The 72,089-nt window shown below is 41.6% G+C and overlaps 1 non-coding gene and 1 pseudogene across 1 annotated transcript; both read left to right on the forward strand.

The window, feature by feature from the left end:
- The first annotated feature begins 22,990 nt into the window (after positions 1 to 22,990).
- LOC119004129 (small nucleolar RNA SNORA36 family) lies at positions 22,991 to 23,125 on the forward strand. Its single transcript, XR_005070122.1, has one exon. It is a non-coding gene; the product is annotated as a small nucleolar RNA SNORA36 family (small nucleolar RNA).
- Positions 23,126 to 51,536: 28,411 nt separating this feature from the next.
- Positions 51,537 to 52,590, forward strand: LOC119004037 (ATP synthase subunit gamma, mitochondrial-like; annotated as a pseudogene).
- Positions 52,591 to 72,089: the final 19,499 nt, after the last annotated feature.

Consider the following 72,089-nt stretch of genomic DNA (forward strand, 5'->3'; position numbering starts at 1 on the left):
TAAAGAAAGAATGTAACAGTCAGGGAAAGAAAAATCATCCCTTAACCAGGACTGGGCCTGGTGAAGATTAAGTGTAGAAGGACATAGGCCCCCACCCCACCCTACATTTTTGGAATGTTCACTATGGGTGCACCATGAGCTGGCCTTTTCATTGCTCTAAGATGACCCCATAACCTATATTTGCCCACGGTCCCAGGAAAAATTCCAGGAGGGTTTCCCTGGGGTTTTCTTACAACCACCACCTTGCAAAGTCCACTATGTGCCCTATAAAGTGTGGAGTTTAGTATCTCCACCAGGTCCAGGATTCCAGGGAGAATCGAAGAAGCCGGCCCGAAGGAGGTAGCTCACACCCCTACTTCCCATGCTGTAGTCCTGGGAACAGCAGCACTGGCACAGCCGGGGCGTTTGGTGGAATTTCAGAGTGCCAGGCTGCACGGCAGGCCCACTGAAGCAGGATCTCACGAGTATACACATTGAAGTTCAATGTGGTCTTATTATCCTTTCTGCCATTTTGTTCAGTTACAACCACATGATCACTAGATTCTTGGCTTTTTCCCTTTCAGGCAGGCCACCCTAGCACCTGTCAACTGCCTTCTGCCAAAGGCTGATTGAACGTATCCTGTGCTCTTGTTGCCTAAGTCCCTCTTGCCTTGTGGCCTTTGCATGTGCTCCTTTTCTGCCTAGAGAACTCTCCAACTTGCCGACACCCAACTGTTCCATCAAGTATCAGTTGGAGCATCACCTCCTCAGAGATGCTTTTCCTGTCATTCACTCTAATGGAAATCCCCTACCATTCTCTCTTGTGGCCAGGAGTTCTTTTCCTTCCATCAGTCATTATAAGTTGTCACTATAAATTAGTTGTCTTCCGTATCAGATGGCTCAAGGAAGCACCACTATGTTTGCTCACTTCTGCACACCCAGCGCCTACCTGCACAATCCCAAAGCAGATAGGTGCTCAATAAATACTGTTTGAATGAATAAATAATTGGAACCAGTTTCTTTACTGCATGATTCTTAGATGTTAATGAGCATCATCAAATCTCTATGAGAATAATAAAGCACGCAGTATTTCCCAAACTAGTTTGCCTCTCTGCAGACAAACTATTAATGTCCAAGGGAACAGGGATCCACAGAACCTAGTTTGGAAAATCCTGGGGTAAGTAAAGTGGGAGAAGAGAGTTCCTTGAAGTCAGAGCTTTACAGAAAACTAGGGAAGATTTTTTAAAAATGAATACTCACTTTTACAGGTCCTAGAAAAGCAGCACTATGAAAGCGTACACTGGTTCTCATTATAGTTGTGTAAATCTGCCCAAACATGTTGTGAAGATTCACCCACCAATGAACATGACCAGAGGAACATGAACCATCATCAACAAAAGAATAAAAGAGGACATGAATTCTCAGCTGCCACCACTATAAAAAAGCAGCATTTCTGGAAAGTCTACATTGCCATCACTCACAAATTAATTTGCTGAGTCCTATTTCCCAGAGTGGCCAGCACTGGTGATGCGATCACTGCACAGTGAGGTATTATAGAATCACCCATCACAGAGTCACTAAAAGGGCCGAAGCCTATTGCCTCCGAAGAGGTCACAAAGTTCCGATTCCGGTTACTATTGCTGGGTAGCAAATCATCCAAAAATGCAGTGACTTAAAACAGCAACTATCATTTGTCTTGCCTGTGCATCTGTAATTTATATAGCATTCAGTGAGGAAGGCCCATCTCTGTTTCATGTGGCCTCAGCCTGAGCAGTCTGACCATGGCCTGAACAGTTCCTTTTAAGGCAGCTCACTTCTGTGATTGGCAGGTTGGAATGGTGCTGGGAGCTCTACCAGGACTGTGAGTCCCAGCCCCACCCATGGGATGCTTGGACTCTCTTGCAGCAAGGTGGCTGGCTTCCCAAAGAACCATGAAGCTGCATGTCCTTTTCTAGTCTAGCCTTGGGAATCACAAAGCACCACTCCTGCCCTCTACGGATAAGAGCAATTACAAGCCCACTCATATTTAAAGGGCAGGGAATTAGCCTCCACTTTGCAGCAAGGGAGTGGCAAGATTCTTAGAGAGCATGCAGGATGGGAGAGGTGGTTGCAGCCATTTTTCAAAACAAAAAACTGCTACAGCAGAAAAGATGTAGAAAAGGAAAAAATTTTAAAGAAAAAGCTTGTTAAAAAAACAAAACTCTTTTTTGAATCTGTCTTATGAAGGGAGGAAAGGTAGATATCAATAGGTATCAAAATAGAACAGGGGATTGGTCCCTAAAAATGTAAAGACCTGACTCCAGTAAACCCACAGAGGCGTAATGGGAGCACTGAGAACACACGTGACCTAGAGAGCTATGAACTATGAACTTGATGAAGGTTCAATAGTCCTTGTGTCAGAAACATGAAACAGGTTAAGGTGCTGGCCAGACCAAACAAAAAGTAAACAAAAGGAGTCCTACCTACGGAAAATCCACAAGGCTTGCCAGCACTGGTGATCTGAAAGCACAGAGATTCACATACGTCTCTGATTTTCTGGGACAGCCCCAGTCTTCAAAATTTTGTCACCATGACAATTCTGATCTAAGCCTTGACAGATAAGTAGGATTTAAATAGTCTGCCCGGCAAGACAACCAAACAAGGAAAAACAGGAGTAGGAAAAGAAGCAACGAAAAAAAGTGATCTTTTTTCCCTTTTCCTCCCTTTGTCCAAAGTGTCAGAAAACACATGCTTGGTGAAAGCTTCCAGCACGAAGTAGGCCCCCGAATAAACATTTGTAAACACTAAAGATTTCACTCTTCTCAGCCCACCACAGGCCTTGAAGTTTCTACCTTATACAGTCATTCCTTTGGCTAAATCAATGTGGCAGACAGAGGGATACACCTTTCAGACCTCTAAGAGCCAGCTGTTTATTTCTTTAGAGTCTGCTTCCACTTTCAGGCCTATGCTGTGCTCTTCTCAGGGCAGCCTCCAGGCAACGACTAGCAGACAGTGGTACAGGATCCAGCCTTTGCCACCCAACCCAGGATTGCCCCCTCCTGGGCACCCCCCACACACACACACACATGAGAAGGGGCTGTCTTTGCTCCGGAGTTCCCCATTGGGCTGGCAGAGCCTGCAACAGGTCTGTCCCATGGTCTGACGACTTCCCATGCAGATCATACTTCACATTCTTTCCTTTCATAGGTATAACTCTCCAACCAGCTTTTTGCCCTCCTCATTTTATCTCAGCAACCGCTTCCTCCAGAACACAACCGCAACTGTGGTATCCTCAGGGGTTCTCCATGAAAAAGCCAATACCCCAGAACTGTGAACCCTCCCTGAGCCCAGCCCTAAGCACCTCAGGGGGCACCAAGGGAGTGGAATGCAGCCAGGTGCATTCTGAAAGAGGGAGAGAACTGATAGGAGAAACTTGAAATATTTTTATGGTGTAATGTTGCACTAGTAGCCAAGAAAGAATACTGTCATTATTTTCATCTTCAAGGCAATCTCTGGGGGTTCTGAGTGACTCCCACCCATGCCCAACAAATACCACTCTGAAAAGAGATTTTCTTTGGTCCACACACTTTCCAGTGACAAATCTACCAGTGATCCAACCAGCTACTCAATACAGGGTGGGGCAAAAGTAGGTTTACAGTTGTCCAAATAGAAACTAATACAATAATTAATATATAATAATATAGGAATAAACTCTGTGTTTTACACAGAGTGTAAACAACTGTAAACCTACCTTTGCTCACCCTGGCTTTGCACACACACCCTGTGTGTGCATATATATATTTTTCTATTTCATATCTTCTTCTACTTCACAGCTTCTTGCTATTTTCTGCTCACTGTGGCAATTCCTGCTTCATGTTCTTCTGTCTTTTCAAACCCTGCTCCAGTTTCTCTGCTTTGTCTTTACAGATGCTGTTTGCAAAGGTAAGAAGGCAGGCGCCTTCTGCGGACCTCCACGCCCACCACAGCCGGGGCAGACAGTTTCCAGCAGGCTGACTTCTCCACCCAAGGTTCCGTGGCAACTTGCTGAGGTGTGGCAGGTACAACCCAGAGGAGTGAAGGAATGTCCTGGAAGTAATAACCCTCAACGGATGTGGTTATTACTCATTGTGATAGGGGCTGTCAGTTATTGTGATAGGCACTCGGTGACTAAGTATCCGGCTTGCATGTCCTCCAGGGGGACAATTTCTAAATGAGTCTCACATGGTTTTTCAAAAGGTTCCCAGCAGGGTTGAGCCCCGGTGGGCTACAGTGCTAACCACTCACTCACTGTTTTGCAGTTTTTCTCTTCTGCACGTCCCACCTTCCCGAGTCTCTGCTTGTGATCCCTGAAACTACCTTCTGTATTAGTCAGGATTCTCCAGAGAAAGAGAACCAATAGAATAGATGGTGGGCAGGTGGATGAATGGATATAATTCAGTCAGATTCGAAGGGCCTGAGAACCAGGGAATTGGGTAATGCAATACCCAGTCCAAAGTCAAAGACTTGAGAATGAGAACCTCTGATGTCCATGGGCAGGAGAAGGTGGGCATCCCAACTCAGAGAGAATGTGCTCCTCTTTTTCCTTTTTGTTCCACTTGGGCCCCCCGTGGATTGGATGGTGCCAGTTTGCATTGGTGAGCATGGCTCTATTTACTCAGTGCACTGAATCAAATCTTAATCTCATCCGGAAACACCCTCACCGACGCACTCAGAAACAAAGTTTCATCAGCTATCTGGGCATCCCTTAGGCCACTCAAGTTGACACATAAAATTAATTATTACACCTCCCAAATAAACTTCCTACACTCCAGTTAATGTCTCAAAGTCTTCTCCTGGGGAAATGTAAACAAAAACAAGTCCCAGTTCAAATGCCAAGAGAATTGATTAATTACCCCCTTAATCACCACAACCTGCATTTAGACAGAGCTTTTACACATCACCACCCAGGCTATTGGCCATCTATTATTGGCTGCTCTTGGGTCCAGACCTCTGGTCTAAACACCTTTAGGCAGAGGTAGAGTCACATGGTATAAAACACGGCTTCTAAGAGCTGCTGTAGTAGCAGGAGGCTGTGAGTGGTACTATCTTCGTCAGAAGGGCTGTGAGCAGGATAGGCGTTCTAACCAAATGATTCAGTACAGAATCTAACTATCTGAGTCTATATCTAGACATATCCTGATAGGACCTATGACATATCCCCCCATAACATTGTTCCAGGTACCCATTTATTTACCACTATTCATGATTCAAAACAACTCCAGAGATTCATCAATCTCTCAACTCTGTTTGTTCTTCCTAAGTTTCTTTTTCTGTAGCATTCTGTAACGGACTCTACTAAGAAAGGGTTAAAAGTGCAAGGACTTGATTTAGCCAAATGTTTGTGTGAAAGGAAATAGGGAGCAAGCTAGAGAATGCTTGGAGAGTCATCAGACCATGATGCAATAGGGAGCAAGCTAGAGAATGCTTGGAGAGTCATCAGACCATGATGCAAGTATAACCCCAGGCAAAGGAACAAGGGAGAGGAGGTTGGATGGACAGAACCAGGTCACTATGCCATCAAAGGAGTCCTTGAACCAAGCTTGCTAGCAAAGGAATACTCTGCCTCCCAGGAATGAATCTGCCTTAGTATTCCCAGCGCACACAGTCCCTGAAGGAAGCAGCCCACAGGAAGCGTGGGCAGGAAGCGTACTTCCTGTGGGCTGCTTCCTTCAGGGACTGTGTGTACAACCTTGGGAAACATGAGCCAGATTTCAAAGTGTAGCAGCTAGAACCTCAGTGAATTCCACTCCCCATTCTGAGTTCCGGGAAGCCATTCTTACGGTTACTTATGAACTATATAATTGTCACCCTTATTTGAGATGCTCTATGCTAGAGGACCATACATTTCATTATTTCTAGCATGGATACCTACCTGATTTGCTTTGGTCAATGAAAAGTGAGCAGAAGTGAACAGTGCTGCTTCCAGAAAGAAGCTTTAAGCAAGAGAATAAATGGGGTTTCACGATGTGCTGTATTTCCCCCTCCTCAACAACAAGCAGTGTCCCAGAGAGAAGTTCCTCATCAGCCTGAGTCCTGAAGCAAGGATGGCATGACACAAAGCCACAAGCCAACCCATGGACGTGTAGAACAAATAATAAAAATCTGTGGTTGTTGCAAGCTGCTGCAGTATTGGACTCTTTGTTGCCACAGCGTAACTTAGCTCATACTGACCAATTCACAAATTCTGTCATCACTCTTAGTCCTCTTCTCCACTCACATAAAAAATTTAGATGATCCTGACATAGGCTCTGAGAAAATAATTGTTTTTCCCATCTGCCTTTTGCTATACTCCCACTGCCCCAGGCAATACATTGGGTGGGCTTTTTTATTGTGTGTTAGCTTTCTCATCAGCTAGCACTGTTAAGAAAAATGCTTGTGGTTTTATATCCTGAATGGAATATTTTTTAAAGGAGAAAAAATAGGCATCTTGATTTTACAGTCTAGAACTTCTGTGATAGAGTGTACCCTCCACAGTGCTGCCATGATGAATCCCTCTTTGAAACCGTTTCTTAAAATATATATCCTGCATGGCTCTCTACGTTCATCAATCGTTTCCTGTTCTGTACCATAATTCTTGTTTTCCTTTTTTTGCAAATCCTTTACACTGTATTCCAAGGAACAAAACTACATTTAAGAACTTAATGTTCTGGATGAATTTATACAACTTCGGATGAACAGAAAGATAATCCTGACAAGTGACGAAAGATTCATGAATACAAATCCATTTTGGCATCTCTTTTCTCTGTTATAAAACAAGGAGGGAAAAGGAAGCACCCAGCAGAGGCTGGGTTATAGCGGCTCCATTGGCTACCCACCTTCCCAGTGCACCGCAGTGCCAGCAGCCTGGAGAACAGAAACCTTCCGGATTTGATGTATGGCCCACGTGCTTGCCCGAAATGCAAGGGACTCGGGAACAGTTGGAGATTCCGTTTGATTTAATCGTGGGTTCAAATGGACTTCGCAAACTTCTGGCAAAAAGGGCACTCAGAAATTTGTGGAAAAGATATTTGTGAGGATGCTGGGCTTTGGCTTTTTAAAAATAGAAGGCAGAATGCTGGCTAATTAACATACCTAATTATAGCAATTTCTTACAGACAAATGCTCAAGTCAGTTTTTTTCTCATCATAATGGTCATTGTTAGTTTCCAGTCAGAAGAAATAAGAAAATTATGCCGGGGAAGCCTGCAAATTACTCTCAAAAGGGAAAAGCTGTGGTTGCACCTGGAGTTTTCTTGGGCGGGAGCAACACGCCTTCCAATTTCAGGTTGGTGTCCACCCCCGCTGTTCCCCCACTCTTCGCAAATCTGGAGACACACCCCTTGGTCCCTCTGTGTACCAAATACATTGGTTTCTGATAGAATCAGTGGAGTGAGCTCCATTTCAGACTCCAGCTGTAGTAAGATATTCTAACTGGTGGAAATCAATCCAACTGAAGTACCCTTGGGCACAAATCAAATAAGACCAGACTGCAATTGAGGAAAATTATAGTCATAAGTTTGCTTTCGAAGCTAAGCCGGCTTTCTCTCTGCATGGGCTCTGAAAATGGTATGGATGCTGTTGGCTATCAGCAATGATGCAGGAGCCAGAACACATTTGTTACTAAAGAGAATTATTAAAACGTCTTTTATCTATCTATCTGTGTGTCATCCTTATTAAAAACAAAAGCAGGAGGAACATAATAAAGTCAGATCATATTCAACGGGGTTCTAGGCCTACCGTGTGCTAGCAATACTATTAATGCCAGCACTTAGTGAGGTCCCGAAGTGTTCTGTCGATCAATACAAACACACCCCAATGCAGAACAGATAAAATGTTTCATTTCATAAGTGAGCTCCCCTGCTGGGTTTCTGCAGTCCATATCTGTATTTTCTGCCTTGTAATTGTGCATATCAAACAAAGTTTCTGACACATCCATACTCCCAGCATGTTGTGCAAGAGGGTTAGGTTTAGGGATAAACACATATCCACTCACCCACCTCCCGCTTGGACATACTCGGTTTGCCATTTCACAGATGAGAAAAACCAGGGCCCAGGAAGGTCAAATGAGTTGCCCAAGCTCACACAGCGAGTTAGAGAAAACCAGAATTAAAATTGAGACCCAGAACTCTTTCTTCTCTAGAATACGCCCTCACTGTTCATCAGCAGCTTCAAGGCATTTTTTTTCCAAAGTGGGTAGACGATGAATTATAAATAAATCGATAGTACTCCACACCAAATCCCCCAAAGGTAACTCAGTAGCGGACGCCTCTGCTTTTAAGATGCAATTAAAATGCAGTACATTCCCGGAAACAGATGTTGTGGAGCTGATCATCCTTAGGCAGACCAGGCAAGTCTCTGCCAAACGTGGGCAGCATGGGCAGAAACTGTCACAGAAACCAGGCTGTATGTAGAACGAAGGGACTGAGAAGGTGAGAAGTAAAGCCTAGGGGTCCATTAAGATATATAAAATAAAGAAAGACGAAAAACACAGCAGGTTCACAGGTAGGCACTGCCTCTGCATATCAATGGAGGCCATTAATCTTTGAGATAGGCAGATCAGAAATCCTTAGTCCTCCAAGTTCGGTTTCAATTCATTTGAATTCAGCTTAACAAACAGTTACTGGAACAGCCACTACAGTCCAGGCATGAGATTAGGCATGGAAACGCTTATAGTGGTGGACCAGAGAGCCATGGCCCCTGCCCTCCAGGAGGTTATAGTTTTATGGGAAAGACAGATCAGAAAGAGGCTATATCAGACAATGTCCAAGTGCTGTGTTCTGGACACTCTTTGCACTGCTTCCATGAACAAACAGCCCAGCAGTCTGAGTAGGAATGACCTTAGTACCAGCTCCAAGAGTGAGCCCCATAGGCCTAAGCCAATCAGTGTTTGCGATTTCTGGGGTCCCAATGATTGGTTCCAGGTGAGCACATGACCTAAGTTTGTCCAATCAGAGTGGAGCCCACATTTTTTTCAGTGGTTAGGGGCAGAGAGGGTCCTTATTCTGTTCAATGTAGAGTGTGCATGTGAAACGGCAATACACATTTCACGACAGTAACCAGAGGCCTGAGTGGGAAGCTTCCTGTCTGCACCAGAATTGAGATCCGGCGTCAAAGCTGGTGAGAAAGAGAATGAGGACTCCGTCCTCTGGCAAAATTATAAAGGGAAGAGGAAACTCCTTGGGGCTCATTAAAATGCCACCAAACTAGTTCTCCTTGTACCTCAAGTCAAGTGAGGAGGGCTCCTGAGGACCCCTCACAGAGACTGGGAGTTTCTTAAGTTGGGGAGGCAGGTCCACACGTCGTCACTCCATAGCTGGATGCCCGTTGTACTGCAGAAACCCACACACACCCGGTCTAACGTCCCTGCTGGCCAGGTTGTGTGGAGGGAGGGAGTTCCTGGGTAGCATCAGCAATCTCCCCAGGAGATGCACCTGGTGACCCAGCCTTGTCTGGAGAGCTCTCAGACTGGGTGGCCGGTCTGGAAAGTAGAGAATTGGTGCGGTATGCCTAGACACAAAATAGTACCAGGCCCATCCCATTCCAGTTTCTCAAGGCCATTGGATGTCATGAAAGAAGCCACAGAAGTTTCTACGACCACCCATGAATGTCACAGAGGCTAGAAAAGGAAACAGAAAGCATGAGGCTGCGTGGACAGCTGTTAGCAGCCAAGGCTACACCCACCCGGAGGAGACTGGCGAGTAGACTGCTGAGTGCACAGAAGACACAACTGCCCTCTCTAGGGATTCCACTTCCCCACAGGGGTGGGACACAGGGGAGCAGGATCCCAAGAAAACTTGCTCACACTCCACACAGCTCGCCTGGACCCAGAGGAAGACCAGAAACAACTCTGACGGATGGCAGCAGCTAGTGACGACCACTGTGCCACTTTTCCCAGCCCCTCCTCCCAGTTCTAAACACAGAAGCATTCAAAAACCTGAAAAGGGAGGGAAGAGAGGGGAATGAGCAGCCCGTGCCCTTATTCTGTCACTAAGTAGTGATCTAAACTGGGGATAATGATATTTAACTTGCAGGATTGTTATAATGACTATGCATGCTCTCTTGGTCTGTTCAGGCGGTTATAACAAAATACCACAGACTGGGTGGCTTATAAGTAACAAAAATGCATTTCTCACAGGTCTGTAGCTGAAAGTCTGAGGTCACGATGCGAGCTTTGGGTTAGGGCCCTCTTCCAGGTCAAAGTCTTCTAATTATCTCTCTGGCATCTCTTTATGGGGTCACTAATCCCATTCATGAGGGCTCCACCCTCATGACCTAATCACCTCCCGAGGGCCCTACCTCTTAATATCATCACACTGGGCATTTTGCTTACAACCTGTGAGTTTGGGGCGGGGCCGGGGGGGCGGGGGGACATACAAACATTCAGACCACAGTCTGTGCCTTCGCAAAACACTCAACATGATTCAAGGAACACTGTAGTGAGCTGGGTGAAACACTATTGAGGATGCGTGAGACAGATTATATTCTTCCACAATGATGACAGTAATATTTTTGGTTCCACATGCTTTTCTAGAAAATTGCCACACTCCATGAAGAAGTGGGGTCCACCTCCCTCTTGAAGCCACACACACGTTTGTGAGTACCTGATAGAATATAGTGGAAGTGAATGTATCTTATTGCCAAAGCTAGATTAGAAAAACAATACGACTTCTACCTGGATCTCTCTTTCTCAGGGCATCAGCTCTCGGATCACGACCGCCATGTTGGGAGAAAGGCCACGTGCAGAGACCATTACAGGTGTTTGGGCCAACAACACCAACTCCAGTCTCAGCTGTCAGTCATCACCACCCACCAGAAATGAAACTGAACAAAACTTTATGTGGTTCTAGCCCCTGGCCTTCAAGTCAACCTAGCTAATGCCAAGAGGAGCAGAAGTGAGCTATGTCCACTGAGCTCCGTTCAAACTGTGTATTTGTGAGCTAAATAACTGCCATTGCTTTAAGCCACTACACTTGGGAGGATTTGTTACACAGCCTTACTAACTGAAATAGTGAGGTTGGCGAGCAGGTGTGAGGTTGATGGTACAGCGGGGGCATCCAGTCTTTTGACATCTCTGGGCCACAGTGGAAGAAGAAGAGTTGTCTTGGGCCACACGTTTAATACACAAACATAAATGAAAAGTGATGAGCAAAGAAAATGTTTTAAGTAAATGTATGATTTTGGGTTGGGTCGCATTCACAGCCATCCTGGGCTGCATGCAGCCCATGGGCCATGGGTTGGACACCCTGATAGAGCCTTAAAACCATAGAAAGTGTTTGGATTTAATATTAAATATATTGAGAGGCCTTGGGTATAATCTAATCCAGTTAAGTTTTGAGAAGATGATGCCTTCCACCATGAGGAGAGTATAGGTGGGCAGACTGGTTAGAAAGCTATTATAATATAGTTCAGACAAGATACGCCTGCGGCTTAGAATTGGGTGGTAGCCATGGAGATGACGTGACATTGACAGAGTCACCATATTCTCCACTTAGCGGCCAGAGTTAACATTCCCAAACTCGAGTGTGATATATTCAGTGTTAAAAAGGCTTTCCAGGCTGTTAACAATAAGACAAGAAACAACAAGTGTTGGCCAGAATGCAGAGAAAAGGGAACCCTTGTGTGTGGTTGGTGGGAATGTAAATTGATACAACCACAGTAAAAAACTGTATAGAGACTGCTCCAGAAATTAAAAATGGAACTACCATATGACTCAGGAATTTCACTTCTGAGTATTTATCTGAAGAAATAAAAACACTAACTCAAAAAGACATCTTTACCCTCCACCCTACTCTTTGCATTATTCACAATAGCTCAAATATAGAAACAACTTAAGTGTCCACGAGCAAGTGAATGGGTAAACAAAATGTGAGACACACGCACGCAAGAGAATGCAGAGGCGGGGCACTAAAAAAACAAAAAAACAAAATTACATTCTGGAGGGCTGGCCCCTTGTAGTGCAATGATTTCCCCACTAGGTGAGTGTTCTAGGAACCCATCTGTATTTGTGTACCAGATGGTGTTGTTGTGAGAGGCTGCATTTCACTTCAGTGCATTTTTTAAAGACTTTTTCAGTGAGTTTGCCCATTTCATGATGGGTGATTTACAGATGCACCCGCCCACATGGCACTGAGTGTTCAGCAGTTTTTGATAAAAATAGCGTGACCCTTATGCCCCGCCCTTTCTATTCACCTAATCTCTCCCTGAGCAACTTTTGTTTCCCTGGATGAAAAAAAGTTCTCAAAGGGAAACATTTTGCCGATGCTCAAGAGGTAAAACAAAAAATGGCAGAAACACTAAAAGGCATCAAAATTGATGAGTTCAAAAACTGTTTTAAGCAGTGGGGAAAAAAACGTCTCTGTGGGTGTATTGCATCAAATGGAGAGTACTTTGAAGGTGACTGAAGTTAAAACATGTCAGAATAAATATACAAATATTTTAAAATAAATTCCAGGTTTTTGTGTATCCCCCTTCTTTAGTACTCAGCCATTTAAAAAAAATGAAATGTTGCCATTTGCAACAACATGGATGGACCTTGAGGGCATTATGCCAAGTGAAATAAGTCAGAGAGAGAAATACAAATACTGCATGGTCCCTTTCATGTGTGGGATCTAAACACAACACTTGAAAAATAAACAAAAACACAAGCTCAGACATAGAACAGATTGCTGGTTGCCAGAGGCTACGAGTGGGGGGTGGGCGAAATGGGTGAAGGAGCTCAAAAGTTACAAACTTCCTTTATAAAATAAATACCACAGAGATGTAACAGACAGCATGACGACTATAGTTAGTAACACTGTATGGCATAATTGAAAGTTACTAAGCGAGTAAACCTTAAAAGGTTTCATCACGAGACTCCATATGGTGCCAGATGTTAACTAGACTTATTATGGTGACCATCTCACCATGTATACAACTTTCAAATCATTATGTTGTACACCTGAAACTAATATAATTTTGTACGTCAATTATACCTCAATTTAAAAAAATCCCTTCTCACAGACTTTAGATAGTGGCTGGAAGGTGCTTGGCACATAGAAGTTTAATAAATGCAAGCCCTAGAAAGGAGCAGATAGGAGGAAGGCTCGAGGGAGAGGGTACAGAGTGAACGAAAGTCCAGCAGCCTGCAGTGCAGGAGGAATGGAAATAAGGTCAGAGTGAGCAGGCCTCTGTGATGAGGTCTGCCCCCATCTCCGTGAATGTTCAGTGATGCCTCGGACTGATTGGCTCCTGTAATGAGCCTCGCTCCTAAAAGTCCGGTGATGTCGCTGGAAGCACCTCAGGGGTGCTGGCAGGAAGGCGCTGTGTCAGCCTTCACTTTTATAGGATGCATGTGTAACACGATTCCTGTAGTAGATAGAAATGGTGTTTTCCTCTCTGTGGCTTGATTTTATCTTTGCCTTATGCACACACACACACACACATTCGCACCCACACACACACAAAGCAGTGAGATCCTTCAGGAGAGACAGAAATGCGGCCAAAGGAAGGAGGAGGAATCAGAAGGGAAAGAGAAATTCGGTGAAAACCTGGCCTACTCTACAGGTGTATGACCTCAGACAAGTCAATTTAAAAACTGCTTGAGCCTCGATTTCCTTACCTTCAAAACAGACAAAATAATTCCCGCTCCGAAGTGTTGTTGGGAGACCCAAGCACAAGACATACAGGCCCCGGCTGGGTCCTCAGTCGGCTAGAGCATCGCCCCGATACCCCAGGGGTACAAGTCTGATCCCGGTAACGCAAAAATAAGTGGAGCAGCAGCTCAATGTTTCCTTCTCTCTTTCTTTCTCTCTCTCCCCTTGTCTCTCCCACTCTCCAAATCAATTGAAAAGTTAAAAAACAACATGTAGTACAGTAGGGAGCACAGTAGGTGGGACAATGAGAAACTAAAGTCCCGCTCAGTTTCCACTCACCTGAGTCATGTCCCCTGAGCATGACTGTATTTCCCTATCTGAGATGGTAAATAGTGGGCACATTTCCTCATTTGTTTTAGGGAAGCAAAATGTTTTTAGCAGTGGCTATATCATAATAAAATAGATGAAAATTATTGCATAAAATAGATGAAAATTACATAAATAATGATTACATTAAAATTATTCAAAATAATGCATGAAGATCACGTAGCTCCACATTGCAAGAGTTGGTTAGATGGAGCTATTACCTTTAAGGAGAAGTAGAAGGAAAATTGTCCTCCAGAGTAATAAGCAATAGCACATACAGATGATTGACGAGAAAAGGAATTAAAATTTCTGATAACCATTTAAAAATAGCCAACCTCATAAGTAATCAAAGAAAATTACATTAAAACTAGAAAACTGTCTTGCGCTAGAAGTATCTGACTTCCCTAAAATCTAGTAATGATGATAGGATTGTGCAATGAGCTGTCTTCATATCACATGGAGAACCTGCGTGTTGTTAGCCCCTTTCTGGAGACATCTGACAAGATGTATCAGCAGTTGGAAAACTACCCATAGCCTTCGTGACTTGGTGATTTCCCTTGTTTGAACTTAACCAACACAGTTGAGATGCAGCTGAAGATGGATGTTGGAGAGCCCTTGTCGCAGCCTTGTTTGTCGTGGCCAAGGACGGAAACCAACCGAAATGTCCCAAGGTGAGGGGCTGGTTGCTCACACATGGCAGAGGAAACGAATTGAAACAAGAGATGGAAATGAGTGTCCTCCATCATTTCCTTCATCCGCTTTTGATTAGTTTAGTCCACCGCTTTAACTTCCCGGTTACACCTTTCTTCCTCCGGTGGAAAGCACGAGTGGTGTCTTGGGTCAGGTTTCCTAAAGACAGAGGCTGAGCCAGAGTGTCTCGTGGTTACAGAGACAGTGCTGCCAGGAGAAGGGAGTGAAGGCAGCAGGGTGGGGCCAGGGGGAAAGCTGAGCAATAACGTGGTCTCTGCTGGAGATCTGGGGCGTGCGGTGCAACGAGGTGGGTCCTGGCTTAAGGCGAGGGTCTGCTTGTCTCTCCTTCCATGTCAGTCAGTCATGGAGTGCAGGGGGTGGGCAGAGGCATAAAGCCCCAGTGGGAGTCGCTCCTGTTCCACCTGGGACAGTTTTCTGGAGCAGGAGCCACTGTGAGCAATCAGCAGCCAACCCTGACAATTAACCTGGTCAAGGGGACCAGGGCAAGGCAGCAACAGCGCCCACCCAGGTGGGGTCAGGTTGGATGTCCAGCCTCAGGTCTCTGCCTATGAGAGGTGGCAAGAACTTGTGCAGCATGGTAATTATCAAATCATCTCGGTCACCTGTGGAACTCTGCCTGACACGTATCTGTGTTGTCATTGAATAATTAGGTATCTTGCTCATTAAACTGTATGTCACAGGGAAAGAGTTCTGGCAATTGGCTTCAGTGAAATGTGAGTTTATGGACATTATCCACAGCCTGGAACCTGGTATCTTAAAAATATATTCTATATATAAGTAGGCTGCAAAACTTCTGTGTAATAGAAAGCCTATTGAAGAGCAAGCAATTGAAAATGCAAGTGATGCCACTTCAGGGTTAGGGAAGGTGACAACTTTTAAACAAATGGGTCAGTTCACAAAGACCAAAACAATAGGATACGGAGCAAGGCTGGGCATTTTGCGTGAATCTCTAGGATTATGAAGAAAAAGATTCCTCTCCCCAGGAAGCCCTGAAGCCGCCCAGGAAGGCCCTCTGAGAATGAACACCAGTCGTAGTAACCCTCCAGCCCCCTACCACTGCCCAGAGGGAAGGCAGAGTGGGAGGTGCTGAGAACAACTGAGGGTCCCAGGAGGTCCCTGGGTTGGTGATGCAGCAGAGGGGCTGCCAGAGCCACAGGGCAGCTTGCTGGCAGCTGGCAAGCCACCCGAGGCCGACCCACTTCATTGCATTAGTATCAGCCAGGACTGCACGCTCTGGTTCACAGTGACAGTCATGGCCAAGGATAATTTTCTTCCCACACAAAGAGAAGGAAGAAACAATCGGAGTGAGCCCTGCTCAGCCTTACCTAGGTTCTTCCTTGCCAACCCCAGAGTTGATCCACTAAAAAGTACCCAGTGTATGCTCTTATTGGAGGGGCTTGAATTATAATAAAAAATCCTTCCACTTGGATAAGGCCAGCTCACTCTCTTCCTCTCTCTGTCTCTCTTTCTCTCTCCCTCCACCTCTCTCTTTCTCTGCTCACCCCCGGCTCCTTCCCTCTCCAACTCCTTTTCCTAGCTGCCTGTCTAGGTATGAGGCCAGCCTTCCTTAAAAGAGAACAGATTCTCAGGGATCTTTCGCTGACCCAAGTCTGGGGTTCTTGAGCAGTGAGGCAAGAAATATATGTAGAATTTTTTCTACATCTGTAGAAATTCTACATATGTATTGACCATCTACTGGGCTCCAGGCCCTGAGGTGGGCCTAACAACCACACAGATGAGTTAGACAAGAACCCTCAGGGCCTTCCTATCCAGTGAAGGAAGACAAAGGTATTGAAAGAACTAGAGCGCAGCCTTTTGAACCTCAAGTATGTTAGAATGATGAACTTTTCTTCCATAACTCAATGTTTTGCTATTTCTGGTCTTCCTTCTGCCCCAGTGACAGAAACACAATTAACCCGGGGTTTGTTCCCTGCTGTGTTTCCCTGGAGTCGTGGCTCAGTTCCAGGAGGTTAACACACAGTGAAGGGAAGGAAAGAGAAGGCCTTTGGTCACCATCCAATCATAGCAGCTGGCGCAGCATGTCTCCGCCTTTCTGGTCCATGCTCTTTGGTCTGTGTGAGTGGCAGTGGGGCCTGAGGCCATTTTTAAGAGATAACTGTAACAGAACGGTAGAAGTTAGGGATGAGGCCTCTAGGCAAGAAGATAGATTCATGGGTTGTTTTACGAGTCCCGGGAAGCAATGATGAATTTGGTCTGCATTAGGCAGTGATAGCAGGAGTAGAGAAGGAGGGAGAGAACAGAGAGAAATTTCCAGGCAGTGTCTGCAGGATCTGTGATTGATGAGAGGCAGGGTAAGAAAAAGGGTGGCATGGAGGATGACACCTAGGTTTTGGCCTTGAGGGACTGACTGTGTGGCTGGTGGTACCATTCTCATCGGCAGGCTCCGGCCTGGCCGCGTGCAGAGCACTGGAGATGATGATGTGCTGGGAGATGACTCCGTGTTGGTGCCCAGCAGAGTTCTGGGCAGGAGATCCCAGACGTGAGCATCCCTCAGAACCCAGGTGATAGATAGTTCTTCTTACGTACAGGGGGACCGGTACACCAGGTACCCCTCGGAGCCCAAGAAGAAAGAGAGCAGAAGACACGCCTGCAGAGCATCGACGTGCAAGGGGAGGACAGTGGAAGTGAGAGTGAGGAGGAGATGGGAACCAGTGAGCACAGAGGCTATCGGATGCAGCACGGGGATGGAGTCTGCACCTGGGCGTTTTCCAGAAGGATCAGTTGCGGCAGTGGGACTGAGTGGAGTGGGCTTTAGATGGGGCACATTGGCCCTGACCCACCACCATCACACACTGTCAAAGAGCCAGTGAGGAGTAGCTAATGTGTATTTTTATTTTGACGACATTCACCATCAGAAAGGAGCAGAAAGGATGCTAAGGAGCAGCAGAGAAAAGAAGAAACAAATGGCCTCATTAGATCAGAATGGGGCCCTCATCTTATAAGTTACTTGCCTCCTACACAGGGGTGAGTGGTATCTACACGTGTAACGTCACAAACTTTGTTGGGGTCCCGTCCTCGGAGGGGTACTGCCAAGAAGGGGCAGGGGAGCCTTCCGCAGGAGGCGGCTCCCTGGTGGCACGTGGGTCGCTTGAGCTGTGACTAAACACCACGTTTGCTTTACAGTTGCACGGTCCTTGGTCTTTGGGCAAAGAAAAGCACCCCCACAAGGACCATCCCATCAAGAAATATCCACTTTGTGTGATCCCAAAATAAGCTAACACCCCTACCCCTGAAAAACATCCCTGCCGTGGAATTGTAAACTTCCAACGTTAGCCAAGCCTTAAAAATGTTCCTGAAGACCCTGATGTACAACAGGTACAGGTAACTAGGACAAACAACTTAAAAAGAATTAAATCCTCATTTCTCACAGTGGCTTACTATCCTACCCTCTTCGCCCTCATCTTTCTCATTCCCATGAACCGCTCACCCCAGCCCTCTCTCAGTTCCACAAACATCCCGACTCTTTCTTGCCTCCAGACCTTTGCGTAGGCTTTCCTCTCCCCTAGAATGTTCTCAGAGGATCCAGTGTTCCTACTTCTTCCCCAGAAGCTGAGGAGAAAGGAAAGGAAAGAAATGGAAAACAGCTAGTTTTGGAGAAGCAACTGAGGGAATTAAATATGATTTGTCTGAGTTAAGAACGAACACATGTCAAAAGATCCATCTGACCAGGCTTGGCAGAGACAAGTATCATTTGATGGGATGCCTGGAGGCATGAGTGTGGAACCGATGACCCCCCAAAATCCTCTGCAGAACAATCTAGAATGACAGCATGCCCAAGCTCGCCAGTTGTAAGATGGCAGAGTATAGAAGCTTCTGACCCCCTTTTCCGCTTGGAGAATGCCCTCAACAACAAGGAGAATGAGAGACAGAATGCACACTGCTTTTCTGACGGAAGTAGGGAGCATCTGTAAAGCTGAACCACGAGGAAGAGTTGCCAAAAGTGCAGAAAATTAAATAGAGCTATGGAAGATGCTGAAAACACAAAGTACACAGTGAACCCTGAGGGACGAAATTAGCTACACTTACTTTGGATCAGGAATGGGGTATGTGAGCTGGCTGGGGAACTTCCCTGGAGTCCACAAAATGACAGAAGAAATGGGGCCAAATACACTAAAGTGAAAATTTATATGGCTAACATTCTCCAATTACAGTGCACTTAAAACTGGAAATCAATGACATAAGCTTTGAAAACACTGCAGCAGGGGTGTCAAACTCATTTTCACTGGGGCCACATCAGCCTTGCGGTGGCTTTCAAAGGGCTGACTGTAATTTTAGGACGGTATAAATGTAATGACTCCTTAACAGTTAAGTGAGAGCTCGGCGCTGCCGCCGGGTAGAAACAAGGTGCTGGGCCGGACAAAACAATGTGGAGGGCTGGATTCGGCCCGCAGGCCTTGTATTTGCCACCTGTGCGCTACATGTCAGAATTTATGGGCTATAGCTCAAGTGTTCTCAGAGAAAAATTCATAATCTCATGTACTTATATCATAAATAATAAGAACATGAGTCAAAGAATTATGTAATAAGAAAATAAAAAACTATATAAAGAAACATATAGATAAGAAAAAAGGCATATTAAGACACATTTTGTTTTAAGAGAAGGAAAAAAACAATACAATAGAAAACCATAAGGTAAATTAAGGGAGTATAAAGCATTAAAAATGAAAATGGAAAAATATGCTGATATATAGGATACATATATATTTTAATTGAATTTATTGGGGTAACATTGGTCAATAAAATTATACAGGTTTGAGGTATTCAGTTCTATAATACATTGTCTGTACACTGTACTGTGTGTTCGCTGCCCCAAGTCAAGTTTCCTTCCATCACCATTTATCCCCCTTTACCCTCTTCTACCTCCCCCTACCCTCTTTGCCGTGATAATCACCTTACTATAGTCTGTGTTCACGGGCCTTTTTTTCTTTGCTTATTCCCTTCGCCTTTTATACCCAGCCTTCAAGTCCCTCCCCTCTGACAGCTGTCAGTGTGTTCTCTATATCCATGGGTCTATCTCCACTTTGTTAGTTTATTTTGTTCATTAGATTCCACATATGAGTGGAATTATACAGTACTTGCCTTTCTCTGACTAGCTTATCTCACTTAGCATAATTCCCTATACATCTATCCATACTTTTGCAAAAGGTAAGATTTCCTTCTCTTTTACAGATGAGTAGTGTTCCATTGTGTAAATGTACTACAGATTTTTTTTATCCACTCACTTACTGATGGGCACTTGGGCCACTTCCAAATCTTGGCTATCGTAAATAACACTGCAGTTGAATAGGGGTGCATATATTCTTTCAAATTAGTGTTTTGGATTTCTTTGGATATATTCCCAGAAGTGGGATTGCTGGGTCAAAAGGAAGATCCATTTTTCATTTTTTTGAGGTAACTCCATACTGCTTCCCACAGTGGCTACACCAGTCTGCATTCCCACCAACGATGCACTAGGGTTCCCTTTTCTCCACATCCTCATCAGCACTTGTTGTTTGTGGATTTATTGATGACAGCCATTCTGACAGGTATGAGGTGATATCTCATTGTGGTTTGGATTTGTGTCTCTCTGAGGACTAGTGATGTTGAGCGTCTTTTCATATGTTTATTGGCCATCTGTATGTCCTCTTTGGAGAAGTATTTATCTAGGTCCTTTGCCCATTTTTAATTGGATTGTTTGGGGGGAGGGGGTTGTTGGTGTTGTGTTTTATAAGTTCTTCCTAAATTTGAAATATTAACTCCTTATCAGATGTATCGGCAAATATGTTCTCCTGTTCTGTGTGTTGTCTTTTCATTTTGTTGCTGGTTTCCTTTGCTCTGCAAAAACTTCTTAGCATGATGTAGCCCCATTTGAGACTATTTTGAATTACTGTTCAAGTCATTTGAAAACCCGAAGAAAGGGGTACCAGACAAAAAACAGAGGCTCAGCCGCCTGCCACCACAAAAGTCAAACTCATGAGGCAGGTGTTGGTGCAAAAGGAAAGAGTTTTTATTCAGGCACCATGTGACCTGGGAGAATGGTGGACTCCTGTCACTAATACCATCTCAATCTTCCTGCTCAAGCCTGTGGTTCTTATAAAGGTATGTGGAAGGGAGGGAAATTTTCCCCACCCAATTATCTTTCTAGTTTTCCTTGTACTTGGGCCCTATCCATTTATATTTCTGGCTTTTGGTGTGTGGACCGTATCCATGGATATTTCTCGCTTTTGACATGCTCAGTATTAAGAACCTCCCCCTGCCAAACACGGACAGTCCTTGATGCTGGACTGACTGGCCACAGTAACAAACATATTGTTCGATGAAACATAAATTACTGAAACACAAAACTGCCAAAGAGACAGATAATGTCAGTGAACCAATTACTGCTGGGGGTGGGTGGAGGTGAATTGAAAAAAAAATGGTCGAATAGCTACCCACCACAAAAACACAAAGTCCAGATGGTTCTACGAAAAAAGCCTACCAAAAGTGTAGGGAATAGCAAAACCAATGCTATTTAAATCATTGCAGATATTATAAAAAGAAATAGATAGTCCCAATTTTTAATGAAATCACCACAACACTGGGACACAGACATAACAAAGATCACACACAAAAAGGAAGACCGAAGACTGATCTCATTTTGATTGTTGACAAAAAATACCTAACATAAAACAGCAAATAGGGCCCTGGCTGGTGTAGCTCAGTGGATTGAGCACGGGCCTGCATGCAAACCACACGATCGCAGTTCGATTCCCAGTCAGGGCACATGCCAGGGTTGCAGGCCAGTTCCCAGCAGGGGACTCACAAGATGCAACCATACATTGATATTTCTCTCATTCTCTCCTTCCTTTCCCCTCTAAAGATGAAAAAATAAAATATTTAAAAAAACATTAGCAAATAGAATTCAGCAATCAGTTAGAGAGCTTCTATAAAATAACTAATTGGAGTCCATGGCAAAAGGAAACAGACAGCTCTATATTATAAAATATATAAATACAATAATTATATAAATTAACCAAATTGAAAATCATAAGGTATCCACATAGATACTGAAAAATGACCAGATAAGATTCATATCCATTCTTCATTTTACTTCAAATGACCATTTACTCTGATTTGTCTGGGAATGAAGAATTTCCCAGAATGCTGGGTTCTCAGTGATAAAACAGGGAAATTCCCAGGCAAAAGGGACGAGTTGGTTATGCTGATTTCCATTGAAATAGATGAATACTTCCTTTTAAATTAAGACAGAGATAAATGTGCCTATAAATAGACATACATCACAATTCAAAAGGCAACATCAGAGAAACACTACAAATATTATCAATAAAGTTGGTAACAGGTCAATGACAGCCACTGATACCACATTATTTAACATTCTTATGGAGATACTAACCAATGAAATTATCTAAGATAATAAAATTAAAAGCATAAAAAATTAGGAGGAAATAAAATTACCATTACCTGCAGAAAATATGACTGTGTACACAGAAAGCCTAAGAGAATCATAACTCTCATGCCATAATGATTTCAATGAAAAACAGGCAAGGAGGTTGAATGTATAATAATAACACACTATAGATAGTATTCCTTGTATAAAAACAGCAGACTGTTAGAAAATATCATGGAAGAAAAGATACCTATTGCAAAAGAAGCAAAATATAAACTATTTAGGAATAAATTTGGATACAATTGATTCAAATTAATGAGAAATATGCAAGATGCATGAAGAAAAAAACTTAGGTAGGGAAAGTTGAAGCAATGAAAGTGCCTACTCTGTCCTTGTATGGGAAGATAATCAGTTCCCCCAAAAGTAATTTATATATGGAATAAAATGTGATAAGAAAAAAAAATGCCAACTGAATATTTTTCCAAGAACTAGACAAAATAAATTTTGAAATGTCTCTTGAGAAGCTGTAGACTAGGGCTTCCCATAGCACAACATAGCAGAGCTACTGAAAAACAACAAGTTATCTCTCCCCAAAGCTACCCATCACAGCACGTGTTTCTCTTCCTTTTCCTTTTTCTCTCTCTTTTTCTCTCTTCCTCTCCCCACTTCTCCCTACCCCAACTCTTGCTGGTTTCTCCACCTCAGGCTCCCCCTCCTAAAGTCTTATCCTTTTCCGCTTAAAGTGATTTGGCCTGCTTTCAATTTCATTCCTCTTTTCCAACACTCCCCCTGATCACAAGAGAGAGATAGGTAATTGCAAGTCAAATATTTATATCCTTTCAGCAGCAAGTAGAAACCCTGACTCAAACTGAATTAAGTCATTAGAAAATTTATTAGCACCATATATTTATAACTACACAACTATAGATCTTTTATATAACCATGGAGTGCAGAAGTAGGGTGAGCTCCAAATTTCATTGACTCAGAGGTCCAACAGCATCATCAAGAATACAAGTGCTTTGTGTTCATTAATCTTTGGGACATTGAAACACAGGCCAGGGGAGATGATTGGATAGAAAGCATTGCTCTAGCCATTTACCTCCCAGCCTACAAAAATGAGGAAAAAAAATACAAGAGCTTTCCGTTTCTTTACCAACCTTGGTCTTGGCATCACTTCTTGGGCTATGAAAAGATGAATACCTTCTCTTTTTGTAGCTCTTTCAGGATCAGTGAAATTGTCCCCAAACACTCTATAGCATACTTGCCCTCACACTTCACTGTCCATAACTGTCCCTTCCTGGATCGATAATGGGTGAGGGGAAAGACATTACCAGTGTTGACCTACTGTGGATGGTGGATGTCCGACTGCATTGCCCACCACAGTGTGCATCCCACAAAAACAGTCTACTCTGAGTCATTTCCCTTCTGTGCCTCAACTTCCTTCTCTACACAGCTGGGTGGTTTCCAAGTTGCATTTTGACTCTAACATTCAATGACTCATGAGTGTTTGAAAGAAGCAATATGCAACAAAAACAACATTAATTTCTCTGACCTTCACATTTATCATCTGAAAATAAGGTAATAATACCTACCTCATAGGATTGTTAACAGGATTGATTGAGGTACTGCAATGAAAGGGTCTTGCTCCATGCCTGTCACATCGGAGTTACTCAACAAATGACATAATGATGATGATTTTATTTGTTATGCAGAGAAAATGCTGATATTGCTAAGAAAACTTTGAAACTAATGGAGGAGGACTAAGAAGTTGCTTTTTCAAAGAAAACAAATTAATTTTCTCTGAGTTTGTTTTGTTTTCTTTTGTTTCAGGTAGCCCATTAAACTTAGTTCTTTTAAAGTCATCTTTTGAACTGCAAATAGCTTCATCATCTTAAGACATATTTCCAGAGAAGAAATTACATCACGATTGCTCTACCCTTATCGCTGTTAACTATTATTTGCAAACTGAGAAGAAAACATGCCATTTAAATTCCCGATTCTGACTGTATAGTTTATCTTACTATGAGTAAGGCATGTTCCCTTATTGTTCAGTTCTGCTCTGCCTGCATTTCACAAACCACTGGCGCGTAAAATTACTAATTTAAATAAACGATTTTCAACTTTGTCATTATGCCATTTGGGGGCTAGGATGCAATGGTTAATGATTCAAATAAGGAAAATAATCCGCTCTAAGTACTGTATTCTCTAAGAAAGAGGCCTTAGCACCAATATATTCAAGAAGAACGGAATGTTTTACTCAAGAGTAGGGAATAATCACACTGAACTCCTCGGGGGGGACATACTGCCATTTCAGGAAGAACCATTCATGCAGCAGTGGAAGGTCAACCTCTTTTGAAAAGCAACTACCACAAATGTAAATGCCGAATTGTTTTTGACTGACCAGAAACAAAACAAGCACACCACTTCACACATTGGAAGATCCTTGACTCATAAAGGCGATGAAAAAACTTCAGTGACTTTGAAAAGCAGAAAACTAAGCCTCTTCTACCAAAGGATTCTCCTATCACCTTAGCTCAACCGCAGTTGGTTTCAATAATTCAGTTCAGACTTCCATGATCAGTACCATGTAAATGGTGCAGATCCTACTTGTGGAAAGGATTAGAGGAAAGAAATTTGCTAGTGGCTGGGGCTATAATCATGGAGTCTCCGAAAGACGGGCCAGGTTACCTGTCTACACTGAGAACCGAAGTCAGCAAACTTTCCTGCCCTCGTGCGAAGCAGCACTGGGGCTCAATATTCCTTTTTTGGTTTGTCAACTTAATTGAGAAATATTTATGCATGAACATTACTTTCCCCTCCATGGTAAGCAATACTGGGACAAGTCCCTGTCCCCAAATAGCTACTTGATCCAGAAAATACTTGCACGCAGGAGGTAAGACTGTGAAACAACGAAACAGCTTATGCATCAGATACATACCTCAAGACCCTCACCTTTATATTACATAAAATATTACATCATAAATTCTGCTCAATACCCATTGGTTTTCTGGCATCCCTAAGCCTAGGTCCTAAACCCAATGTGCATGCCCCCTGACTTCCCCTCTGAGATATCGCTAACACTGTCGAGGGTCAACATATTAGACTTACTGCTCATTGCAGCGAGTCTAATTAGCTTGGCTTTCTGTGACCGACAGACTTTCCTCATGGTCTCCAGAGGGTTTTAACAGCCAACTGTTTTTTCCTACAGAAAAATCTCTCAGAGGATACTATAGAGATGGATAAAGCATTTTCAATCCACTTTCCCAATAAATCCCCATTTCCCACTCAACTATAATGAATAAATGCTTATTGTTTTCTACATACAGAGCTCTACATCAGGGATTTTTCTTCAAAGTGTCAAATATAGAATGCTTCTTTGTGGGCCAATGGAAAGCTTCGGGACAGGTAAAGGGCAGAGAAGTAGTGAACATGAGCGGGCAATGTTTGTTGGGTACATACAGGGTGACTTGTACAGACCCTGGTGCCAGGAAGGCTCAGAGGAGGGGTACCCCTGAGGCCAAGGGGGGCATGGACAACTGCTGGAACAGGCAGCTTACACTTTCTCTCCCTCTCAGAGCTTCCCAGGATACTCCTGCTCGGCTCTGCTTCAGACCTGTCTCCTGAAGTCAAAACATGACTGTTCATAATTCATTAATATACTCGATGATTTTGCCTCCTATGCAAACGACAGGAGACAATGAAAGCATTTGAAAGAAAATCCAATTCAGTATTCAGAGGATACAAGGGTCAAGAGGGAACTGAACAGATATTCCTCAGTCCTTCCTCACGGACATTTAAATTCTACCCCATCACATGCAATAGCTATTTATTTGTCTGGATGCTCTGTTCCTCAAATGCCAGGGCATCATTAAAGACTTTCCGTATGCCATGCAGAAACACAGTGTCTGTATTTATTCTCAAAAAGCAGCCAACAATTAAAAACCTCCACCATTTTACAGGCATGGAATACAAAATGTCAAAAGCATATCCAGAGACTCTTCCACACTCTCTCCTCCTCTAAGCAAGTAACTTAAAAAACAAAGCAATTAAAAGAACCAAATGCAGCAGCAGGGTGTAGCAACCATCCCACACAGTGCTGCTCCTCAAGGCTTCGCCCACCATCACCAAGTATCTTTCTCTAGGTACCGATCTGTCATTGCCTCACCCTTGGTGATGTGCACTCTTTAGCAGTCAGATTTGGAGACCACGCCTTGCATCTGAATCCTTGACTCAGCTCTGCCACTTACCAATAATGTGAATTTGGATACAACCCCTCCATGCCTCAGTTTCCTCATTCATCATAATGAAGCTATCCATTCTGACCACCTCACAGATTATGTCTATGTGCTATGCTTGAACAAGTATGCTGGAGTCATAAGCAATGCTAAAATCTTAACCCAGTAAAACTTTATTTCTTATTCATGCTACATATCCAGCTTGGATCACTAGCTTCGCAATACATGCTTATACAATGAATAAAAGAATGTGGCAAAGTCAAGTGGTATTTAAAGTCTCTGTCCAGAAGTGACCCGTATCAGCTTCACTAACATTTCCGTGGTCACAGCAAGTCACATAGCTATGCCTACTTTCATACAGGATGGAGAAACACCTGCCATTCATCATGTCTCTAAAAGAAGAGAAAACCCAGCATTTTTTAAAAAAGATTTTATTTATTTATCTTTAGAGAGACGAGAGAGGAAGGTGAAAGGAAGGGAGAGAAACATTGGTGTGAGACGGAAACACTCACTGGTTGCCTCTCATACATGCCCCAACCAGAGATCAAACCCACGGCCCGGGCATGTGTCCTGACCAGGAATCCAACTAGCGACTTTTTACTTTGCAGGATGTTGCCCAAACAACAGAGCCTCACCAGCCAGGGCCAGCACATTCGTTAAGAGTCCTGATGGCTACCAAGGTTTTAGAATGTAAATGTTACAATTATTATTATTGTTGTTGTTCTTGTTGCTATTGCTTTTAGCATCAACAACATCCTTATGGAATGTCAGGGCTAGAAAGGACTAGAGTTCTACTGCACCTCATTCATTTATTTACTCAATATTTACATTGATAATTAGTCAATATTTATTGAGAGCTGTTGTGTAAAGAATTTGTCTGATCTTTGTCCCAGGTTCCTGGGAGGAAGCTTCTAAACCCTTGGAGTTTCCCAAGTGATTGGAGAGTGTTGGTTCTTCACGGTGGGCCCCTGGGACCAAACCTGAGTTTGTGTAATGAGGCTGCACATGGTGGGCTGGTAGTTAGTTTTGGGACAGTGGCTGACTGTACTGGAAAGACCAATCACATGCTAAGATGGTTGAGCTTTGAGCCACATGTGATCAGCCCAAACTCTGGGGAGGGAAGAGGGCTGGAGATTGAGTTAACCTCATGGCCAATGTTCAATTAATCACGCCTATATAATGAAACCCCAAAGAAAACTTGTGATGCTAAAACTTGGGTGAGATTTCCTGGTTGGTAATTCTACACTGATAAGGCTGTCAGGGCGACAAATTCTGATCCTATACAAGATACCCGTTTGGGACCCTCCTTGATTTTGTGCGATGGGTCTTTTCTTCAGGATGGTCCTAATCTGTGTCTTTTATAATAAAACTGCAATCACAAATACAGCACTTTCTTGGGTTCTGTGAGTCATTTTAATAAATTGCCAGACCTGAGTGATGGTGGGAACCCTCTAATTTGTAGTCGGTTGCTCAGAAGCACGGTTGGCCAAGGAACCTCCCAGAGTGGTTACAGGTGTAGAAGTAAGAGCAGTGGTACTGGGGACAGTGCCCTTAACTTGTGAAGTCTACATCGACTCCTGGTAGTCAGCATCAGTGTTGCACTGGAGGGCACGATATATGCCCAACCCTGGCAATAAAGAGGTTAAAATGAAATACACTCAGCCTCTGCTGCCACAGACCCTATAGTCAAGAGGAAGAAATATGCATTAAACAAACAAAGATCCAACAGAAATATTATTGTAAACTGACTCCTACTACATTTCACAAAAAAAGCCTCTTTGGGCAAAGGCTCTCAGCACAAAACGAAATCAACCTGGAAAAATGGACTACATCATTAACTCCTATCTATCCTTAAGTACCTTCCCTATAACAAATATTAAATTCAAAAAAGAAAAAGGCTTAGATGCCTCTAGTCACATCAACATCCACGAAGAAAAAAGCAGCCAGTCACTGAACCCTAGCACCATTATCTCTCTCAACAAAGGCCATAGCGCCAACGTGGTGTGTCTTATGACATATAGTTGTCATTGGATTTCTATTTCATCTTATTTTGCAAAAAATTGTTCAGAAAATAAGTGTGTGTGTGAGAGAGAGAGAATGTGTGTGTAACAAGAGTTTAAGCCCTGGCCTGCTGACTCAGGTGGTTAGAGCATTGTCCTGTACACTGAAAGGTTGCAGGTTCGATCCCCAATCAATGCATGTGCAGGAGGCAACCAATCAATGTCTCTCTCTCACATCGATGTTTCTCTCTCTCTCTCTCCCTCTACCTCTCTCTCTAAAATTAATAAATCCTTAAGCGGGCAATAAAAAAGAGTTCAAGATCACAACATATATAGTGTTTTATATACCTCTTGATCCTAGGAAATTATTTTTATACACTGGGCAGGGCAATAGTAGGCTTACAGTTGAGGATACACAAAACACAGAGTTTATTCTTTTATTATTTATTAATCATTATATCATTTTCCATATGGACAACCGTAAACCTACTTTTGCCACATCCTGTGCACACACACACAAATATATAATAGATATTAATTATTCTGTGCCATTAAATACTTTTTTTTCAAAAGCATAACTTTTGATAGAGGAAAAAAATCCTATCCTGCAGTGTTATAATTTCTTGAGCTATTCCTATTGTTGGAGAGGTTACTTTCAATTCTTTCACAGTCATCAATAATGCAGCAATAGACATCCCTGAGCATGAATCTTTGTCCAGACCTTTGATTATTTTCTTGGGATGAAATGCTGGAGAATAAGTAATTGGGTCAAGGGAAGAAATATTTTTTAAGCCTTTGGTATTCAGGGCCAAAATGCTCTCCAGAAAGCTTGTATTAATTTTTCCTCTCGCAAGGAGCAAGAGCATTACTCTCTTGCTGACACAAGGAGATTTGGCCTATAAACAATGGAACATGGAAACATTAGAGCAGCACTCCTCACTCCAAGCAATTTTGCCCCCGGGAGACACTTGGTTGTCACAACTGGTGGGATGCTACAGATGTCTAGTAGACAGAGGACAGGGATGCTGACAAACATCCCATGATGTACCAGGCATCCCCCATCACTGAGAGTTCTCCATCCCCAAATGCCAATAGTATCAAAGCTGAAAAATCCTGCACTGGAGGTATGCCTTTCAAACTGGGACCAAAGCAGTACGCTCACTATTACCAATATCATGCTCATTCTCCTGGACATGCTAATCCAGGCATTAAGGATAAAATCTAAACAGATACGAAACTGATGGCAAGAAGGAGACAAAATTATTAATATTTCAGAACACATAGTTGTACATAATTGACTAGAGAAAATAATGGCATGAGTACAGAATATTAACCTGCTCTTTCTTCCTCTCAATAAAGGGCTAATTAGCTGCCAGGTAAACCTGACTATATATCATCCACACGTATTACAGATTTATTGAGTCAAATATTAAGTCTTGGCATTGTTCTAAGCACTAGAGATACAAAAATGAATCAGAAATAACATTTCTTAGCTCTTAGAGATGACGTGTTAGTATGAAAAGATCCCCCAAAAAGCATATAAACAAGTAAGTATATAGTATATTTGTTCATGACCAATTCTATTGGGGAAAAAATGATAAAGCAAGGTGCCAAAGAAATTATTCTTAGAGGCTCAAATGGGCAAGATTTTATAGATGTTTGTCCTATAAGATCTTGGCTTTTACTCCAGAGAAATTGAGAAGCCATTGGCGAATTTTGCAGACAGTGATGGGTTTTTACACAAGGTGGGGCAAATGTAAGTCATAGTTGTGCATATGGAAAATACTACATGATTAATAAATAATGATACAAGAATACACCCTGTGCTTAATGTACTCACAACTGTAAGCCTACTTCTGCCCCACCCTGTACTTGTTTTCAAAGGACAGTATGACTGCCAGGGGCGAGGGACAGAAGCAGGTCACAAACACATAAAAGTAATCAGGAACAAACCTAAGAAGGGATCTATAGGTCATTGTAAGGACTTTGGATTCTACTCTGAGGAAGACGGAACAGCCAGAGAGTTCTGAACAAAGGTATAACATGATCAGACTCAGATTTTAACAGGAGCACTCTGGCTATTGTGTGGAGAAACACTGTGTAGGCAAGTGCAGAAACAATAGAGGAAAAAGTACATTCACAGGAAAATTCTAGCTCCTTCCCCCTCCACATTTGCCCAGCTCATTCTCAGATAGACCAGGAAAGAAACATCACTGTTTTCATTACTCTTGGCAAGCAAATATTAGTATAAAAAAGCTTTTTAAAAACTCAGTTGGAAAAGTTCCTGTTTGTTTCAACCTGGAGGTTTCTTTTGCTCATGGGAGGATAGAGAGCTTGAGCCTGAGACTTGAGGGAAGAGTCAAATCTCACCGTCAGAGGTGGCTGTAGGATCCAAAGTTTCCCCTAACCACTCTTTGAGGATGGTTCGTTCGCCTTGCTGACTAGAGGGATCTGTGCCTATGGCTTTTCAAAAAAGCAAAAGCTTGGAAGTGCTCCCAGCTACCGCTGGTTCCTTTTTCATGAATCCTTTTCAACAGCATCAAGCTATGTTCATCAAGTCTGAACTTGATAGGTCACCTGGAAAAAAGAAACTGTATTCTTCTCTAGACAGACATCTTGACATGATTCAAAAGTTTTAGGTTTCCAAAATAAGGAAGGAAACCAAAGCACAAAAAGCTTCATCAGTTCTGATTCAGAGAAGAAGGGGGACCCATGACCAAGCTGAGAATAACATTCTTTAATGATTCGTTTCAAGGACTTAAAATTTTCTTTGGCTGAACAGCCAACTTGCAGATATAAAGACCAAGTTTAGCCTTTACTACATTACATACTTTTATTTAGTGCTTATCATCTTTATGAGGGCTGTTAGCAGTGAGTGACAATGGAGTTTTAGAGACAGGTAAATTATTATAACACCTTTGGAACAAAGCGCGGTGGGACTAGCCACAGGAACTCAGGGCAGATGAAAAAAAGACCTGACTCTTAAACTACACACCAGCACAAAGCAGGTACTGGGGGAAGTGCTCTAAGTTCAAGGATAAGCCTCAGACTTGAATGGAGATGGTGAGTCTGTGATGGGGAGTTGGGATGCAATAGGACCCAAGTACACACCCAGTCTTAGGTACCTGTCAACATGGAAAGTGGATGGAAATGGTTGGTCTTGAACTTCCGCCAAGATGGAGGCATAGGTGGAAACACTGTGCCTTCTCCCACAACCAAGTTTGAATACAACAAAGGTTTGGAGAACTAGGACACACCCAAAGACCAGAAAACGGAATTATACAGAAGTCCGACAACTACGAACTATTCAACAGGGACGGTAAGAGAGGCGGAGCCAGCAGTGGAGCTGGGTCAGGCAGGACAGATCCCCCGACCTAGGCGTGCAGGCAGCCCGGAACCAGTCAGGGTGTGGGGTAGACTGACCTCGGTCACACATTCGCGCACAGTGAGACGGACCACCCAGGCCCCAGGGGGCGAACCCAGTGGTGGAGGGCTGATGGCAGTGGCACACTCGAGTGCAGTGGAATGAAACGCATGGGCCTGGTGACGGTGGTGGCTGCGGTGCCGGTGGGGGCCGAGGCGGCAGGCGGCAGAGGGAAGCCATAGTCCCTTTTTGACCCCGCCCCCACATACAACGTCACAACCCAGCGACTTAGTTGCCCTGCTCTAGTGAACACCTTAGGGCTCCGATCCTGCTACGGAACAGGCACGAACAGCCCAAAAGATGGAGCAAGAAGAACTCAAAGTCCCAGAGCCAATAACTCTCAGAGACCAAGAAATTTGCCAGCCTCTCAGAAGTACAATTCAAGACACTATTTATCAGGATGCTCACAGAATTGGTAGATTATAGTCACAAATTAGAGGAACATATGAAGGCTAAACTAATTGAAATGAAGGGAGATGTCCAGGAAACCAATAGCGATGGAAAGGAAACTGGGACTCAAATCAATGGAATGGACCAGAAGGAAGAACAAAACATCCCACCAGAAAGGAATGAAGAAATGAGAATTCAAAAAAATGAGGAGAGGCTTAGGAACCTCCAGGACATCTTTAAACGTTCCAACATCCGGATTATAGGGGTACCAGAAGGGGGAAAGAAACAGCCACGAGTGGAAAACTTATTTGAACAAATAATAAAGGAGAACTTCCCCAGTCTGGCAAAGGAAATAGACTTCCAGGAAATCCAGGAAGCTCAGAGAGTGCCAAAGAAGTTGGACCCAAGAAGGAACACACCAAGGCACATCATAATTACATTAGCCAAGACCAAAATGAAGGAGAGAATCCTAGAAGCAGCAAGGGATAAGGGGACAGTCACCTACAAAGGAGTACCCATCAGACTGTCAGCGGATTTCTCAAAAGAGACCTTACAGGCAAGAAGGGGCTGGAAAGAAGTATTCCAAGTCATGAAATCCAAAGACCTACAGCCAAGATTGCTTTATCCAGCAAAACTTTCATTTAGAATGGAAGGACAGATAAAGTGCTTCTCAGATAAGGTCAAGTTCAAGGAGTTCATCATCACCAAGCCCTTATTATATGAAATGCTAAAAGGACTTATATAAGAAAGAGATAATGAAAAATATCAACAGTGAAAGGACAGCAAACACACAGTTATTAACAATCACACCTAAAACAAAAGCAAACCAAGAAGACAGCTAGATCAGGAGTGGAACCATAGAAATGAAGAACACATGAAGGGTTAGAAACAGGGGGGCGGGAGGAGAAGAGGGGAGAAGGCACAGAAAATAGCATAGATGGTAGGCAGAAAATGGATAGGGGGCAGGGCGAGAATAGTGGGGGAAATATAGAATCTAAAGAACTTGAGACACGTGGTTATAAACTAAGGGGGGTAGAATGGTGGGGGAGGGAGTGTGCGGGTGGAGGGGAATGAAGGGGGGGGGAATAGAACAACTGTAATGGTATAATCAATAAAATATATTTTAAAAAAAGAAATGGTGGGTCTTAAAAAATATATGTCATCCGAGTCTCATCTTTAAAGGTCTCAGATTCTAGGTCTGGCTGTCAACAGTGCATCTTGAAAGCAGCTATGGCTGAGCTGCTGGTCTGCACAGTACAGTTCTTTTTAAAAAGTGCTTCTGATACTCTGTAGTTTCTCAATGACTTTCCATTCAACTAAAGAATGTTTGCATGGATGAATGGATGAATGTATTAATTTTAAACAACCAGATGGAAGTGCAGAAGCTGCAGGAATGCCTTTTTAACTGGCTTCTCTCTAAGCCAATGTAGGGGATCACCAGTGTACTTGATTTTGACTTACTAAGAAAGGCCAAGGGAATTGATCCAATTCTGGGTCTAGTCTTAATGCTCCATTCAGTATGATCCCATTAAACAAAAACAACTTTTCATTGGATTCAGGGACTTTTTTACTCTTATTATAGTATGGTATGATTTTCTTTTAATGTTTTCAGAATCATTAATAGGGATTTACAAAAGACTATAACTTCAAAAAGTATGGTAGTAATCACTTGCTAGTTCCCGCTCTTGAACTTTCTCCACGGCTTTACTTATCTCTGATGCCTTGCCCTGCAAAAGCCCTCTAACTTCCTGCTTCATTGTCTTTGCCATTGTGATTGACCCTACCTGACACAACCTTTTTGCTCTCTTCTCCTTTTGAAACCTTAACTGTTCCTTAAAGCTGTGTTCCTCCAACACACCCTGCACTTCTGTGATGCCTTTCAGGTGCATTTAGACCTTCCCTTGAACCACAGTTGGCCTTTCCCTTAAGATCTGATCTTTAAAAGCTGCATGGTCTTCACTAGCTACTAGAAAGTATTTAACCTAAGACTCAACTTAATTATCTATGAAATAGGACTGCCACTTGCATTTCCTCTCTCGCAAAACTATGCTGAAATTAGTGAGGCAACTTATAAAGTGCTTTGCAGTTAGGATGAGTACTGACACAGGGGTTCCTGTGTCTTATAACTATGGCCAGATAACTTGTACATGTCCTAAACTTTGAAAAGATTATAGTGTTCTCCCAATGCTTGTTTATATATATATATGTATATGTATATATAATATCAGTAATAGTTAAGCATAGTGTAAGTTGTAAGTTTGAATAAAATTGAAGCATGACTATTTCACTGCTTGATCTTTTTGAAAAATAAAATTCCATTTTTTCACTGCCTTTTTCATTCATTTTATATCTTGGCTTTGCTGCTTTCCTTAGTGTAATGATCATTCAGTGATGCATTTGTATCCCATCTACTCAGCTAGGGTTTCTTGAAGCCTCTGTCATAGCTTGCTCATAGCCAGTACTCAATAAATATTTCCTAAATTAAATTTCCCCTCTTAACACTTTGCATAAATTTGTCTTCTACGTTAGTTGGAAAGCTCCACAAACAGCTAGAAGCACAAATGGTTTGAGCAGTCAAACCTCAATCATGCCGCAGGAAGTTATTACAAGCAAAATATATGTATAATTTAGAACTTGAAACAATGGGAAATATAAAATGAATGGAAGAGTCCGCACCCTCAAAAAGTGTTTGAGAAGATGGGGAGGGGGGAGAGATAGGAAAAGAGTCAGGGAATGAGAAATTGAAACGTATGTGGGGGAGGGGTGGGAGGGAATAAAGAAGTTCTTAACCAAAAGTTGAAACTAACAAGTTACAGGGAATCATAGCTAGAATTAAAGTTGAAAGGACCTTAGATGATATTTCACCTACCCCTCCACCCAAAGTTAAGTTCTTATCCATATACAACAAAAGAGCAGAGTGTGAGGACATGATGTCTAACATTCTCCATTATGGAGCTTCATGCATTTTTCAGGTGTCCTGCCTCTGTCCAAGCTGATGCCGGTTCCTGGGTAGAAGGTCTCCTTGTGACTCAGGACTTTTTGTACTTATATTCTATGCTAGACATCCAAAGCATTTGGCTTTCCATGGGGACACAAATGAATATCCTCGGCACCTTCATTTCTCCCTCATTTCTTTGCCTCACTTTCTTTCCATTTCCTTTTGCCTCTGGTCCTCTCTCAGCAGCATTTATATGCCCAACATGGTCCTTTTCATCATTTTTTTTCTTTCTGCTGTCCAAGCTTTTAGCAAAATGCATTCTCCTGGGGAGGTTACATACTCCAGAGCTCATACTCAGCAGTTATGAGCTTCCCAGAGCCACTGTAAAAGGCATAATAAATGCATTTGTTTTGAAAAAATAAAATAAAATGAGAATCAACTTCCAACCAAAACATTAAATTAGAAAAAACGTTTGTTGCATTTACTATAGCTCTTCATTTATATGTGCTCTTTGCTATTTGGGACAGAAATTATTGTGTGTAATAGTCATAAAATGGTCACCTTTGCCATCAGAAAGACTCCAGGCTCATGGTCTGTGGACCTTGGGATAGCTCCTTTACATCCTTAAATTTTAGTTTCCTCTTCTGTCAAATGGGAGTAACAATGACATGACACAGGAGAACCACTTAGCCTGGTGCCCTACTATTTTCAACTTTCCCCTCCCTACTGGTATTTTCCTTCATGTCCCAAATTAACTACTTGCACTTGAATTCTTTCCTCAAGATCTGTTTCTGGTATGGACAAGGCAGGTACTAACTCTCATAACCTTGTTTTACATGGATAGCAGTCACCGGAGTGTTCTTCCCTAGTCTTTTAGTGTGGGCAAGTAGACACTGAGGAGTCCAACTCCAGGCCCAAATCCTACATGTGATCTTTCAGGTCCTACTACAAGCAATTTAAAAAGCTTTGTCTGGTAGGCCTAGAGGGGTAGGTGGTGGGTGGACCATTCCCCCCACTTGCTGCAGTCATCAGCAATGATGCACATATTGCATTTCTCACCCATGTACCTACATATGAAAATCTTCATATGGGGAGCCCTTGGCCAAGGCCCTTCTCAGGCACCTCTGCCATGATCACCTTATCTAGTGAGTCTTGAAGGTACTTTTCTGACTCAATAGTCAATACTTTTCTCCTCCTAATCCTTACCTCTCTTCTCCACCTACCTCCCAGCCCCCAGCAGAAGATTTTTCTTTAGTGTCCTCCAATAGTGAGATGATCCCCAAGTCTGTGCTAATTCAACCAACTAACCAGGTAACATTGTTCCAAAAAATGAAACAAGGGTGATTTGGTGTTTTTTTTCTGTTTAGTCTCTTGTTTAGGCTGTCACAGTAAGTGATTAAGGACCAGACTGATACTTTCACTTTGGCTTATTTTAATCACTTCAACACTGGAAAGCTCAGCTTTCTAGCTCAATACTTCACAGAGATCATAAACCTGCAAAAGGGTTGCAGTGGAGCTTTGTGTGGCCTGACAAATGCAGGTGTCTTTTTATTTAGACCTGGTCCCAGAGGTCAATTTGCATGCACTTTAGGTCTTCTGGAAAAAAAAAAGAAATAGAACCCAACAACTGCTTTTAGGGATTTGAAATTGAGGAAGACAGTGGGGATAAGGATGGGTCAGGGTGGTCTTGGCCACCACTCCCCCAAAGCAGAACTAGAGAGGAGAGAAGGGAGAGACTAGCAGTCTGGGTTTGTGATCCAAATTCAAACAAACAAGAGTCAGAAGAGGCTTGGAAAATGGCTGAATCTGAAATAGCACAAAGCCAACACCGTAGGTCCCTCATGGTCCAGCCAATCAGTGTGGTAGCAGACTGTGGAGAGCTGTGACTAAGCATATAAGAACCGAGAAATCCAGGACCCTGAGCCCGAGGAAACAGCACTGTCACTGAGCAGTTTTACTACTTATGCATCACATTGTGCAGGATTAGCTATTGAGCCGACACAACTTTGCAGTTTGGTGTGCGTGTTTGTGTGCATGCCCACGAGTAGGCACAAGCCTATGAATTGTGTGTATCTGAGTTTTCTGCCCATTTTCACAACCAAACTCTGAGTGACAGAGCAGGCTTGATGATTCCAAAGGCAATGTGCTCTCCTCTGTACACTGCTTTCCAGGGAAGGCAACATCTCTACTGAGCTTTAGGGTAGAGATAGGTTTGGCCCAATTAACTACAAGGCCAAAGATTCTAAGCTATTTTTTCTTTACTATATTATTTACTTAGGTTTTTTAATAGCACAAAAGTAATGTATCTTCATCATACAGATTCAATGAAAACAAGAAAAACGAAATAAAAGTCACTGATAATCTTACTATGCACAGATAACCACTAGTACCATTTTTGTGAAATTATTTTCAGTATCTTCTTTTTTCATAGAATTAGGATCAAAGAATATATATTTATGGTATTAAAGGGCATTTTGCACAGGTATGGATGAAGTTTCAGGAAACCAGGAAGGATACTACTGGGCTCCAGGGCTAATGACAGCAAGAAGGTATCATCCCTGGGCCTGAGAGGTTGGATGGAGTAAGATTACCAGAACTCAAGACGAAGGTGGTTGACTGAAGAGAGGCCCTTAGAGGCCCTGAGATTCTCAGTCCAGAATCAGAGCCATCCTGTGGCAACCACACAGGGAGACAAAGAAATCACATCCCCAGCCACCCTCTCCTCCTTCCCTTCAGTCTCCTGCTGTGCTCTCCAACGACTCAACCCACCTTGAACCAAGAGGACAAAGGAGACAGTGGTAGAGCAGTGACTGGCAAATCTCTTTGCAGAGATTTCTGCAAAGAGCCAAATAACAAAGAGTTTAGGCTTTGTTGGCCCTATGGTCTCTGTCACAAATATTGGCACCTACAGGTGTAATATTAAGACAGCCACAGACAATATTTAATCAAATAGAGGTTAGCAGATTTGACTTGCCAGCCATAGTGTGCCAACCCCTGGTGTAGACTGTATGGGTCAGCCTCCCAGGCCACAGAGCAAGGGAGAAAACATGGAGAAGAGATCTAGAGTGGTGAAGGAAAGACACCTAGACACTTGCTTTATTGGTTTAAGGTATTGTAAACACTTTACCATGTTTAACTCTTTATTTTGTGAAGTTTGTGCTATGACAACATTCTTGGAAACAGGCAGAGTAGGCAAATACAGTATAGCCAATGTAGAAGTAAGAAATTATTATATACAGAAGGTCTGGAAACATTCCAGCCATTGTTAATATATGAGAACAATTTGTGTGACATTGATGTAACCTGGCAGCCAAGGACAGTGGACCGGAATGCACGTGTGTGAACAATGATGACTCCACTGTTATTAGTCAGTGGGGGCGATAGACACCTTTGAGTGAGCATGTGTACTGGGTAGCCGTCACATTCAAAATGACTGAGTGAGTAGAATCTACATCAAATTTGGCGTGAAGCTTGAACATTCCTCCACGGAAACTATTTGGATGATTCAGAAGGCTGCATCTTTGAGCAGCTGGTGATTGGCAGCTTTATCACAACAATGCAACTGCTCATGCATCACATCTCATGCAGAGTTTTTTGGTGAAACATCAAATCACCCAGCTGACTCAGCCCCCTACAGCCCAGATTTGGTGCCCTGTGACTTCTGACTTTTTTCAAAACTAAAATCACCTTTGAAAGAGAAGAGATTTCAGACTATCAGTGAGATTCAGGAAAATATGACAAAGCAGGGAATGGTAATTCCAACAAAGGGTTTTGCAGAGTGTTTTGAACAGTGGAAGAGACATTGGGAGAACTGTGTGAGGATCCAAGCTGCCTTCCTTGAAGGGGACTGAGGCACCATTGTCCTATGTACAATGTTTCTTGTATCTTGTATCTTCTTCAATAAGTGTATCTGTTTTTCCTGTTATGTGGCTGGATACTTTCTGGACAGGCCTCATATAATTAGGAACTTAGTTTATGGATCCTGTATTTTTTACCCATTTTACTTATTTTTTGCAACTCACAGTGTTACAAAGAGGTTTTAAGAAGGCTTATATATGCAACATGAATTAAAATGAAATTTGAAGTAAATGAATGAACTTGTAGGAAATTATCCTATATAAATATGTATTTATATACACGGGACTTTATATATTCAATGAATCAAATTAAACTGAAAATGAATGAACCTATAAGAATTTACCCTATAGATATAAGCATGTATGTGAACAAAGACATATATCAGGGACATTTATTTCAGCACTGGCCTTAACAGCAAAAAAAAAAGTTTACAGTTAAGGCAATGTTGAATGAATGAATGAACGAATGAATGAATATATTTGAAATCATTAGAGCAAAGCTTTCCAAGCCAGGATTTCTCTATTGGATGAATATGAAATGTTTCATTTTTTGTCTTGTAACAGAGCAATGCTCTTAGGAAAAAAGAGAACTAACATTTATAGACCAGCCATAACGTGCCATTTATAAATGTTGCCTCATTTAACTCTCACAACCATCCTGTGAGGTTGGTGATAGTTCCATCAGTAGAGAAAACTGTCCCAGAGAATTTCAGCAGTCATGTGAGAGCACAGGATAACTAGATGGCAACACTGGAATTGGAATTCAGGTTCGCGTGTCACTCCATCACGTTCAGCATGAAACTCCTCAAACTAACAAAGATAGCAAGGAATATTTTTAAACTATTTAAAGCATGTTTAATTTTGTATACTCCTGAAGAACCTGTCTTTCTTCTGCTTCTGCAAGTTTCAGGTCTGTAACGTTTCCTTCTTCGTTGCATCTGGTTTCTGCATGAGTGATGGGCCTCCGGGTTCCACATCCTCTGTTCTCATCAGAAGCCTCAACTGAAATGTCAGCAGTTTAACCTGCTTGTGAAAGAAACCTCTAGCTTTGCCCACTGGGAGGATGGAACTGCTTGCTGGCTTCGTTCTTTCCATCTGTTTTCTTTCATATTGTTCTTCCGGCCCAGACATTTGTTTTTTGCATGTACTCCTCTAGAGTTTGTTTTTCGGGGTCCCCCGGAGTATCTGATACCAAGTCAAGGAGCGAACAGTTTTCTAAAGCATATGATTTTCTAACAAATCTTGTCTGTGTTCACTTCCCTGAGCTGTTCAGTCCCACTCAGGAGGCATGACCTCATCGGATCAATAGCCAACTCAGGACTGACCTCGTTTATTTTTATGTTGCTGGCTCCCTTGGAGTAGATCTTATTTGCCCTGTGTTTTCCCTTGAGAGGATCCTAATTCCATAAATTTCTCTGGCATGTTCCCTCGGGGCACAGGCAATTCCCACTGCCCCATCTATGATAACTATACCACCTGCCAATTCATGACTCAATGCCTTGAGAATTTTATTCTGGCTTCCCAGGCCTCCTAATCTGTCCAAATGTTATACAAGGTTCTCCCAGTTCTTGAGGGGTATTTACCCAGTTGTTCTTATTAGGCAATGTCTAGCTGTAGTTTACATAAATATTCCTCAATCATTTCCTAAATTCAGGAACCCCAGGAGGATTATGCACATCTCCTCCCTGAGATCAACTATCTTTTCTGACCTTAGAGCAGTTTTATTAAGTAGTTAGTGGGTTAGGGGTCACCTTTCCACTCTTAGATAATCTGGTCTCCAAAATCTCATCTCCCATTTCATATCTGCCTCGATTATGTGCTAGGAACTCAATCATCATTCTGCTAGAGAAATGTCTTCCTTCTCCTCCTCAACCCGTTGTCTTCTTCTTTTTCGTCCTTTGGTGCTCTTACCTGCTCCTATTTTGATAGTAAGACCAATGCATGACTTAAATGATTTCCTTCATTTCCTGAGCGAACTTGATCCCTTCAAACAAAGTGTTATGGACGTAGACCTTCTTTTCTTTGGATATACAAAAATTTAGTTATTTCTCTTATTCACCTGAAAGAAGATGTCCCACTCCTCTTCAATAAGCCCCCTATTTAAGTGTACAGTATGATTCTACAGCCTGGCTTGCTAATGAGATCGGGTTGCATGTAATTAACAAAACAGAGCCTGCCACATAAGTTCCTATCTCTGACCATGACCCCGAGATTAAAAAGGAAACAGAAAGAAGTAGATAATTTCAGGCCAACTCAGACACTTATTAGTCAGTCACCTGCCACTGCCCCCCTCTTTTCTTCTTTGACATTCCTAAGTATCTCCTGGTTTCTCTAATTCTCTTCAGCCAAGTAAAATTATCTGGCAAAGGTGGCTCAAATAAACCATTAACTGCAACCTTGGCAAGTGGGGAAGGGGATGAGTATGAACACATCAGCTGATAAATGGTGTTGGCTGATTTTCTTCCTGGAGAGAGCCCTCTTCTAGCTGTGCCGTCATATAGGAGAGGTAGAGAGATGAGAGAGAGGGAGAGAGAGAGAGAGAGAGAGAAAGGCCTAATGTCACTTCTTACAAGGGTATTAACCCCATCAAGAGGATCCTACCTTCATGACCTCATCTAACCAAATGACCTCCCAGACATTTCAACTCCTAACAGCATCACATTGAGGTTTAGGGTTTCAAAACATGGACTTTGGGGAAGACATTCCATCCACAACATTGAGGAAGAAATCAGAAAGGAAAGAGTTGGCACCAATAACTGTCTGCTTTTGCCTCATAGAATACAACTGTGTCACAAGGTCACACCTGGCTATAAGAAAAGTTGAGAAATTGGGTTTTTGGCTTTTATAGCTTCAACATAGAATAATGCAAGGGGTAATGAGGTTTAAGATGGAAGCCGGGCTAGTTCCCTGCGGTATCTGCTACAGAGCCTTTATTTATTAGCATTCTTTTCTGAGGAGCTATTTATTGATTAATAAGGATAAACAGTGTGCTGATTCCTTAGAAAGGAACAAGGTAAGCTAGTGGGCTCTGGGGAGCTTGCTGTGTAGTGCAGAAAGAAAACCAGTAAGTCAATGTCTATTCAATGTGAGCAAGGCTATGGGGAAAAGATAGTTTTACCACAGTGTCTCATATAACAGTACACATAGAGGAGGGACTTGGACAGTTAGCCCGAGAGAAGGAGGTTGGTTTGAGACATATTAGAACAATATTCTTGGTGCCTAACGTGGTTGTAGGTGAAAAATGGGCAGGAATTGGAGGTGATGTCTCACTTTGAAGATTTGGAAAATGGGTGGATGATTAGATAACAAATATGCTTTGGGGCACATAGAGTCTAAAGTGCTTCTATGGGACATTTTAGAGGAGCTGTTCAATGTGCAATCGGGAAAATAATGGTTGACATTAATTCAGGCCTCACTTTGGGTCAATTCTATGCTCTAACCTCTTCATATTGAGTCTCTTAACTCTCACGACACAGCTTGTCGCCTTGATTCCAGGGTTGGCCCTTAAGGAAGGCAAAACCTTACTCCTTCACGTGGCGGTGGGGAACAAAAAGAAAAGCCTTTGAAGTTTATTATGGGTTGACCTTATTATGGGTTGACCCAGGAGCTATAAACTGGCGAACTCATTTGACTTATCATGCTCATATAGCCCAGCCTCTGACCTAATCTTATGTGTCTTTTTAACTTTTTTTTTTGCATTTTTTCTAGAACCATAGACTCCACCCAATTCCTAATCAACCATTGTACATATAACCATATTCAACCTAAGGGAACTGGGTATTCCATAACCATCACAACTTGAAGAACAATTCAGAAAACCATCAGTCTCTAAGTCTTTACATAGGAAATGCAACTTACATTTATTGTGTCCCTGTTGAGTATCAGCAGGGACATATAGCAAGCAGCAAGCAAGGCACTTACTTCATGAACATAGGCTCATTATATCTCATGCCAACCCTATGTTGCCATCAGCTCCATTTTACATTTTAATGTCATTTGTAATTATAAACATGAACACACGGCCATTGTAGCAAAACTAGGACAATATCACTTCTGCTGCCTTCTCCTGGTTAAAGCCAAGACTCAAAGGGAAGGGACTACACAGGGGTATTTTGGAGGTGAGGTACACAGAAGGTCATAAAGTCACAAACTACCACACCCTGTCTCTGTGACACTTAGTTCAGATTCTCTGGAGAATCCAATTGGTCCAGATCCTGGGCCCCCTGGGAGTGAGGTCCATTCCAATCCAATCAGTTGTGGTCAGAGAGGAGAAGGGTCATATAATATAAATATGAACTAAAACCCATTTTTTCACCTAGAGCCATGTAGTAGAGAGAGCAACAGTTCTCAGAAATGAGGGTATAGACAGATAGAATACCACAAAATTGATTGATTACATTAACACCTATGAAACAGGTAATTAGGTGTTAAAGCATCTGAGATGCTGACTATGAATACAAAAGAGTCCAAGAAAGAAGGTGATCGATGTTATTTGAAATATTCAAGGAAATTTCACTATGTTGTTGTTCTTGATGTGTCTCATAGCATGTAACCTGGAATTACTAGTGGAATTTAGGTTGGACAAGAGAAGAAAGAAAGACATTCTATGCGGAACAATGACATTGGCAAGATGGAAATGAGCAGTGGCCACAGGGAAGATAGTAAGAGGCCAAGCTGTGAAGTGCCCTGATGAACAAGTAGCTGAACATGACTCCGGACAATTTGTGATAAATGCAATACCATCTCCTCCTTGGAGTCTCACTGCATGAAAGGGTAGATTTTTAAGAAAGTAGGAACTTTGATTTGCGGAGGAGTGTTAACCTGAGGAGTGTTAAGTCCTCAGGTTTTGTTCTGAACATTGCCTTTGGTGTTCTAATAGTTTTCTATTGCTACCATAACAATTAACCACAAACTTAGTGGCTTAGAACCACCAAACTTATTGTCTCACAGTTCTGTAGACCAGAGGTCTGGATGGACTCAGCTAATTCCTCTGCTCTGGGTCCCACAAAGCCAAAACCAAGACATCAGCCAGCCTGGGGTTTTATTTGGAGCCTCTCAGAGAGACGCTTCTTTCAAGCTTATTCAGGTGTTGGCTGAATCCAGTTCTTTGTAGCTGTAGGACTGAAAGCTTTCTGTGTTCTTGCTGGCTGTCAGCTGGGAGCCTCTGTCACATTCCTTGTCACATGTCCCCTTCTACCTTCAAATCAGCAGCCACACGTTGAATCTTTCTTGCACTTCAGATTCACTAATATTCTGGCCGCCTCTCTTTTGACTGCTAGCCAAAAAAAGTTCTCCACTCTTCAGGGAAAGTTCTCTCTCATATGATTTGATTGGGCCCATTCAGACAATCCCAGACAACCTCCCTATTTAAAATCCATAGCCTTAATCACAGCTACAAAGTTCTTTTGCCATGTAACATATTCACAGGTTCCAGACACGAGGTGTGGAAGCTTTGGGGCTCAGTCTGCTTATTACAGCTCTCCTAAGTTTCCTACATTTCCATACAAATTTTAGAACTGACCTCTTCAATTTTCACAAAAAATTTCTAATTCAGAGTTCATGCATATAACTTGATGTGTTTGGAACTGATGTAATTTTAAGTTTACAGATTAATTTGGTGACTATTGACATCTTAACAATATTGAGTCTTTCAGTCCTTGATCATAGTATGTCTTTCCACTTATTTAGGTCTTTTGTCCTTTCTCTCTGCTGTGTTTGTAGAAATCTTTTCTGTCTTTTGTTAGATTTACTAATGAGCATTTGATACTTTCAGTCCTTTTATAAATGGTCCTTTTCATTTTCTAAAAGTTTGGTGGTAGGCATCTCGTGTCTCCAACACTTAGCACAGTACCCGGTAAATAGTGAGGACTCAATAAGTATTTTTTAAGTGAGTAAATTAATGAATGGTATTTTATCTGGACTCTGTTTATGGACTTTGACATTTTGTATTTTGCAATGGTTTCTGTACAAATCTTGGTTTCCTTGGTGACTCACTGTGAGTACTCTGTTCCAGTTTATAGCACCACGTTTGACCCGTTGCAGAACCTATTAAAGTATCCATACTTGCCATAAATCAGTGACATGGAATATCTGCACTCATCAGGAAGAATACTCTCAAATTCCCTGCTCCCTTATTCTCATCAAAAGTTCAGTTTCACAAGATACTAATGGAGGATTCCAGAAAACAAATGGGATCTGTATATTCTTCTAGTATATGGAGCAGACTCTATACCCTCTAAATGTTGTCGTTGGATTAAGTCAGAAAGCTGTATGACTTGTCCGCCAGCTTTGTACTCCTTAGAGAACTTATTTTTCAGAATGACTTTTGGCATTAGATCATTGACCTATATTAAAGAACATAACAGAAAACAGTGCTATAAAATTCGGTTTGTGCAAGTGAGATAATGTTAAAAACAGAGTTCTCTACATCTTAAGGTACTTCTTCAGTGACAGCCAACTGGAAAAGTACTCTCCATCCCCAGAACTTCCAATAACTTTTCATTTCCTCAGCAGCCATAACTTAAGTATCTGATTAAATTTCCCACTTTGCCTTGCCTACTAGGAAGATCAGTTCTCGTGACCAAAGTTCTGGCAAACTATGTAAGATATAATGTGTATTTTGGGTTTAAATATTAACCTTACCCTTAGAAGACAAAGTAGAAAGTAAAGAACAACTCTGCTGGTGTGCAAACTCCAGAGGGCAGGTGTTATGTTTGGTTCAGTCATTCCTGTATATACAGCATCTAGAATATTTTTCAGACTATAAGACACACTCCTCCCCCACCAATTTGGGAAGAATAGTGGTTGTTAATGCTGCTGCTGGTTTCTGTTTATATTTACATTGGTGAAATATTATGTTGTGTTATTAAATATTTTGCCACATATTTTGCTTTAAAATTTTTTTTTCTATTTTCCTCCCCTAAAACCTAGCTGCGTCTTATGGTCTGAAAAATATAGTACATATTGGATAAATAAATGCTACTGAACATAACACGGTACCCTGAAAATAATGTACAATGCAGATGTAATAATAAAGAAAGGGAAGAGGGAGGGAGGAAAAAAGACAATAGTGTCTGTGAAATCAATTGATAATTAATTATGAAAAATGTAATGTGATTTTTCACTAATGCTAATTTTTAGTGTATAATATTGTTTTTGTAAAAACAATTGGGATATCGATTAGCAGAGTAAGGAAGAATTTTTTATACTGATGTGGGAAGAGACAACATTGTGAATACAAATATGTACTATGTCATCACATTTTTTTGTCTTTAAAAAAAATCTGTATAAATATTTGCATATTTTTCCCTAAAGACATACTTATAGGTGCAAAGAGAAAACTGGGTGTTCTGAGTACTGTTCTACTTTTTACACTGTATTATTGTGACTCCAACTTGGGACATCTTCTCTCAAGGGTGACAGTGGTACAGTGAAATCTGGCATGAAATTGATTTTTTTTAGGTCTCCAGTGGCAGTTTATGTTGGTCAACACATAGGTTGCCAGGCTAGCATTGCTATCTGAAGCCATAATGACGTGCACAACCTTGGTCAATTATTCCACACATGGACATTTAACTTAAGGAAATTGGTCCAATGAAGAACAAAGATCCATGCTCACAGGTAATTATCATTTTAACAATCCAAACCAAGTACGAGTGGAATATTGAAATACCTTTCTGTTCTTAACTTTTCTCTCAGTTGGATGATATTTGAAACAGAGTCTATAGTATAGCCTTCTAATCACTTTAAAGTATTAAAAATAAAAAATAGTCTTCATTGGGATATTAAAATGTTTAATAAAATCTAAAACAAAACTTCAGTCTCATTTAACTTAAAACTCTTGGTCTGATCTGAACTTAGAAACCTGCTGAGGAGATCAGAAAGCAATGGAGGGCAGGGGCTCAGGGGACAGCTTCTCCTGGTTTTGGTTTTACCGTCTCCCCCACTTCCCTGCTCAGGATGGGGGCAGGGGAAGAGAGAACTAAGTGGGTGAAAAGTCTCCCTTGACTGAAGTAAGTGTAGAGTCAGAGCTCTCTGTGTGACACAGACACCTGAACACGAGTAGTCCTTTCTCTTCAGTCCTTTTTGTAGAAGGAACTCCTCCCTTGGTGGCCTCACTATATTGTTCCAGTTAAGAACAGACTCTTGCTTTGGAGTTACCACTTGGGCATGGACAGACCATTAGGATAGTATCTTTCAAATGCAACACCTCCCAAAGACCACCATCATCCCACCCACAGCTGAAAGCACTCTTCATGCTGACTTAGGGAAGCTATAACTAGCTTCTCGCCTCCCTACATTCCTAGGTGTCAACCAGCTGCCAGCCTCCATGTTGTCCAACATAGCACATGCCTCCAGGAGTTCTACTGAGGACCCTCTCACTTGGCTTAAGTCGGGGCATGTGAATTAAGAGAAACCAAAGCACTCTTTCAGCTCTCCCCAAAGAGAATCTCACTAGTTATATCTCCTAAACCCTCCATCCCCCAATGTATATGTAGAATAGGGGGGAGCCATAGACTATGTAGGGCAGAATTAGTTTTTTGGATCTCCTTTAGGAAGTATTGATCTGGCTATTTTCTTTAAATGCAAAAAGGCATTCTGTGACACCACTTTATTCACTTATTTACTATTTTTTAAAACCAATAACATGAACAAGTATAAAGGACACATGGACAATAACTAAGGTGGGGGGTGGAAATGGGAGGGAAGTGGGGAGCACTGTGGGGGGCAGGGCTGGGAATATAAGGCAGAAAACTGTACTTGAACAAGAATTAAATAAAAATAAAAATTTTTAAAAAAGAAGTAAATAATTAAAAAACCCAATAACATTTACTTCAGTAAACTTCAAACAACTTTTCCAATGCTCTCAATACTATAGTGGGAAACCTAATTCTTAGCCGAGAAAAACAGCCTTTAAATTTTAAATGTGTGTAGTAGCTCATGCAAAATGCCTATTATAGCTCAGTTATGGTAGACTGGTTAATCAAATCAAAATACAAACCTCCTACTACCTAGAGAGTACAATAGAATGGAAATAATTCATTCATAAGATTCTAATTTATAAAACAACTTCACTACTTATAAAATACTACCCTAAGAATTATAATTCTATCAAGCTTCAATTTGAACAAATGTGCAATCACTTAAACAACAGCTGTTACATTTAAAAAGAATTCAAAATGTCTTTAGAAGAGTGACAGAAACATTATTAACATGATGGCCCTGGTTCAGACCCTCAGAAAGAGGCTCTCTGAAGGATGGCTCAGCCCTAGGAAGCTTACACATTGCCAGTAGCTCTTGGGCAAGAGTCACAAAGCAACCCCCTTGGTGGGTTGATGTTCCTTGGCACTCATGGTGGATGCAGGGCCAGGAAAACTGTTTGTAGGATGTGATCTCAGGAATTCAAACAGGCTTCTTGGAGGAGAGGGAGATGGATGGAGTTCTGTTCTTATAACATACCCTACGGATCCATTCCCAGCACGGAACCTTCAACTGGATGATGCGGGTGAGGAAACAGTGCCTGCACCAACTTCACTTTCAGGTAGCAGAGATGAATCAGGAGGACCTAGATGGCCAAAAGCACCTCCAGGCTGAGTCCCACCCAACCCCATATTTTAAAGATGTGGACCAATTGCTCCCCCAAAAGAAGGCCCATTAAAACTTATGACTCGTGTTGATGTAGAAAAATAACCAGTGTCTGAAGCAGAAATGGAAACTCTGGCTGGTACATGTGAAGGAAGAGCGGGACCAGGATATAGATGGACAGGTAGACACTATATCATTCTGGGCTCTAGATCCCATGGAGACAGCATCTGGTCACATCTGGTGATGCTGGGCAACATCGAGCCCTGAATCTCTACAGCATCCTGGCTGGACATGTCTCCGGTCTTGATGATCCACGGACCCAGTGGATTCCCTAGTTCTCTAGGCCTTGGCTAAATGCTGCACTTGGATCTTCAAGGCCTTGAGGATCCCTTTCTAAAATCTCAAATTTTACAGGTTTCTGCAGTTAATTTTGGTCTTCCACATGAATTTTCTGTAATGAAGAGCAATAAGTTGGCGTTTCAAAGGACAAATAAGTCCTTCCATTTCTTCTCTTAGAGCTTTGGCTTGTTTTTTGGTTTGGCTTGGTTTGGTTTGGTGCTTTGTTTTATGTTGGCATTCTGCTCTTCATGACCTGGCTCGTGTTTTTATCTGCTTTGAAACTTTTTCCTCAATCTAAATTTTTTTTCTTCCTCTACAGGAAAATTTCCTGGGAGGTTTCTTATTCTTGTTTTGACACAGCTCAGCCTTTAAGCATATTCTGAAGCTTTTGAACCTCAGTCACGTTTTCTAATTCCAATGATGCATGGTTTTTGGGTTGTAGAATTGTGCTATATAATCAGTTAGTGATTGTTTCTTTTGTTTTACAGCTACTCAAATATATAGTTGGTTACTTTCTTCTTCAAGGGTTTATAAGGATTTCCTTAATGTCATCAATTAGCTTCTCTCAAAGCTCATATTCATTGGTCATCTAAGTGATAATCAATTTTTATTAAAACTTGGCCTTTGGTATATGTCATTCTAATACCTTGAAAAACAAAATGGAAGGTACACATAAAACACTTTAGCTTCACACTGAGCTATGATGATGATCCAAGCAGAAAACTTGTGTGCAATTTGTTGAATTGCAAGCTGAAGTAGCCACTTTTTTCCATTGAGCATTATATTCACGTGAAAGAAGAACTGACAAATGATACAGACTTCGGTATCTGCTGGCCAATTTTTTTAAAAAACAAACAAACTAAGCCTGTCATTTCAAGGAACACAACTGACAGTATCTGTGCCGATGATAAGATTCAAGTTGTCAAGTGAATATTAGGATATGGGGAAAATTGTATCTGTCACTATGAGCTTGATATGTTCCCAATACTTAAAGCTTCTTCTGATTAAATCAGTGGTCTTATTAATAGACATAACATTTTTATATTTTATAATGAAATATGTCAACATTTGGAAGATCTGAATAATTCAGTCAGCCAATATTTTTCAAGTCACCAATACATGATGTTACAAAATCACGCATATGTAAAAGATCCATATAAAATACAAGCTAGACCAGTAAATTTTAATGTAACAATATGGAAATTTTACTGACATGATGTCAGATTCCACATTGCAACTGCCCTTTAATAAACAATGATCAAGTCTTAGTATAGTAACAAAGGATATCCACAATTACCTAAAAAGGCTGTTAACACCTCTCTTTTCTGACCAGATATTTGTGTAACACAGGATTTTCTTTATCTGAATTATAGTAACATATTGAATGCAGCAGATATAAGAATCCAGCTTTCTATAAGTCAGATCTTTTAAAAATTTATAAATCTATATAATAATGCCAGTCTTTTCAGTAATTTGTAGGGGTGAGTTGAGGAAAATCTGGTAATTTTTCATTAAAATGTGTCATTTATTTTTAGTATTGATTTTATAATGTGTTATTAATTATTATGGTAAATATAATCATGAATAAATATTATTCTTAAAATATCTCCATTTTAATTTCTGAAATAGTAAATATGACTAGATATAACCTATATAACAAAATCCCTTGGGGGTCCTTAATAATCTCTAAGAATATAAGAGTCCTGACACCAATAACTTGGAGAACTGCTGCTTTAGAGTCTTCAACCATTTTTTTTTCTGTTCATTCCATTTTTCACTCTTTTTATCCTGCAGTATCTTATGAAAGCAGTTTTCTGCTTTCCTGAGAATTGTCAAGTTCATCCACAACTTTCTTCAGTGCCATCATTCATTGTTCCTCACCCTTCTAACAGACCTTGGGGTGGAGTGGCTTCTGAATCATCTGTTAATGACTGAGCATTCTTGCAATGCTCATCCTGGTCATTTAGATTTCTCTTTCCTCCATTTTTTTGCTAAGTGTATCTTAACCTCAAGGAGGAACCTTAAAGGTTTTTTTATTATTTGCCTCCAGGCTCAGCATTTCTAATACTTTGTTCTCAAGGCTGGACCCCTTCAAAGAGCTCTCCAGTGCTTCACAATCTCCCAAAATATTCCTGAGCTCAGAAATTTTACTTTTTAAATATCTAGAACAGAATAACTTATGCCAAGCTCTTTCTCCCTACATTTAAAAGTTGACTTTAGCCCTGGCTGGTATAGCTCAGTGGACTGAGCACAGGCCTGTGAAGCAAAGGGTCACCGGTTCGATTCCCAGTCAGGGCACATGCCTGGGTTGTGGGCCAGGTCCCCAGTAGGGGACACATGAGAGGCAACTACACATTGATATTTCTCTCCCACTCCTTCTCCTTCCCTTCCCCCCTCTAAAAATAAATAAATAAAAAATATTTTAAAAAATAAAAGTTGACTTTATCTACAAAGAAGCCTGTATCACCATCTCTCAGGGGGTAGGTAGCATCACCAGAGCTGGACCAGGACTCAGACCTTAAAGTGGGGTCCTCAGCCCACACAGCATTTCCAGGATGGCCTGGGGTGAAGCTCTGCAGCCATCACCAAAGCCCCTATGGAACCAGTGGTCACCAGGACATGCTCAGGTTGTCAGGGCCCTACTGGCCCCAGTGGCCTACAGGGGCCCCTTAGAATGCTACACTCAGAACATAAGCCAACATGTGCAGTGAGGCCTCTCCGATCAACCTTCAGCAGGGCCAGTAGCACCACATTCTCTTGGGTGGGTATCATTAAGGTCTTGGCCTGGGCTCTGCAGCCACAATGGATCCAAGTTCAAAATATGGCAACTTTGAAAGATATCACCAGGTGACTGAAGTCAGTCAAAAACATCCAGAAAATTACCAAGTCTATGAAAATGGGAACAGCAGCAAAATATGCCCAACCTAAAAGGGAGGTGAAACCATCTCAAGTATATGGAACAGAATCATTGGTTCTGTATGAAAAGGCTGGTGTTAAGTTGCCTGAAGACGAGAAGAAACACCTTATCAGCGTGTCCTCAGATAGAGAGAGGGATTTGTGGCACTAACTATTCCTTGGTTGCTAAGCAGATGAAAAGTGAGGTGGCTAGGCTCACAGCAGCCAGAAAAGAAGTTAAGATTGTTGGAATGGGTAATAAAATCCGGGGTATACTTCATAGGACTCATTCTGACCAGCTTCTGGTGATATTCAAAGAAGTGGGAAGAAAGCCCCCCACTTTTAGAGATGTCTCAATCATTTCCCTGGAATGACTAAATTCTGGATATGAATGTGATGAAGGATCGATTGTCTTGAATCGATTCAGGTCTGTCTTCTTCTACAAGACAAAAGGAAAGCCCATCTTTTCTCTGAATATCATCGCAAGGGCTGAGAGCGTGGGGATCTATGATGACACGGATGCTGATGTGCTGTAGCATTACCAGGAATACAATCTGGCCAATATCCTCTACTGTTTTCTGAAGGAATCCACCACAAGCGAGCCAAGTGCCAGGATTACAGCCATGCACAACGTGAGCAAGAATGCCTCTGAGATGACTGACAAATTGACTTTGACCTCCAACCGCACCCGCCAAGCCATCAGCACAAAGGAGTTGATTGAAATCATCTCCGGTGCTGTAGCTCTGGATTAATGAAAATCAGGTTTTATCCACAAACAAGAGGTAAAGAAGGAAAATCAGCCAGCTGATTGTGTTTTTAGCTGACTGCTGTCCTGGTCAGAAGAAATTATTGGTCCATTGTTTAATTAATAAAGACAGCAAGATATTTGTAAATTATCCTACAATAAACAACTTACAGTGGGAAATATATATGCCAATGCCTCACAGCAAGAACAGATCAGCAGCAGGAGGGAGACAGGGAGATTAAGCTGAACAGAGCTTTTCCACACGGATAAAACATGGTCACTGGCAGAAATGGTAGCCTCTACACAGCAGAGGGGACAGACCCCTCCTGGCAGCCGGGAGGACTGTGTCCACATCTTTCCGGATGTTACTCCTTCCCTACAGCTGAGCAACAGGAAGCTCTGCCACAAAGGGTCTTCTGCTCACATCATGAGCTAATACTCCTGTACTCTTCTCATAGCCCCAGAGGCATGATCCTCCTGCCTGCAGATTGCCAGAGATTTTGGTCAGTCTGAGATTGTCCATCTGTGTAGGTGTGAGTTGGGAATAAAACGTGCCTTATAAAAACTTTCTTTAGCTATAGACAGTAAAATAATGTTAAACTACCTCATGAATAATTTAGGAAACTTACAGTCCAAGTGTATTTAATCTTCCCCGAGACTCAGGGCTCTTGTCCTCATGTAAGTTACTTCTACATGTCATCCCGCAATGCATTTCATTACTGTTTTAAATGGCCAATCATCTTTTAAAGAACATGTGTGTATAGATATATACATTATATACATTATCTCTGTTGAGAAATCTGCCATTATTCTGTAAGTAATGTACCTTTTCCTTCAGGCTAATTTTTTAAGTTCTTCTTATGTACTGCTTTTTGAATGTTGACTGTGTTTTCTCGTGGTTCATTTTGAATTTACCTAGCTTGGGGTATGCCGAGGTTCTTGTACCTGTGGATTGTTATGTTTCATCAGTTTAGGGAAATTCAAGGTCATTATCTAAGATCCTACTATACTTACATTCGATCATTTGGTATTCTCTCGAATGTCTCAGATGTTATTTTTGGTTTCCCATCTTTATTATTCCATTGTTTTCAACCTGTATAATCTCTATTGACCTGTCTCCATGTTTGCTAATCCTTTTCTGCTGCTAGGTCTAGCAATTCAACTATTAAAATCAATTTTGAAAGATATTTTTCCAGTTATAGCATTTCCATTTGATTCATTTTAACATTTTCTTTCTGGGTTTTTTTGGGGGGCTGAAATTCTACATTTGTTTACACATATTACCTATGTTTTCCCCCAGATTCTTTAGCATATTTACAATAGCTAATTCCAACCTCTGTGTTATATGTAGGTCACTTTCTTTGACTGCTTTTCCTTCTCTGGTTTATAGGTCACATTTTCCTACATTGGCTTGCTTTCTTTTACTGTGTGCAAAGGAACAGCAGAAACTGAAGTCTATGGTATTTACCCTTGAAAAGAGCATACCCATTTCACTGTCAGGCTGCTAGCGTGTGGGAGGAGAACAGGAGTGAGTCACTATAATCAGTGGCTGAGCTGAGTGTGAGCCTCGTTGGCAGTTCATTTAGTGAGATTTAGTTCAAATGCTTTGAGGGAAGGATCGGGACTTTGCCTGCAGCTTCTCTTGGAATCTGAACATCAGTGAGACTCCAGAGACCTCTCTGTGCTTTGCACCTCTCTGTTCAGCAGCCAGCTTTTGGGGTTCCTGGAGAGTTCTGTTTGCTCTGTCATCAATTTCTGTCTGTTATTTTTAAAAATTGGAAATTATTTAAATGCCCAACAAGCATGGTTTATGTAAGTTATGGAAAAACCAATGCTGTACATGTATGCACTGATTTATAAAATTGTTCTGAAGAAGAAGGTAAATTCTTAACATATAATGCTACATTTTAAAAAACAGAGTATTAAAGTATAAATAACAAAAATTAGGTAAAAACTATATTTACATAGGAACAAGTGCTAGAAAAAAGCCACTAAAAATGAAACGTTTGAGCCACTGGTGGAGCAAAATCATGAGCAGCTTTGTCTTTATTTTTTGTTGTGAATTCCATTAATAATGCCAATTGTACTGAGAATGTAGGAAAGAGTAAACTTTAGACAGATCTGAACTAACAATTTCTCAGTCTGTGGAAGATAACCCAGAGCAGAAAAGGTCCTGCACCTTTTCCCCTACAGCTCAAACGAAAAGAAGCTACTTTAAAATACAGCAAGAGGCCTGGCTAGAAGCAAGCAAGAAAGAACCTTTGGACTACCGGGGCTGTAAAATAAAGACTAAAACAAGAGAGTTAGAAAAGGGGACTAAACTTAGAGAAACCCAGATGTGGAACAGTCCAGTCCTGCCCAGAGTTTTGTTGTTAATCGACAGTAATATGGTCAGACATCTCAGGGTAAAAGCATCCTCATTTCCATCACTATTATTACGGACTAGAATTGGTTACCAAGAAAAGTTGTGAAATTTTTTCCCCAGAGGCCATTTAAAATCAGATATAGACAACCACCTGTCTAAAATAATTCAGATTCCACCCTGCCTAGAGGCAGGGGATTGAACTAAATGACCCCTGAAGTTTCTTCTAAACTCTGTGACTTTGGATTCCTGTGCTGAAAACACTGAGAAAGCCTCATTATCCAACTTTTTTCCTAATCCTTTACTGCATACTCTCTGTTTATTTTTTTTTTCAGATTGGAAAGGGAAAAAAATTTTTTGCAAGCAGTCCTCTTGTGTCTCCCCCTGACACGAGGCTGAAACTTTAGTACTGCAAATATCACTGAGGAATATTTCTTAGTGGCAGTTGATTTATTTCGTCTTTTACTGCCAGGTGTCACTGTGCCTGGAGAATTCACTTAGCCAGGGAGGGGCAGTGGGCTGCAGAGGGAAGAAAGAGCATGCCCTGCCTGGGGAGCTGGGGGAGTGAGGTGTTAGAAAGGGCAGCATTTATGGAAAATCAGCAGACACAAAGCATGTATTTGAATTAAAGATAAAACGTCTGGTAAATGGCACTTGCATGTGCATGTATTCAAAGTGCTTTAGGACACAAAATTCTACACCACCCAACCAAAGCTATTGTTTGACCACAGCAACTAGAAATGTTAATGATGCCACATAAAATGCCATCCCCAGCTGCCGGAAGAGGGGAGGGGAGAGTATGAGAAAAGTATGGAGAGGGAAGATTTACATACATCCACTCAGAATGGAAAATTAGTGACTTAAAAAATCACCAGACTAACTTATATTTTGCCCCTGGATTTCTCATCTCTAATTTTATTAGTGATCACTCCTGGGGCTTCTCAGTGAGGACCGCCTCTTGCCCTCCTTTAGAATGTGAATTTCAGCCAGAGAAGAGACAAGGGCAGGAATTATTGAAAGCCCTGTTGCAGATCCGCATTAACAATTCATGGAACTCATTTCTAGTTCCACCTAAGGCATTGGGAAGGACACTTGTGCAGTGAGCGTTGTTCAAAGTGTCTCCTAATCTGCTTTGAAATGCATGGTGGATTGGGGCCAATGCCAGGTCAACACCCTGGTAGAGGAAGTGAAAAACCAGTACTGACTGCAAACCCATCAGCAGCAATCCAGCCAGCCCCTGAAGGATGTTTTGAAATGCAAACTTCCAGAGCTGAGGGTTTGGAAACTTGTTTTCTAGTGAAGGCCACTGGCTCACAGAGCTGGAGTGGGGGGTGGGTGGATATAATCAGCAAAAGTAATTTAGGTTGAGATGGATCAAAGGCTAAACTCACACAATTTAATTCAGAATAGAGAACTTTAGGTGTTATTCATTAGGTTTACCCGATTTGAGAGAATGTATCTCAATTTCAGATGAGGGGCAGGTAAAGAGGTCTATCAGTCCACCAGACTTCCTGCAGGTGAAACATGCATTCTACAGTCTGCCCACTTCCATGCGATGCTCTTCTTCTGGCTTCTGTGAACTCTCCTGGTTTCCTCCCAACATCCCACTCCTCGGGGTTACTTGTCAGATCTTCCTCTGCATCTCAAATGTGAATGTTGGCTCCAAAGGCTTGGTCCGAGGCCTGCTTTTCTTCTCTTTCATGGGTCCTCTACCTCACCAGTCTCACCCATACCCAAGTCCCTCACCATCTCTATCTACTCAGATGGCCACACATTTGATCTCCACCCAGATCTTTCTTCAGAGCCCAGGCTCATCAGTCCAGCTGCCAGGGGACAGAGCCACCCGGAAGCCTCACAGGCACCTCCAACTCAGTGTGTCCCTAACTGACTTCCACCCTTTTCTCCAACTCTTCTTCCTCCAATGTCCTTTCCCAGTGAATGTACATGCATCTGCTTAATTTCAAAAGTTGGAACAACAGAAGGCTGTCTTGACATCTCCCTCCGCCTCACCCCACATCTGATCCATCTCCAAATCCTAAGTATCTCTCTTTCTCTTTCCTCCCAACATCCAAGCCACCAGCATGTCTGCCTCTTATTGACCTGTTTCTCTGCATCCTTGTTGCCCCCTCCAGTTCAGTCCGTACACATCAGCTGGGGGGATCTTTCTGCAGGGCAAAGCAATGCATTCTCATGCTTCTAGAATAAAGATTGACAAACTTACCATAAAGCTGTGAAATTATGTCTGTGCACAATTCTATAGCCCCACCTCTAGATACCTTCCTGCCTCCCACACCCCCTCCCAGTTCCACTCTGAAAACAGCACGGGGTTTCATTTCCCCAAGGGCCCCCTGCTCCTCTCCACATCGGCACCTTCAAAAGTGCCGGTTTTCTCTGCCTGTACCTGCTTCCTCCCCAAGAATCTGCTTAGCCAGTTTCTTTTCATCTTCTCAGTCTCAGCAGAATTACCAACCACTTCCTCAGAGAAATTTTCTAGCAGTCCCCAATGCCAAGTTCAAACCTTCACCTGTCCAGTTTCACAGACCCCCTGACTTTTTTTTTGTAGGATTTGTCACACTTTCTGATTAACTAACTACTCTACTATTTAATTGTTTTCTATCTTTTACATTGGTGTTTCTCCAGGGCCTATACCACTGTGTCCTGCACATGGGAAGTACTTACAGAAGGTATCCTGAATAAATGATAGAAATAGAAATAAAATATCACAAAAAAGGAGAAAGATTATTTGTAACTAAGTTGTTACTCACAATTTGCGTATTTTCATTTGTGTTAATTCAGTGAGATACTCTCTCTCTCGGATGTTCACACTGAAATTAGTGACCGACTTACATCTCAATGGCTCTTTCACATAACTGACGTCAAGCCGGGTATGCCTCTGTGCTCAGGTAATTTGTGTTTCATCTATAAGTAAAGATTTTATCTTTGAGAAAAAATATAGTTTTTGAACCCAAATTTTGTCATGCAAGATATGACTTTTATGCCTTTTTTCAAGTTGTTAATAAATGATTTCCTCGTGCTAGCAACACAAAACCCTACAAATATCCCTAAAAGCCTCTTCCAGTGTGACAGGCACAATTGCTTAACTTATCCAAGAGCCATTTCTCCCAGCTTTCTTATTCCTTGCTCTCTACAGAGGCTATGAAAAGCCAGGAACCCAGCTTGTCAGCTTCATGTGGCCAGTGGTGGCCAGTGACACATAAAGGGACATCTAAAAAGAGTAAAGAATGTGGAGAAACATTTTTCTCCCATCTTAAAGTAAAAAGCAAGGTCAACCTAAGATGTGCTCTCTTAACACTGATTATAAAATTGCTTCCAACCCTTGGATGTGATTGTGATACCTGGAGCCACAGTAGCCACCTTGTGACCGAGAGGTGACAAGTACAAAGTCAGAGTCAATATGATGAGATGGAGGAACTTCTGAACCAACCTACCATGCTTATCTACAGAGTTCTTGTTATGAGAAATAACTGTGTCTTTATTGCTTAAATCACTATTAGTTGGGTTTTCTATGGCTTACAGTCATATAAGCTTGAATGAGAAACTTAGTTAGAATGGAATCACTGATTACATTCAAAGTATAGTTGATCAGCCAAACACAATTCTAAATATAGTGAACTCCAACCCTCATTCTTCTATTTTATCCACAAAGCAATTATGAAAGACTTTACTTTAAACTTTTTCCTTAAGTCAAGTTACACTGAGACTATATCTCCCTCATTTGATAGTTCTGGAGGTTGACCTAATAAGCATTGTTCTTGGCCTGAAAAAAATATAGGTAACAGACACAGGGTGCTCAGATCCTATTTCTGTGAATTTTGATCTGGATTAACATTACGCCTCTTAAGACCTTGTATTCTATCAGCTTCATCTTACTCTTTTTTGTAATTATTCTTTAAAGTAGGTAAGTGATTTTCCCTTCTGAGTATATAAAAATGAAAACATAAAGAATAATTTCTCCCTACGGCTCTTCCCAATTCTTTCATGGTCCCGTATCCTGAAAAACCTTCAGCGGCTCTCTCCAATAACTAGAATAATCAGAATATCCTCTGGTATTAGTCAGAATATCAGTTGGGCTTCTGGATCATAGGCTCAAAACAACATTGGCCTCACTGAGAAAAGTCATTATTTCTAGCCTAACAGTCCAGCCACTGGAAGGTCAGGGTGGCATGATGTCAGGCACCCAGGCTCCTCCTGTCTTCTTACTCAAGCATATATTCTTGGCTTTTCCTCTTGGTCCAAGCTGGTATCCACCACAGCCACAGCCACAGCAGCAAAACAGAGAAAGGAGAACGGAAGATGATTTTTCCCATTAAGGGCATGACCCCAAAATTGCATCCGTTACTTCTGCCCACATCTGACCGACTATAACTTAGTCACATGGCCTCATCTAAGTATAAGAAAGCTAGAAAATATAGTCACTGTTCTGTGAAGCCATGTGCCCACTTAAATATTATGGCTTCTACTGTTGTGGACTAAGGGAGGAGAGATTTTGAGGAACAACTTACATTTCCATCAGATTTGCTCCCAAGAGAAATCTGATTCCTGGGCTGAAGTTGTAGTAACCAAGAGTAATATAGCAATCTAAATGAAATCTAGCCAAAGGTTGAATAAAAGCTGGCTCTTGGGCTAGACAGAGTTCACACACTTTAATAAAAGAGGACTGGTATTTCTAAGAAGTTCCTTGATGAGTGGTTCTGAAAGTGTGGGTGGAACCAGCAACATCTACATCACCTGGGAATTGTTAGAAATGCAAATTCTTGGGTCTCACTTGACTTACTGAATCAGAAATTTTGGAGACAGAGCCCAGGAACCTGCATTTGAACAAGCTCTTTAGAAGATTGTGATACACATTCAAGTTTGAGAACCACTGCACTGTAAAGTATAGGACTTTGTGGATCCATGGTGAGCATTTATAAATTCCTACAATAAGACACCTGGTACATGCATAGTTCTTGTGCTCAACTGAGCAATACACCATTCAGTTAAGGAAATTTTCTAATCATAAAATGGGTTCTAAATAAAATATATTTCTTAATACTAAGGAGTCTTAAATTCTTCTTAAGAAAGATTCAGTTAGATTCTTTAAGCTTTTCAAAAATAACAGTTGTACAACAGTGCATTTATCCTTCTCTTACCATATTACTGTCCTAAACACTTTGTCCAGTTCTCTTTCTGAGGCAGTCAGCATTATGAACATCACATCCAATGGGGACATCTCACCTCAAAAGAAGAGGTGCCAACAATTGGCTCACTAGATGGAGGAGATGGGGTTCTCTGAGACATCTTTCCACACAAAACTTCCTTTTCTAGCTCATAGATGTGAACAATTACTTATTTATACAGTTTTCCCTTCGCTTATGGTCTTATTACTAATAAGAGGTAATTGTCATTATAATCATTTGTAGCAGTTTCTCTCAAGTTTTCACTTGCAGGAATCATACCTGAGACTCTTGATAAAACACACCTTCTGATTTAGTGGGTCTGGGGCCAGGCCTGAGATTCTACATTTCTAACAAGCTCTCAGGTGGGGCAGGTTCTGCTGGTCTGCACACCGCACTCTGAGTAGCAGGGCTTTGTAGAATAACAAGACAAAGAGTGGAGGAGCTGTTCCAGGAGGACTCCTAAATTTAATTAATGAAGTCATCACCCAGGGGGACAGTTCAAATTAAGCACTCAGGTTTAAAAAGAAGAGAAAAGCCTATTTACTGGGAGCAGGGGAGAAAGCGAGGAAAAAAGAAGGGGGCACATCTTGTCCATCCCCCCCCATTAGTGCTCCACCCTTGTGTCCAGGACAGGACATCCTCACAGGCTAGCTGTTCTCCCCAGGAATCATTATGGTTGACGGCAGGTATTCCCTCGTGTGTGCATTCATTTCATAAACATTGACTAAGCAATGATTATATGCCAAGGGGGTCAACTTGAGTCTCAAAGCATCATCTGAACAAGCAGAAGGTCACTGTCATGGTCCCACACTCTGCCTAAGCTGTAGCATCTTACAGTGCCCCCTTCCACTCCTTCTGTCCATCAGCACACTGGCTCATCTCCATATCATTAACCTAGAGGTAAGCTCTTACTTCTCACTGGTTTAATAGCTTTGACTTACAGGAGCTCATTTATATTTGCCTCACTTGCTTTATCCTGCAGGAGACGATGTTCTCTAGCTGGGGAGATACTTTGTCTAGGGGCAGCCCATGGACGGCTGCCTTATAGAGCTAGTGTTTAGCATTTCCTCTCCCAACTCAAAATCACTGTACTAGCCAGGTATTAATGACAGAAAAGCTATCTTTGATTTACTTTACAATCTAAGCCCAAACATTCTCGGTGTCTTAAGTAAAAGATTAAATGTGTCTTTCCTTTATTATTCCTCAAGGCAAATCAAACTTCTAGAAACTCCACATACATAAGCTGACCCTGGCTCTTCTTTCCACAGTCCCCACGAAAGAGCATTAAGACAGTTTTAACAACACTTGTATTCAAGGGAAGTAAAGAGAAGGCCCCATGTAAACTGAACATATTTTTCCAAGCCACAAATCAAGCATATGCCTAGAAAATTTCAAAGTACTCATGGGGACAAAGAAACAGAAGAATAGACTTGTCCTGAAAAGTTTCAAACATATATTCATCTCGGCACTGGTAAACAAAAGCGTTCTACAGGTGACATGGAAAGGAAAAAAAGGTTAAGAGACACAGGAAAAAGACAGACATTCTGTACTTCATAACTATATTATTTGAGATAAGCTAGATCAGTTTTTTGGCTTATTTTTCATTATCACCTCCCCAAGAAGTATTTTTAGATATTTTGTTCTTAATCCCCCCTGAAATTTTAATACCACAGGTGTGCTATATATCTGTTTCTTTTTTTTTAATATTTTATTTATTTATCTTTAGAGGGGAAGGGAAGGAGAGAGAAGGAGAGAAATATCAATGTATGTTTGCCTCTCATGAGTCCGCTGCTGGGAATTGGCCTGCAACCCAGGCATGTGCCCTGACTGGGAATCAAACCAGTGACCCTTTGGTTCACAGGCTAGCATTCAATCCACTGAGCTACACCAGCCAGGGCTATATATCTGTTTCTTTATGGTGTATATATACTAGATATTTTTACCCATCCCAAGAACCATTTTCACATGAGCCCTTGGAATCATCTCTGTTAAGAATGCAGATACCAGAGGCTGCTTAGTAATAATCTAAATTCTTAGTAGGCAGTTACGACAAAGTTGTTTCTTACTCACATTCCCTATGTATTATAAGCCACAAGGGGGAAGGGGCAGGAAGAGGTGAACTTCCCCAAATCTCTTCCCCCCAGATATTTAGGAAGGTCTTTCTCCTGCAACTAAATGCTACAACTCAGAAGAGATACACGTCACTTCTCATGTCAGGTCATTGTCCAGAAACAAGCTCTATGGCCCCTACAACCACAACAGGACCAGGACATTTCATTCCACTGTGTGCCTAGAAGATGAAGAGTATAAGAAAATAGTACAGAAAAGACAATAAATACTCTTCAATGACCTTACCTTTGGACAGTCCTGTTATCAAAGAGTATACATTATAAATATATACAGAATGAATCTTGGGATCAAAGGATGTAAACTTTTCTTGTCCAAGACTCACCTAAGGTCTTGCCAGAATTAACCAACAGAGACACCTCCCCTTGCCCACCACCCTGTCTAATGGCCAGTCCATTCATACTCCAATTACACTATCATCACAAACACCACATCCCCTCTAACTACCATCTCAACTTTCCAACTAGAGACCAAAAATAATCAAAAGGAATCCAGAAGTCTAAGAAGGCTGCCTACTAGAGAAATTTTTTGGATTGCAAAATGGTTCAACTGCCATTACCTTTGGGGGATGCAGGTGAACTAAACACAATCTAGGGTCTTCATCAAAATGAAATAAAGTAAGTATTCCATAAATACCTGATTGATAAATCAAGGTGTGGTTGGGTAAATCAGTAAATGAAAACCACAATGTGCAGCCCATTTTCCACAGTCCTCAATAACACATTTTTCACCTTGGCTGTTGTTTTCTTTTTCTGGATGTGGACCAAGGGTGCACGCCTTCCTCTCGTGGCGGGTTCCAGTCTCAGTTTAACAACAACCTTGTTTCCTTGTGGTCCCGCCGCTGGCCTGACCACCGGGTTTAGAGTACCTGTGTTTATTACCCTGCTTCCTTTTTCCTTCCTCTCTCATTGCAGGCAAGGTTTTGTCACTTGGCCCCTTCTCCAGATTGTCCTGTACCCTGTTTGACCTGTGACTATCCAGGTCTCATGTCAACCCTCCCCCAACTCTTCAGATGAAAGGACCTTGTGACATAAACACATTAACAATGAAACAATGACATTGATAAACAAAAAGAAAGTAACTGGATGTGGTCACAAAATGCCAGAAACATGTGCACACAGATCATGCAGGTTCAGCCAGGAACTGCTATGGGTTTGCTGTTTCTCATTTGAAAATACACCAATGAAGCAGGTGTGTTTGGTGGTCGATATTATTCAACCTTCCCTAGGTAATTATGTGACTGGGCACTCCTGATGTGTCATGATTGCTCTTAAAAACTATGAACTATGAACAAAAATGAATCAGCCAGTTGGTCTATATTAAGGCAGTTCAAATATTCCAAGTGGAAGCTTGTCACTTTCGAACCAAAATAGCTACTTGAAAATAAGAAAATGTTATTGAAGCCCCTCTCAGGACAGAATCAAGGGGCCAGGCTAAGGATGTGGAAATGAGAGCTAGTCTTTCTGTTCTACAGAAAGTTGGAGTGAATGAAAAGTACCTTTGGGGAAAGGAGAGAAAGAAGATGTTCTTTTTGTCCCCAGTTAAGTCTTAGTCGGAAATTCTAGAACCAAGCTTCAGAAAGAGCAACACGGGCTTGCTTTGAACAGAAATCAAATAATCATTAATGTGCTCCATGTCCACCAGGGTTGACTATATCCTGTACTGTGTTACTCCTGGCTGTGTGCTTCAGACAGATAGAGCATAGACTTTTACCTCCACTTTTATTAACCTGATATTCTTGACAAACAACTTAATGGAGAATACAAAGTACAAAAGGCATAGAAGGAAAAAGAATTTACTTTGCTCTTCCCAGGGGGGGCAGAATATTCACTGCTCTGCATATTTTTCTTGAGCATATAAGATAGGCCTCAACCTAGGCACCTGGGCTATGACAGTGAACACAGTGATGTTCCCTATTCTCATGGAGGTAACATCCGAATGGAGAAAGAGAGGCAATGAGCCAGGACATGAATGAATGAATGAGGCAATTCCACGTCCTAATAAATGCTGGAAAGAAAATAAAAGAGGGAAAATGATTTTTGTTTTAATGATATGAGAGTTGGAGGTTACTTTAGGTAGAGTGGTCAGATGAGATTTTTCTAAGGTAATGTCATTTGAAGTGACACCTAAATAATGACAAAGAGAACAACAAGTACAGAACCCCTGGGCCTGTGATGACCTTAAGACCTTCGGGGAACAGGAAGAAAGCCATGTGCCCAGAAAATGGAGGAGGGTTATGACAAGAGATGAATTTGGAGCAGCAACTTGACACTAGATCAGGTGGGGCCTTAAAGGCCAAGGTTAAAAGTTTGAATTTCCAAATGTATGTATAGTGTGGCTGTCCTCAGTCAGAGTGAAGAGAGGCTGAGTTCATTTCCCTCCATCTACCCCATCCCCACTGGGTAGCAGCAAGGGAAGTGTGGTCTCACGACTAGTTAGTGCAAACAAAATTATTCTGCAAAATAATTCTGCAAACAGAATTATTCATTCAAATCTCCTAAAGGTAGACCCTGATCCAAGGACTCAGGTAGAAGTGAGTTAATAAGGAAGTATAGTCAGAAGAAACCAGTAAGGGAGGTTGGGGAACAAGACAGAGAAAGAAACTAAAGAAGGAACTTAGGCAGAGTTCCATAGACAGGAGCTGCCACCTCATCCTTGGAGGCAACTGAGTGAAATTTGTGTAACTTGACGCCTCACAGTAGTCCCAATTTGGGATAAGAAAGCTGAGCTCTTGTAGACTCACACCAGACGGAACAGTGAGGGGTTGAATGACACCCCCGGGAAAGCAGGCTACCGTATCCTGAGTGCAGCCCTCCAAGAAAGAGCTGCAAGGGGTAAATATTGGAAACAAGAGTACAGTGAAGCACACACACACACATACACACACCAGTAAAATCGGATCCTAGAGCACTGGACAGAGTACCTGTATCATCCGTTACACACCTTACCCAAAATACCTGGTTTCAAAATAAAGTTCCACCCATTACTCCCTAAGGGATCACAGTGTTCTCATCTATAGAATGTACACAATCATAGTACTTCCCTTGTGAAGTTATTCCCAAGATTTAAATCATGATAACGCACTTAAAATTCTTTACAATGCCCAGCATATAATAGGTACTCAATTAATTTTTTTCACCTAATCGGGCATTCCAGAATCGTTGCACCAGGCTAATGGAATGTTTTCCCATTTATCGCTTTCTCCGTGCTCTTGTGAGATCATGATAGCTCCGCCAATTTCCGTAAGTATAATAGCTTTATAATAAGGTCAGTTGGCAAGCTAGAGGATTAGCCTCAGAACTTTCAAAGAGAATATAACTGCATTCCCACCTAATTACACATCAATACATCCTTAAGAATCTCTCTTCCCTCTGGGGAGGACTAGGAATATTCTTAATAACAACCAAGGATTGTCATTAGCTATCATAAATAGGACTTTGCAATCACAGATGTCCAAAAGACTTCAATCAAATTCTTTATATTCAGGTCCCTTATGGATGATAATAGACTTGTGGCAGCTTCGTAGACTCTTGGATTTATTTCACTGCTTCCACAATTGTACTTCAAATGCTACTTCCTAGTAATGAAAGTACACCACTTCAGCAGAGTTTTATTTTAAGTTGATTACAATACTCCGTGTCAAAGAATCTCTACTTAGCACTGAATGGGACTTTGAACATTTAATCGTGTTCATATGTCTTTCATCATCCCACTTCCCAGCACCTACATTTTGAGCTGCTTCTGAAGTTGGCCTACTTCTTTCTCTCCATTACAATGAACCCACAACAAGCAAAGGATGACCTAAAATATGGGAATCAGTACCCAAACTCAATACCATACAGAGAGCAAGATACCACTCAGTTCAGAGTCTGGTTGAAAAGGAGAGTAATACATTCCACTCCTTAAAATCACCACAATGTATTTCGATGGAAATTAAGGGGTCTTGCCCAATAAAGATTTTTTTGTGAAAAGTAGTGTTTCATACTGCAAATAAAGATGGGTGATCCCCCAGGGTTTTCTCCCTTTCCTTGCCACATCCCACTGACATTCCAGTAAAGAAATAAAAAATTACATTAATCCCAAAAGACAAATACAGTGGAAGAAGGGATAGCAAAGGGATGGAGTTATAGATGGGACTGAAAACAGAACAACATAATCCACATGCTGAACCATAAGAACTTCCTGTTCCCTCCTTCGCCTGCCCTCAGAGTGACAGTAGCCAGGCAACTTATCGTTCCTTCATTCCTCCTCAGGCTGAAAGCTGACGATCTTCCCTAGAGAAGGCGAACAACACAGAGATAAAACATGTAGAAACATATGGAGTTCCCCCAAAAAAATACCCCCCTGTTACCTCATCATCCTCAGATGGATCCCACCAGTGGGGAAAGACCCCCCTCTCCACAATGTACAGCCTCCAGCCTCCTTCCTAATGCTTTATTCTCAACTGTATATGGAAAGCCAAAGGTAAGCAGTTAGGAGAATAATTTTCTGGCATGAAAAGATACCAAAACAAATAGAAAAGCAGGATCTAAAGGAAATAGAGAAGGAATGTTTGAAAAATATATAACAGATGCCTTTAGAAAGTTAAAAAAAGATCTTTCCATTTGTGAAATCAGAATAGGATGCTGCCCTGGCTGGTGTAGCTCAGTGTATTGAGGGCGGGCCTGTGAACTAGAGGATCAAGGTTCGATTCCCAGTCAGGGCACATGCCTGGGTTGCAAGCCAGTTCCCAGCAGGGGACGCACGAGAAGCAACTACACATTGATATTTCTCTGCCTCTCTCCTTCCCTTCCCTTCAAAAGATAAATACATTTAAAATCTCTTTTTAAAAATTTTTTAAAAAGAATAAGATGCTAACAAAAAGTATCAAAGCACAATGAAGAACTATCATTTTTTTAAAAGATTTTATTTATTTATCTTTAGAGGGGAAAGGAGAGAGGGAGAGAAACATCAATGTATGGTAGCCTTTGGCGTGTCCCCTGCTGGGAGTTGGCCTGCAGGGAACCGGCCTGCAACCCAGGCATGTGCCCTGACTGGGAACCGAACCGCGATCCTCTGGTCCGCAGGCCTGTGCTCAATCCACTGAGCTACACCAGCCAGGGTGAAGAGCTATCATTTTAAAATTAACTGAAAATTAAAGTTTGATGGAAAACTAGACAATAAACTTAAGAAAATTGCCTAGAAAATAGAATAATAAAACTTACCCAGAAAGTAGAATAGTTTTCCAAAAATATGGTAAATGCAAGGAATAATAAAACAAAATTAGGTAATCAATCCAAGAAGTCCAATATCTGATTGATATGAATTCCAACAAGAAATAGCAGAGGAAAAGGATGGGTAAAATTATCCAAGTCACAGTACAAGAAGATAGCCCATAACTGAAGACACGAGTCTCTAGTTCTCTAAGTGACAAATACAATGAATAATGAGACTCACCCACAGTCATGTCATCATGACAAATCAGAATATCTAGAATAGATGAAGGCTCTAAACACTTTCAGAGAGAAAGAAAATGTCACATACGAATATTAGAAACAAGAATGGCACAGGGAGTGCAGTCAATATTATAATAACTGTGTGTGGTGTCAGATGGCTGCGAGATTGATCAAGGTGATCTCTTTGTAAGTTCTACAAGTATAGAATCACCATGTTGTAGGCCTGAAACTAATATAATATTATATTTTAACTATAACTGAAAAATAAAAAATATTTTTAAAATAATAAAATATGTATCTATAGGTCTTTCAGTTTTAATCCTCTGACCATTTTAATATATACATGCATATGTATGTATATATATATATATATATATATGTATATATGCACACACCTCATTCCTTATTCAAACCTCCCTAAAATGTAGGTTCCTATTTGTCATATTTCACTTGTAATCACTTTGATTAAATAACTAACGTTACATTCCAGTGGTTGATCTTTCTTTCTTTTAAACTAGGCCTGTCAGATCAAATACAGGATGCTCAGCTTCATTCAAATTTTAGATAAACAACAAATTTTTTCAATTAAGCATGTCCTAAACATTGCATGGAATGTAACTTATAAAAAAGTATTCACTGTTCATCTGAAATTCAAATTTCATTGGGCATCCTATGTTTTCATTTGCTAAATCTGAGAACACCATCGTAAAGGTTACCTCTGCCGAACTCACCTTAAATCTGCTTCTGCATCCATCTAAAGTGCACCTGCTATCCATCATCCCATGCTCCCTCTCCATCCTGAGCCCTCATTTCCGAGGGCTGGTCACCCCAGGACCTCCAAGGTTCTGGTTAGTCCCAAATAGAGTGCAGCCTCAGCGGAGAGGTGATGCGCAGCCGGTGGGATCTCCCTTTGCTGCCTGCCCCCTTGACACCTGCCAACACCACTAATATAGTCTGTGCCTTGTAAAAGATTTGGTGACATTTAACAGAGAATACTAAATGTGACTTAGAGTAAAATAGAAAAAAAATGGGGGAAAGCCTTCACTTGGGACCTTCTCATGGAAATCTGGGGTTCCTAGATATGAAACCATCTCCATTGTCCCTCAGAAAGATTCCCCTCACCCCTCTTAAAACCGTCCAGGTCTTATCCACAGGGGTGGGCCTCACCCTCCCCCCCAGAGGAATTTGTCAGGATTGAGAACCCCCAGCAGGGGCAGAAGTGTTTTCTGTATTGACTGTATTGATTACATGAACCCACACATTTGTCAAGATTTGTGAATTGTATACAGAGACCACATGCATTTAATGATATATTAATGATACTTCAATGAAATGGATTTTTGAAAAATATCCCCTAGCAATACTTTCACAAAAGCATGAGTTAATCATTCTAGAATCTAAAATAACACTCGGGGATTTCAGTCGCGAAGCCCAGGATTTTTGCTTTTCTGTGTTGGATTTCCTCACATTCTGGGGAATGGGGGATGGGAGAAGTTGTCTTTTGGTTCTTGTGGTGGTCTTGCCTCTTGTGGGTACTTTTGAATAAAATACACACACACATCATCAAAATAGTACAATATAGTCCACCTAAATATCTTATGGAAAGCAAAATTATTTCACAGCCAATTTTTTCTATCTTGGTAGAACAATTCAGTCAAGACAAACACATTAGCCTCCCTATTCAAATGCATTCCATGTGTGGCAATATTAAAAATGGAATTATTAAACAGGAATATCCTTTGAATGGTTACAGGTGGTGTGGTGGGGTGACACTGGGGAGATGTTTAATGTTGTTTTACAGGAATTGTCTTGGCTTCCAGGATTTTACCACTCAACAAAGGGAAAATTCCATTTTCAGCTCCAACCCTAATCAGGAAATCAATCTTCAAAAGAAGGGGGGAACAGCTGAAAAACTCACTGCTCCACAGCCCAGAAAACACAAACAGGACAGAGAGGCCGGAAGGCCAAGCTCCACCCAGAGAAAAGCCATTTCTGGGTAAGGAATGATATGGGAGCAGACATTTTGCAGATAATGGGCGAGGAAAGCGAACCTCTAATGCAAAGAGTGGGTACTTACGGTGAACCTTTTCAAAGCATGTAAACAGACTTTCTATAAACTTTAATAAATAAATGCCTAGATCTTAAAGAGAGAGAAGAAGAAATAACACAATCTAATATCAAATTTTGACAGAGCCAAAGGTCCCCAGCAAGCAGAGCATGGAAAGAAACAAAGAGAAGAGGATTATGATTAGCATCAGGACACTAAAAGTGATGTTGACAACTTTCCTGAGCATTCATGGTATGCCCAGAACTATTCTTAAGTGATTTATATGCATTTAATCCTCAAACAGCCCTATGAGCTAGAACTATTAGTAGTTCCACTTTGCACATGATGAAATTGAGGCACTGCCTGCAACCCCAAACAGCTTGCACAGAATCACACCGCCCCTGGGTAACAGAGTCCACATTGGAATCCATCACATCTGTTTGCAAATCCTTAACTCTTACCCATGACCACTAGTCCCTTGCTACTCATAGTGTGTCCCATGCACCAAGAGCCACATGAGCATCACTCTGGAGCTTGTTAAAATGCAGAATCTCAGGTGGCACCCCCAGACCTACTTCATTAGAATCTGCATTTTAACAAGACCACCAGGTGATTCTATAAGTATTAAAGTATCAAAAGCCTTGCTCCAGGCCATTTCAGAAGATAAATAGTCTTATCTGATTCACATATCACAAGTGCCTTCATGAGAATGTACTAACAATGGGTATCAGAATCTATTAGGTAAACTTCATAATCATTTAAAATAAAATGTGCTCTTTTTTGCAGTAAGCCAAACACATATTGCATAGTTAGGTTCTTTCATTTTGCAGGGACTAGGGCACCCCCAAGTTACTTTACAGCTCTGCTTTCAAACTTTTCCTCTAAGCATCCCAACAGCTGAGCAGACCTCCACCCCCCTCCCCCATCCCCACCCGCCCAGAGTTCCTGGGAGCCCTAGCCTTTCATTTCTCTCTTCCTTACCTACTTTTTCTTTTGGCAAACAACATTCCTGCAGTGTCATTTTCATACCAGAAGATTCAAATGTCAAATTTACAATTTAATGATTTTGTAATAAATTCACTGGATTCACTGATTTCTACAGCCATCGTCATAATCCAGACTTAGAATGTTTCCATCACCCCAGTAAGATTCCCCAGGCCTGTTTACAGTTAATCCCCATTCCACCCCCAGCCTGTCTCTATGGATTTGCTTATTCTGGACATTTTCTGTAATTGGAATCGTACAATATGTGGTCTTTTTTATCTGACTTCTTTCACTGAGTGTAATCTTTTTTTTTTCTTTTTTGGAGGTTCATCCCTACTGTGGCTGATAGCAGTACTTAATTATTTTTACTGCTGAATTTTCCATTGTATGGAGCCGCAGTCCTTTTTATTGTCTAACAAGTTGGAAAAGAAAATATTTTAAGCTTCAATATTTATCTTTAACATTCATTCAAAGATTGCACACATCTGTGTTGGCCTTAATAGAAAACCATTCTAAATGACTTGTACGTTTTCTCTAAATTTTTAAACACTAAATGGTTGCTCCAGCTCCCCTTAGGCGCCATCTGTATGAAATGTATCATTTTAGATGATGGGAATTAGATGTAAGGAAGAATGCCTGGAGGAAGGGGGACCATACAAGCTTTTAACTCTGTCCGTCTTGAATCAGCCCCAAACTAATCCTTCTGCAACTCACTTCAAGTCCCAAGATAAAGAGGCCAACTGGTATAAAGAGAGAGCAGAATGACATGGACCATCACGGCAGTTGCAATCAAAATTTTGGCCCTGGCTAGTGTAGCTCAGTGGACTGAGCATGGGCTGCGGACCCAGAGGGTCCCTGGTTCAATTCCTAATCAGGGCACATGCCTGGGTTGTGGGCCAGATCCCCAGGAGGGGACATGCCAGAGACAACCATACATTAATGTTTCTCTCCCTCTTTTTCTTCTTCCCTTACCATCTCTCTAAAAATAAATTTTAAAATATTTTTAAAAGAGATTTTGAGGACTGGACCAATACAAAATTAATTACATCACTCTTTTTTAATAAAGGATTTTTGTATTACACAGAACAAATAGCTACCCTCTCTACCCTAGTACCCCAAAACTTAATTTTAAAGAGAAGCCTTGCCTAGTGTGTTCTAAGTTTTTTGTCTGCCACATCTTGGAAGAGCCCTATGATACTGTTAATTAATTCCACAAATGATCGACTCATTGTTCCCCAGCTGAGGATCCATGGAAAGCACCACCAAGTCACCCAGTGCACAAAACTTGTTTCTAATACCATTTCCAATCAAATAAACCAGAGCTTCTTGGGGATATAGTTCATTTTAAGACCGGGACAAGAAATGCACAAGATGGTCCTGAAGCATCTTGCAGCACCAGAAAATAAGGTGCCCCCCAAAATAATAATAATAAGGACATATCGAAGGAACACAAGAGCCAACCTGAAGGAGCTCCCAATGGCCAAAGCTGGAGCAATTTAAGAAACAAAATAATGTGGCAATGACTTAAAATCAAAA

Source organism: Sturnira hondurensis, unplaced genomic scaffold (genome assembly GCF_014824575.4).
Source record: "Sturnira hondurensis isolate 20B ecotype Veracruz unplaced genomic scaffold, ASM1482457v3 Scaffold0019006, whole genome shotgun sequence".
NCBI classification, from domain to species: Eukaryota; Metazoa; Chordata; class Mammalia; order Chiroptera; family Phyllostomidae; genus Sturnira; species Sturnira hondurensis.